Source organism: Nicotiana tomentosiformis, chromosome 9 (assembly GCF_000390325.3).
Source record: "Nicotiana tomentosiformis chromosome 9, ASM39032v3, whole genome shotgun sequence".
In the NCBI taxonomy this organism is placed as follows: Eukaryota; Viridiplantae; Streptophyta; class Magnoliopsida; order Solanales; family Solanaceae; genus Nicotiana; species Nicotiana tomentosiformis.
Genome location: NC_090820.1, coordinates 16,166,694 through 16,238,782, shown reverse-complemented (window position 1 = coordinate 16,238,782; position 72,089 = coordinate 16,166,694). Strand labels below are relative to the sequence as shown.

General features: G+C 38.2%; 3 protein-coding genes and 1 long non-coding RNA gene across 4 annotated transcripts; 2 read left to right on the top strand and 2 right to left on the bottom strand.

The window, feature by feature from the left end:
- Positions 1 to 747: 747 nt before the first annotated feature.
- Positions 748 to 1,198, bottom strand: LOC104090746 (uncharacterized). The gene is made up of 2 exons (XM_070184495.1): positions 1,193 to 1,198; positions 748 to 1,044 (listed from the first exon to the last, which is right to left on the bottom strand). Exons 1-2 carry the CDS (start codon positions 1,196 to 1,198, stop codon positions 748 to 750), a joined length of 303 nt encoding a protein of 100 aa, XP_070040596.1.
- A 30,478-nt stretch (positions 1,199 to 31,676) lies between these two features.
- LOC138899451 (uncharacterized) lies at positions 31,677 to 40,481 on the top strand. The gene is made up of 3 exons (XR_011411084.1): positions 31,677 to 38,015; positions 38,361 to 38,428; positions 40,243 to 40,481. It is a non-coding gene; the product is annotated as an uncharacterized lncRNA (long non-coding RNA).
- A 984-nt stretch (positions 40,482 to 41,465) lies between these two features.
- LOC104090744 (putative protein phosphatase 2C-like protein 44) lies at positions 41,466 to 45,089 on the top strand. The gene is made up of 5 exons (XM_009595916.4): positions 41,466 to 41,832; positions 42,382 to 42,690; positions 43,846 to 44,101; positions 44,195 to 44,355; positions 44,721 to 45,089. The coding sequence occupies exons 1-5, from the start codon at positions 41,797 to 41,799 to the stop codon at positions 44,856 to 44,858; spliced, it is 900 nt and encodes a 299-aa protein (XP_009594211.1). The 5' UTR covers positions 41,466 to 41,796; the 3' UTR covers positions 44,859 to 45,089.
- Positions 45,090 to 45,408: 319 nt separating this feature from the next.
- On the bottom strand, positions 45,409 to 55,516 carry LOC104090745 (COP1-interacting protein 7). The gene is made up of 13 exons (XM_009595917.4): positions 54,804 to 55,516; positions 53,676 to 53,855; positions 53,067 to 53,187; positions 52,944 to 52,983; positions 52,518 to 52,570; positions 52,385 to 52,440; positions 51,230 to 51,382; positions 50,849 to 51,066; positions 48,986 to 50,541; positions 47,916 to 48,824; positions 46,720 to 47,107; positions 45,817 to 45,882; positions 45,409 to 45,728 (listed from the first exon to the last, which is right to left on the bottom strand). The coding sequence occupies exons 1-13, from the start codon at positions 54,860 to 54,862 to the stop codon at positions 45,676 to 45,678; spliced, it is 3,852 nt and encodes a 1,283-aa protein (XP_009594212.1). The 5' UTR covers positions 54,863 to 55,516; the 3' UTR covers positions 45,409 to 45,675.
- Positions 55,517 to 72,089: the final 16,573 nt, after the last annotated feature.

Sequence of the window (72,089 nt, the reverse complement as noted above, 5' to 3'; positions counted from 1 at the left end):
GAAGAAAAGGTGCACCAGCTGTGAACGAGAGAATACAAATCCGGAAAAAGCAGAATTAGTTTCCATTTTCAGTAGAAAGATTATAGTTAAAGTATTTAGATGTAGCTAGATTGTAGTAAAGTTGAAGACAAATTGTTTATTAAGAAGGAGTCAACTGCAATTTATTTGTAGCATATTTGTGCTGCAGTTGTTTTACCTTTTATTTTGTTATTTTATCCAGAATTTTACTACATAGAATAGAAAACATTTGTGGCTTTGTTTTTGTTGAAAGTTGTTAGTACTTGATCTCGATATTGGTACTATATAATTTCTTTACATCATAACTACAATTATGTCTACAATTACTATACAAAAATACATAATCTATTCAATTTAGCAGTGTTGTTAGGAAAGGCTGAAAGTAATAAATAAACCTAGTATTTGAACAAAACAACTACAAACCAATTGTATTAAGAGTTGAAATCTGTTTAGCAAATATTTATTATAGGAGACAATCTTTATTCAAATTAGCAATATAATTACACCATAACTACAATTCTCCAGAACAAAACAAATACAACTTCATATGTCTTAAAAGACAGATTATCATGAACAGTACTCAGTGAAAAAAAAACTTTAAACTGTATCAATTTTTATTTTCTTTTGGGAGCATTCCTACAAGATCTTTTGTTATGCCCTTCTAGTCCGCAGTTGCCACATGAAACCTTGTACTTTTTTTGCATTTACTTCATCATATGATTTGTATCTTTATTTTTGAGGTCTCACTGGCTGCCTTTTCCCTGTAGGTGGCTTTACAACTTCTTCAGCTATATGTTGTGGCACATTCCATTTGCTTTTGTCAGGCAGCGGGTCTACTGGTATTTCATAAGTATGCATAAGGCTCTCCCTCGTGTAATAAGAAGAATAATAGTTTTCATAAGACTCATTCCTATGCCTCAAAGATGCCAAAGCATGTTCACAAGGAAGTTCATCAAGCTGGAATTGTCCAATGAAGTGCTTCACACCATATATCACAGTATGGATGTAATCAGCTGATGCCCTTACCTACAATTTTATTACAAACACACAACAAGTTGTCAGCAACAGATAGAAAACAAAATAACTACAATTATACAATAATATTTCTATCAATTAACAGTATATATTTAGTATGTATGGAATCAATGATCTGATGTTATTGGCTATATCTTACTCTCATCTTCTACGATAATGTCTTGTTGTCCTCCAACTCTTTGTTGTATTGTTCCCAAGGTGTGTGAACGAACCCTTTGCATTCAATAACTTTTCATTAGTCCAACGTTCAAGAAGAGTCCTCATGTACTCTAACAGTTCTACTATGGGCAGCTCTCTTGCATATTTGGTTACCGCATTTTGATATCATCGTCTATGTTCTGTTCACCGTAGCATGTATCCGAGACCATCTGTGATAGCCAATATCATATATGTAAGCTTTAACACGTGTGTCGATGTAACGAACCAACCGATCATTTTGATTTTTAGATTCTCGTTCCCCTAAATAAAACTCTTCATATGTGATTTTACTATTTTATGAACTACGGGGATGATTGGTTCGGTTTTTGAAGGGTTTGGGTTGAAATCGGAACGCTTAGTTCCTTAGTTGGCTTTTAAAATGCTAAGTTTGACTTTGGTCAACATTTTTAGTAAACAACCTTGGAACCGGGATTTGACGGTTCCAATAGGTTCATATGATGATTTTAGACTTGGGCATATGCTCGGATCGGGTTTTGGATGACCCGGGAGCGTTTCGGCGCTTAATGTTGAAAGTTGGCTTATTGAAGGTTTAAAAGTTCTTTAAATTTGTTTTGGAGTAGGTTTTGATGTTATTGAGGTCCCTTTATGATTCCGAGCCTCGGAATAGCTCTGTATGGTGATTTAAGACTTGCACGCAAAATTTGGTGTCATTCCGAGTAGTTTAGGTATGATTCGGCGCTTAATGTTGAAAGTTGATCCTATTGGTTTTGGGTTGCGATTCTTACTTCTAATGTTGTTTTCCACGTTCCAAGGGTGTGAGCGAGTACGTTTTATGTTTACGAACTTGCTGGTATATTTCGACGAGGCCTCGGGTGCAATCCAGACAATGCACGGATCGAATTAGGACTCAAAAGGGCTGCTGGTGCACTAGTTCTGGTGTGCCCGCACCTGCGAGCTTATAGACGCAGATGCGAGCTTGTGGCCATAGAAGCAGCTTTGGAGAATTTGGCCAAAGGCTGCAGAAGCAGCCTCGCTTCTACGATGACTAGCCCGCATGTGCGATAGGGCCGCAGGTGTGCTTGACCAACACCAGAAGTGGTATGATGTTCACAGAAGCGGCCAGTGCTAGGCCTAGGGAATTCTGCAGAGGCAGACCTTTCTCCGAAGAAGCGGCAACGCAGATACGGCCTATGGACCGCAAATGCGAAAGTCCTGGAGGCAGTGAGGTCCATTTATTTTCGACTTAGGTCATTTTTGTTTCATTTATTTCACTTATTAAGGCTATTTTAGAGCTTCCTAGAGAAAGCTTTCCACCTAGCTATTGGAGGTAAGTAATCTCTATCCTATATAAGTTAAATACATAGATTATAGGTAGATTTTAACATGAAAATTTGTGAAAAATTATGAGTTTAGATGAACGGCCCTAGGTTTTGATAAAAATGGGGTTTGCCCATGAAAATGGTTATGGGATTGAGTGAAAATTATATATTTGAGTTCGTGAGGTTATGGGTAACATCTTTCTTCGAAAATTTCCTTAATCTAGGCACGTGGGCCCGGGGTAAAATTTAAGAACCTTCCAATTTGGGTTGGATAATTACTCTAATAGTTAAATTATGAACTTTGAAACATATATTGATTAATTTATACAATATTTGACTAGTTTCGTAGTTTTCGGCATCGAGTTGAGACTATAGAGCGAATTTGAGACCGGAAAGCAAGCTTTGAGAGAAGATAAGTCTCTTGCCTAACCTTGTAAGAGGTAATTTACCCCATCGGTGATTTAAATCGCTATTTGCTTCTAATTGTGGGGGCTACGTACGCACGAGGTGATGAGAGTCTGAGCGTAGCTACTAACTATGCTTATGTCTGGGTAGCTTAGGACCTGAATCATGAAATACTTGTAATATTTGCACCCTACTCATCAATTAAAGTGCCTAAATTATATCGGAACTTGTTAGAGGAATTGCAAAAGACCGAATTTCACTTATTGAGTTTTGGCGGGTTGCTTGACCCTTAATAAAATTTGTGTTTCATTGTACATTAGCCTTGTATTAGCTCTTAAACCGGTTGTTTATAAAGTATCCTCTCTTCTTGTGGAGCGGGCCGAATGCCTCAGCAGTAGATATATGCATCTATGGTTTATGTCGCTCGACCCTCGGTAGTGTAAACATTATTCTGGATCGGGTCGTACGACCTCGGCATAATCGTGTGTGATAACACTTGAAGTGTAATCATATATTTGATATCTTTTTCCTGGCTTGAGAGGCTAAGATTATATAAGATAGAAATGTATTTGGGACTTTCCATGCATGAAAGAATTATTTACTTTCTGCTTGTTATTGAGTTATCATTATTATTTACATAAACTATGCTTATTTAGAATTATTTCTTTACTGTTAGCCCATAGTAAGTGTCGATGTCGACCCCTCGTCACTACTTCTTCGAGGTTAGACTTGATACTTACTGGGTACATATTATTTATGTACTCACACTACACTTCTGCACTAACCGTGCAGGATCTGAGGCAGGTACAACTGGCAGTCACACCGGTGCGCATCCCCGATACGCTGAGGCCTAGTGGTGAGCTGCTTCCTGAGCCGTTCTGCAGCACCTAGAGCCTTTCTTTTGTACTTATTTTATGTCTATGTTATTTCAGACAGTAGTTAGAGTTTAATATATTCTACTGGTGCTCATACACTTGTGACACTAGGTCTTGGCACACACTCTAGTAGACCTTATGATTTTGAAATATTTATATATCGATGATTGCACTCAATTGCTTTCGTTTTATTTATTAAACTTCCTACTTCTTAAATCTCTTAATAAATGGAATTTAAATTACTTGGAAACCTATTAAAAGGAGTAATCACGTAGTTATTTTATTGTTGGCTTGCCTAGCGGCGACGTTGGGTGTCATCACGGCCTATAGGAGAGATTGGGTCGTGACAGTCGATCTCTTCAATCTTTGACATTCTTTCATTAAATTCACCAAGCATGTATGATCGTGTTGTGGCAAAGTACAATTCATTTAACTTTAGATGACCCTTCTTGAAACTTGACCATACATTTGTCCAAATATGCCACATGCAAGCATAATGTGGCATGCCGGTATAAACAGTAGATGTTGCCTTCAAGATACTCTCATTCCGATCTGAAACAACACACATATTTAGTTTTTCACCATATGCATGTTTTAATTGCTCGAAAAACTACCTCTATGATGCGTCATTTTATGAAACAACAACGGCGTATGCTAGTGGTAATATGCTACCTATCACCCAGGTGGCAAAAAGAAATTCAATTTCTGTAATAGAATTTGAGATTAAAAAAATACAGTATCAAAAATAACTTTATAACAATATTTTTACAATTAATCTACATTTACCTGTTGCATGCATTGTGCTAGTTGTTAGTATGATTCCCCTATATGCCGATTTCAAGAAGGTGCCATCAACTACTACAACTGGACTACAATGCTCTCAACCCTTGAAGGACGTACTAAGTGCAACAAATGCATACAAGAAACAGTCATCTTCAGTCTTCTGCTATGTCACTACCGACCCCGGATAAGTCTTCTCCAGAATATACAAATAACTCGGTAGGCGACTGTAGGAATCAGCAGGATGACCTCTCAAAAATTTCAAAACCTTTTCCTTTGCTCTCCAGGCTTGCATATATGTTAAGTTCACACCATGATCCGACTACATGTCAGTTTGTATGTCTTTTGGTGTGTATATTGTCTTAGGATCCGCATATTTTGGCATCACCATGCTGCCAACTACCATGGCAGTAGGTTTGCATTGTATGTATGTGTTTTCCATCAAAGAGCATGTGTGCAAGCTGTTAAATTTTCGAACCTTGAACAATGTTGATTCATTTATGCTTGTGGACTTGAAGTGCCACGTACAATTGTCCCCAACACATACGAGGCAGTAGCTACAGAGAAAAAATAATTCAAAATTGTTATGCAAATTGTAGCTACAAAATACGAGGTTGTTTATGCACAAAAACTTATCTTAAACAATTTATATATAAAAACACTACAACTTATACACACTATGAATTATACAAATAAAGTGTTTCTACCTTCTTGCACTAGAACTTTTCACCCTAAATTGAAACTTATTTATGACAGAATAGTGCTTCATTGCACTGATAATTGTTTGCTTGTCTTGGTAAACTTGGCCTACTTCAATTACATTTGGCGTATGTTTTGTTATGATGACACTTTCATATTCCACATTTGCCGGAAATGTTTGCATATCAATCAAATATGTTTTCTTGATTATATGCGATGATTGCGTCAGTAAAATCTCTAAGCGATCCCAAAATCCCGCGTCTAAATAAGGAAGACTATCACAGAAAGGATTCTAGTTTAAACAAATGTATAGATTTTGTAGCTAAATCGTGTTTAGGTCGGGTAAATTCAAAACTATGAACATTTTTCGTAATAAGGTTTCAAATAGTATATAGGAACGAACAAATCCCAAAAGAAAACATCAAAGCCTCAAAGGACAAATGTATAACTTCCCTCTTAAATTTGAGATATACGGAGCCCTGTTGTCACGGCCCAATTTTTCCTCCGTTTGGGTATCCTGATGGCACCTAGTCTTAGGGACTAGGTAAGCCTAACATTAATTGAAACAACATTATTTAAATAATATCTAACAATTTGAAATAGAAATCTCTTAAACTTTACAATTCCCAAAACTCGGTAGTACAAGTCATAAGTTCTACAAAGTGTTTGCTAGAAAGCTTCTAAATACAACTCTCCAGAAATAAGAATAAACAGTGCAAAATGAAAACTTGAAGGTGACTCTGAATCCTGCGAACGCAGCAGCAGGTTTACCTTGAGTCTCCACAGCAACGACCCGCACAGCTACTAACGAACAATACCTGGATCTGCACAAACATGTGTAGAAGTGTATAATGAGCACACCACAGCGGTGCCCAGTAAGTATCAAGGCTAACCTCAGTGGAGTAGTGACGAGGTACAATGAAGACACTCACTAGTCAAATAACCTGGGTCATACTAAAATAATCGAGAACAAATAGAAGTGATATAAACAGTAAGGGAGCAAGAACACCACAATTATTACTCCAACAAATAAGAAAGAATACAAGTATAACCAAATAAATAAGTCTTTCACATAAGAACACTTCAAATAAAATACCCTCCAAATATATATTTCTTCAAATAAGTATCCTTCGAATATAAAACTATTTCAAATAAATATCTTTAAAAATATAATTCTTCAATTTAAAAGTCATCCTGTGACACCTCATTTCATAATCACCAAATACGGGTCTCAACCCACCTTTATATTTCCACGGTACCTCGTGCCCATATTTCTACCAGAACTGCACGGACTACTCACGTGCCAATAATATCAATGTATATAAGATCCACATGATCAATTTATTCCCAATAAAGTAAGTTTAAAATTTTTAAATCAAGTAGGAAAACAACTAAAGAATGAATTTATTTTAGAAATTATTTGGGAGGAGAAAATAACATTTCAATAAAAATGAAACACCTCATAGTTGTTAATTTGGATGTGAAACTTATAAGAATTAAAGCATACAAAAATTTCTTTTATTCAAAACAACTTAACCTTAAAAATTAGTAAAAACTAGAAACACAAATCCTCAGAGTATCGTACAAGAGCCAAAGCCAACATATTACAACAAGGAATACAAACACATAATAAAATCAAATAATACATCATGGAAGAACACAAGGATTTACATATCATGGAAAAACAAAATAACCAAAGAGAAGTGCAACCATAGAAAAATATGCAAGACATGGGGATCTCCCGAGGTACGGCCTCATAGTCCGAAAAGTAAATATGCAAGACAGAGGGATCTCCTGGAATACCGTTACGTAGTTCCAAAGTAAATATGCAGGGCAGGGGGATCTCCCGGAATACCGTTCCGTAGTCCCAAAATAAATATGCAGGATAGGGGGATCTCCCGGAATACCGTTCTGTAGTCCCAAAATAAATATGATTTCAACAACTTCACATCAAGTTCTCACAAATCACAAATGGCTCATCAAGTGCTCAAATATTTCAACTTGCCACAGAAAACAACAATACATAAATTTACACAATAAGGAGCTCGTGGCTCGACCATAGTGTGCACAAAATCTTAACAAATATATCCGGGAGTAAACAGCTCAACAATTAATATTTCACATAAGAATCAGGGTGGCAATCCCACCAAATCATCATATAGAAACAAATCCAACAAAACAAGAATTTAGGCAAGACAATTAAAGGATTTAATAAGTACCAATAATTTCCCGTTTAATACATAAGGGCGTCTAAGGATTTTTTTTAACCAATATAATTTGCACATATAACCCCAAGTACGTACTCGTCACCTCGCGTACATGATTTTCAATTACACAAATTGCACATTAGAGTCAATGCCCAAGGGGTAATTCCCCTACTCGAGGATAGGCAAGATACTTACCTCTAACCGTGAAATTATTTACTCTGTTGTGCCTTTGCAATGCGAATTGGCCTCCGAAATCCTTATATCTAGTCACAATTAATTTGATACAGTCAATAAAATTTATATAATCAATCCCATAAGAAAATACTATATTTTTCAATAAAAATCCGAATTAACCCAAAAATCGTCTGTGGGGCCCACGTCTCGGAATCCGGTGAAACATACAAAATACGAACACCCATTCATTCACGAGTCTAACCATACTAAAATCACTAAATTTCGATACCATTTCGTCCCTCAAATCGTGATTTTTCATTTTGAAAATTTTCTTCAAAAACCACTCTTTTCCTCAACTCAAAACACAAATTAGATGATAAAAAGAAAGATAGAATTATGGAAATAAATAAATTATAGGTGAAGAAAACTTACCCAATCGATTTGCTTGAAAAACCCACAAGAAATCACTCAAAACCGAACTCTATAAGTCAAAATGTGATAAAAATGGCCTAACCCTCGATTTAAAAATCTTATATTCTGCCCAGGCCTGAAAGCATCGTGATCGCGGAAGAGGAGCTGTGATCGCGAAGAGGAAATGGTTACTGCCCGGAATACATTTATGCTATCGCGTAAGGAACAGTGCGATCGCGAAGAGGAAAAAATTAATTGCCCAGAAAGTGGGATACGCGAACCGTGAAACGGCACGTGAACGCGAAGAAGGGGGAAGGCAGGCTTACGTGATCACGGAAGGAGTTATGCGAACGCGAAGAGTAACGACCTCCAGTGCTTAGGGCATGGTTTCTACTATGCGAACGCGAACTGGGGGACGCAAACGCGATAAAGGAAATGTGCAGAGCTACGTGATCGCGGGGCGTATTACAGGAGTTATGCGAACGCGAAGAGTAACGACCTCCAGTGCTTAGGGCATGGTTTCTACTATGCGAACGCGAACTGGGGGACGCAAACGCGATAAAGGAAATGTGCAGAGCTACGTGATCGCGGGGCGTATTACCGGAACGCGAAGAAGAAAATTGAGGAGGTCAGCAGAGATACTTCGCGAACGCGAAAGGATGTTTGCGATTGCGAAGGAGGACATCAGACACCAGAACCAACTATTCAAAAATAGAAGGAAATGGTCCGTAGCCTATCCGAAACACACCCGAAGCCACCTGGGACCCCGTCTAAACACACAAACAAGTCCCATAACCTAACACGGACTCGCTCGATGTCTCAAATCACATCAAACAACGCCAAAAATAGAAATCGCACCACGAATCGAACTTATGAACTTTCAAATCTTTCGACTTCTAAAACTCGTGCCGAAACCCATCAAACCAACCCGGAATGACGTCAATATTTGTAGGCAAGTCCCAAATAACATAACGGATCAACTCTCGGAATTGCATTCCGACCCCGATATTAAAAGAAGTCTACTTCCGGTCCAAAACTCCAAAAATTTGACTTTTGCAATTTCAAGCCTAAATCAGCTACAGACCTCAGATTCACAGTCCGGACACACTTCTAAGTCCAAAATCACCCAACGGAGTTAACGGAACCGACGAAACTCTATTCCGGAGTCATCTTCACACATTTTCGACTACGGTCAAAATCTTAAGACTTAAGCTTTCGTTTTAAGGACCAAGTGTCCCAAATCAATCCTAATCATTCGGTAACTGAATTCAACGACACACACAAGTCAATACACATAATATAAAGCTTCTCAGGGCCTTATGTCACCGAACGGGACTTAAATTCTTAAAACGACAAGTCGGGTCGTTACATTCTCCCCCTCTTAAACATACGTTCGTCCTTGAACGTGCCAAGAATTATTCTGATGACATAAAATTACTGAGTGCTTACTCGCGGGTGATTCTACGTCACCAAAAATTTAACAGGGGTCCGACAACATCATCTCAGTGGAGATTATTTCTTTTACCCATATTTATAAACCTTAAAACCAATTTCTTACACTCCAAACATTTCCAAAAGGTCTGATTTTTATATCAACGCACGGTAGTCTCAATTGGCTATAGCAAATCCTGCCTACGCACACATCAACTTTTTTGATAGTCTTGAAGTACTTCAAAAACTTTCTGGGGTGTTACATTCTTCCCTGCTTAGGATCATTTGCCCTCAAACACATAACATAATTTATCTATTCTTTCGCACGTATCAATCTCCTAATTTTTTCTAGCTCCCAATTTTTTTCAGAAATTTCGGTAAAGTCTCCCCTGTAATTGGGCCTATCCTCCTGCCAGAGTAACACCAAAACAACTCCTAACAACACATCCACGACCCAACAACACCACAGTGTATATATCAATAGCACTAATCTCAGAATTACAAGCACTGCATTATCACAATGATATTAGGACATGAAACACATCATATGTATGCTCATCACCATATCTTTGGTCTTAAAAGACGTTCATAATTAATTCCAACATCATCAATTAATCTTATATTAACCACCACCTCATTTTAAATTTTCACAACACTGACAACAGAATGTGAGGCATGAAGACCTCATGATTACTTACTCGGATTAATGAGTCACATTTAACGCCACCCGGGCACTCATCTCATAGGCTAAAACTCAATGTTTATAGCACAAAAATGGTTGAATATGCACAGAAAATATACAAGAATTATCAAATAAGCCTAACAGACATGACTCCCTATTAATATTATTGTACAAATTAAATTTCACACAGGGAGAATTTTAAACTCATAAATATTTTACCACAAGGACCTTGTCCTTATATAATTTCCATCGCGGCTTGTAGCCCGGTTTAAATATTTCACATCATATAAAAATGCGAAGATCTCGTTCTCAACTCCAATCACAAGTATTTTGCACATTGTGCCAACGGAAATTTTAATTTTCTTTCTTTCTTCTTTTCGATATATTTCATAAACAGTTTTCACAACACATAATGAACCCTCATACCGGTAGGGCATAAAATTCATAAAACTTGGAATCAATTATTCTGAAACACATTAAACCCACTGCAATAAATAATAAAAATTACTTTTGGACATATAACCCTCAATGGTGTATAAAAATAAAATGACAGACACGGGCTCACATCTTCCAATTTTCCAACAGGGATAAACATATAAGTGGGTCACAAAAATCACGAAGCTCACCCATAAGCAGAGCATAATAGGAGGGCTCACCTCAAAATTCAGAACCGAATCAAATTAAAGGAAACTATCCTTTTATAACAGAATCGGGATCATTCCTGTAATGACACCATTTGGTGTATCGGCCTCAGCCAAATCATAGCGATCATATCAACGGGTCGTGACTCCACCTCTTAGGCGCCCTCTACCCGTTTGTCCTCCACCTCTAACTAACTGTGTACGTGAAGTATTAACTGGAATAAAGCTTGTAGCTTGAGTGCTCTGATGAAATCCACCCCTCCCAAGTCTGGGACAATCTCTCATGATGTGCCTAGTATCACCACATTCATAACAACCCCTCTGAGGTCGCGGTTGCCCGTTCTGAATCTGTGCCGGATAACTGGAATAACCATTATAGGAATCCCGTGCTGGTGGTGCATCGTAAGAACTTACTGGAGCACTCCGAGTAATCTAATGTGCGGACTGAGCAGGCCGACTGCTCGAGCCTCTGCTATAATGGGTCCTAGCTGAAGAGTAAAATCCACTGAATCCTCCAGATCTTCGAGACCTCTTGGCCTTCTTAGACTCCCTTTCCTTGCCTAAAACACCCTGAATCTTCCTTGCAATCTCCACTACTTGTTAAAATGGAGTATCAATTTGCAACTCTCAAGCCATGCATATTTTAATATCATAATCGATCCCCTCAATGAATCTGCGGGTCCGTTCTCTAACTGTAGGAATCAAGATAAGTTCATGACGGGCTAACGCACTGAACCTGATAGCATATTCTGACACTGTCATAGTGCCCTAACGCAACCATTTAGACTCTGTGCGCCACACATCTCGGAGAGTCTGGGGAACAAATTCTTTCAAGAACATTTCCGAAAATTGAGCCCGGGTTGGTGGTGTTGCATCGGCTGGTCTACCTTCTTCATAGATTTGCCACCACCGATACACTACGCCTGACAATTGAAATGTAGTAAAGGCAACTCCGCTCACTTCCACAATACCCATGGTGCGGAGAATACGGTAACAATTTTCTAAAAATCCTTGGGCATCCTCTGTAGTTGTGCCACTGAAAGTATGTGGACTATACCTCTTAAACCTTTCAAGTCTCTTTTGTTCTTCTTCTGATGCCTCGGGCCTGACCACAGGCCGAACCGGAATAACGGGGTGGTACCGGTACTATACCCGAAACTTGACCAATATGAAACTACTGCTCTGGAGTTACTCTGGCTGCGGCACGTGCTCCTCGTCGGCCTTTACCTCTGCCCCTAGCGACATCTGCTCTGGGGGTAACGTTATCAGCAATGGCAGCTCGTGTCCTCACCATATGTGAGACAATGGAATGATAAAAGTTCAAACTTTGAGATCAATGAACTCGCACGATGGAATGAAAGAAGTGAGATTATCCTAATAGTTCCGTAGCCGCTCGAAGATAAGTACAAACATCTCTGTACCGATCCGCAAGACTCTACTAAACTCGCTTATGACTCGTAGTACCTATGAACCTTGAGCTCTGATACCAACTCGTCACAACCCAATTTCCCCTTTGTTTGGGTATCGTGATGGCACCTAGTCTTAGGGACTAGGTAAGCCTAACATTAATTGAAACAACATTATTTAAATAACATCTAACAATTTGAAATAGAAATCTCTTAAACTTTATAATTCCCAAAACCCAGTAGTACAAGTCATATTCTCTACAGAGTGTTTGCTAGAAAGCTTCTAAATACAACTGTCCAGAAATAAGAATAAACAATACAAAATGAAAACTTGAAGGTGACTTCGAAGCCTGCGAACGCAGCAGTAGGTTTACCTTGAGTCTCTACAGCAACGACCTGCACAGCTACTAACGAACAATACCTGGATATGCACAAAAATGTGTAGAAGTGTAGAATGAGCACACCACAACGGTGCCCAGTAAGTATCAAGACTAACCTCAGTGGAGTAGTGACGAGGTACAGTCAAGACACTCACTAGTCAAATAACCTGTGTCATACTAAAATAATCAAGAACAAATAGCAATGATATAAATAGTAAGGCAGCAAGAACACCACAATTATTACTCCAACAAATAATAAAGAACACAAGTACAACCAAATAAATAAGTCTTTCACATAAGAACCCTTCAAATAAAATACCCTCCAAATATATATTTCTTCAAATAAGTATCCTTCGAATATAAAACTCTTTCAAATAAATATATTTAAAAATATAATTCTTCAATTTAAAAGTCACCCTGTGACACCTCATTTCATAATCATCAAATACGGGTCTCAACCAACCTTTATATTTTCACAGCACCCCGTGCCCATATTTCTATCACAACTGCACGGACTACTCACGTGCCAATAATATCAATGTATATAAGATCCACATGATCAATTTATTCCCAATAAAGTAAGTTTAAAATTTTTAAATAAAGTAGGAAATCAACAAAAGAATGAATTTATTTTAGAAATCATTTGGGTGGAGAAAATAATATTTCAATAAAAATGAAACACCTCATAGTTGTTAATTTGGATGTGAAACTTATAAGAACTAAAGCATACAACAATTTCTTTTATTCAAAATAACTTATCCTTAAAAATTAGTAAAAACTAGAAACACAAATCCTCAGAGTATCGTACAAGAGCCAAAACCAATACATTACAACAAGAAATACAAACACACAATAAAATCAAATAATACATCACAGAAGAACACAAGGATTTACATATCACAGAAAAATAAAATAACCAAAGAGAAGTGCAACCATAGAAAAATATGCAAGACATGGGGATCTCCCGAGGTACCGCCTCGTAGTCCCAAAAGTAAATATGCAAGAGAGGGGGATCTCCCGGAATAGCGTTATGTAGTCCCAGAGTAAATATGCAGGGCAGGGGGATCTCCCGGAATACCGTTCCGTAGTCCTAAAGTAAATATGCAGGGCAGGGAGATCTCCCGAAATACCGTTCTGTAGTCCCAAAATAAATATGATTTCAACAACTGCACATCAAGTGCTCACATATCACAAATGGCTCATCCAGTGCTCAAATATTTCAACTTGCCACAGAAATCAACAATACATAAATTTTCACAATAAGGAGCTCTTGGCTCGACCATAGTGTGCACAAAATCTTAACAAATATATCCGGGAGTAAACAACTCAACAATTAATATTTCACATAAGAATCAGGGTGGCAATCCCACCAAATCATCATATAGAAACAAATCCAACAAAACAAGAATTTAGGCAAGACAATTAAAGGATTTAATAAGTACCAATAATTTTTCGTTTAATACATAAGGGCGTCTAAGGATTTTTTAACCAATGTAATTTGCATATATAACCCAAGTACGTACTCGTCACCTCGCGTACATGGTTTTCAATTATATAAATTGCACATTAGAGTCAATGCCTAAGGGGTAATTCCCCCACTCGAGGATAGGCAAGATACTTACCTCTAACCGTGAAATTATTTACTCTGTTGTGCCTTTGTAATGCGAATTGGCCTCCGAAATCCTTATATCTAGTCACAATTAATTCGATACAGTCAACAAAATTTATATAATCAATCCCATAAGAAATACTACACTTTTCAATAAAAATCCGAATTAATCCAAAAATCGTCTGGGGGGCCCACGTCTGAAAATCCGGCGAAAGTTACGAAATACGAACACCCATTGACTCACGAGTCAAACCATACTAAAATCACTAAATTCCGATACCATTTCGTCCCTCAAATCGTGATTTTTCATTTTGAAAATTTTCTTCAAAAATCACTCTTTTTCTCGACTCAAAACACAAATTAGATGATAAAAAGAAAGATAGAATCATGGAAATAAATAAATTATAGGTGAAGAACACTTACCCAATCGATTTGCTTGAAAAACCCACACGAAATCGCTCAAAATCAAGCTCTATAAGTCAAAATGTGATAAAAATGGCCTAACCCTCGATTTGAAAATCTTATATTCTGCCCAGGCCTGAAAGCATCGCGATCGCGGAAGAGGAGCTGCGATCGCGAAGAGGAAATGGCTACTGCCCGGAATGCATTACGCGATGGCGTAAGGAACAATGCGATCGCGAAGAGGGAAAAATTAATGGCCCAGAAACTGGGCTACGCGAACGCGTGAAACAACACGCGAACGCGAAGAAAGGGGAAGGCAGGCTTACGCGATCGTGGAAGGAGTTATGCGAACACGAAGAGTAACGACCTCCAGTGCTTAGAGCTTGGTTTCTACAACGCGAACGCGAAGAAGGAAATTGAGGCGGTGAGCAGAGACACTTCGCGAACGCCAAAGGATGTTCGCGATTGCGAAGGAGGATATCAGACACCAGAACCAGCTGTTCAAAAATAGAAGGAAATGGTCCGTAGCCTATCCGAAACACACCCGAGGCCCCCCGGGACCCCGTCTAAACACACAAACAAGTCCCATAACCTAACACGGACTCGCTCGATGTCTCAAATCACCTCAAACAACGCCGAAAATATAAATCGCACTACGAATCGAACTTATGAACTTTCAAATCTTCCGACTTATAAAACTCGTGTCGAAACCTATCAAACCAACCCGGAATGACGTCAAATTTTGTAGGCAAGTCCCAAATAATATAACGGAGCTGTTCCAACTCTCGGAATCGCATTCCGACCCCGATATCAAAAGGTCTACTTCCGGTCCAAAACTCCAAAAATTTGACTTTTGCCATTTCAAGTCTAAATCAGCTACAGACCTCAGATTCATAGTCCGGACACGCTCCTAAGTCCAAAATCACCCAACGGAGTTTTGGTTAACCCAATGTATCAAACTTGGCTTAAAGTAAGGAATTAAATTTAGAACTAGATCTATTATGACAATCTAGTTCTAAATTTAATTCCTTACTTTAAGCCAAGTTTGATACATTGTTACAAAATTAAATAGTTTGTAAGTGATCTAGCTTCAAGATCTACAATTTCCTCTTACCGAAGGAAAATAAAAAGACCGACCATAACGCTATAGTATAATGGAAATCAAGGTCTAAATTCAAATTTTAATTCCTTACTTTAAGCCAGTTTGGTATATCATTAAAATATTAAATAGCTTGAAATCTAGCTTCAAGATCTATAAATGGAAGGAAAATAAAAGACAGACCAAAAATACTACTATTATGATAATCTATAATTCTAAATTCATTTCTTGATCTCTAAGGACTATTTCTGTAATTACACGGACATGCACTCTAATATTGATACAATAATAGTTGGTTCTTATAACAAAAGGCCAGCAGAGTTGAACCTGAACTTAAAACTTTGAAGCCAAAAGTTGTTTCGAATATTTTTCTAAACTAATTGTTGATTTGTTTTTTGTTTTTTGTTTTTTTCAAAAGTTTTTCTTTCTTTTTAGAGTCGTACTTTTTTTGTATGATAAAAGGTTCAAATTTTTATTTTTCCCTTTATGTTTCAGTCATAGAAGTTCTTTTTTAATATCATAAATACAAACGGTAATATCTGAATAAACTAAAAATTAGCTCAATTACAATGGTACTTTTCAAGTCTTTCTTTATTCATGATTCGATGTTCCAATATCCCAGGCATGGTAAATAATTTACGATGTTACAAAGCCAATTGTGTGAAATAATAGTACTTAGGCATAATTTAACCCAAAAGTTTAAAACGGGGATAGTTATTAAAAAATAATATTGGCACTCAGAGTGGTGTATTTGAAGGTTTCTTTATAGCTTTTAAATTAAGAGGTCTTGACATATGTGTGTTTAAGGGATAATAGCTGCAAAAAGGAAGTCCAATTGTTTGAAGAATTAGACCTTATGTATTACTCAACTTCAACAATATCACTACTAAAGATTCGGCAAAAACCGTCCAAAAAAACCGACCAAAGTTGGTCGGTATTTTAATTATGTAATTAAAAAATACACCATTTGGAATCGAACCAGGGTATGTACTGTGGCAGGATACTATTCCACCATTAGACCATTGGTGCATTATATTTTAAAACTGTCTTTTATTTTATTTATACTCTTTAATTGTATTTTCGCACGAAAATAACCGACCAATGTTGGTCGATTTTATTAAAAAATAAAATTACTGACCAAATTCGGTCAGTTTTTTAAAATGACCGGCCGAATTAACCGACCGATTGTAGTCGGGTTTTTTAATATTAATTTTAATTTATTTTAAATGAAAAAATTATCAAAGTTGGTCGATTTCTTGAAAAATAAATTTCGCGGGATTCAAAAATAGTTTCCTGCATTTTTGCGCTAAAGAAAACCAATCAAAGTTGGTCAGTTTCGTAAAATAAAAAAATTAAAATAATATTTTGAAAAAACGACCGACTTTTGTCGATATTTTGGCCGACTTTTTGACCGACCAAAATTTATCAGTAGACCGCGATCGGTTATTTCAAACCATATAAAAATATTATTTTATTCTCTCAATAAATGTGGGATTTAATAATTTGCATGGACAACTGAAGCGCAAATAATATAGCACGGGAGCCTAATATTGAGAAATACAACAACATGGATCGATTGATCTATTACTATTATCATGTGAAAGAATTAACGTTGAACTAACTCAACCTTAAAAATTAGACTAAAAATTACACAATATATAAGAACTGCACTAATTTAGTAAGAAGGAATAAAATCAGACTATGTTAAGAGCGTTTGCTGATTTAGCTTTAATTCTTTCAAGTTGTCGCTGGATCGGTTGGATGCATCTTGAAAATTTCATAAACTTGGAATATTCACTAAGAGATCAAGACATAAAATAATATCTTTCTCAAAGCCAGTGTGGCGGACACTTCTTAATGATCAAATACTTCAAGAAGATCCACACAAATTCTTCGCTCGAGAGATATACCACTTTGGCCCTCAATTGAAGAAATAAGAAGGAAGCCGGATAAGAGAAGTTGTTCCTCGATCCGAAATACTGCTCAACTTACATGGAGAACAAATACATTGAAGAAGGTTCGCATTATCTTACGTTCGAGAAATATGTTACTTCAGCCCTTGAATCACGGAGAACAATCTCAAAAGAAAATTAATCAAGGAAATAAACAAATTTGCACTCATAATTGTTTATCAATAAAATTATTTTCTTTAAAAAAAATCAGTTGGATTTCCTATTCAGGACACATATAATAAAGTGGACGTTGATAATGAAAATAATGACTTGGACCTAACCTTGAGGCGTTGAGGCCAAGAGTATTCATGCCTAGAGGGTAGTTCGTTCTTTTTCATTTTTCCTGTTTTTTCCTTCTGATGATTTTCAAGACAAACAGTATTATTTTCTTATTTTTCTTTTCGGAATTATATTTCCCTTGGGTAATAGAAAGCTTGATTTTAATTTGGGAAAAATACACTGTATAGCCGCTCTAAAAAATAATAGCCGGTAAAATTTATATATTTGTTATTTCAATGTATAATATACATACAATATACATAGTTTATACCTAATCAGCATATATTTTTTGTATATTTCACTAGTGGATGTAATTATTTTTGCCCAACCGACTAAAGGTGCATCTTGCCTTTTTAATTTAGCCTTTCTTACCGTAAAAGAAGTTCTTTTTCTATCATCATAAACGTTTATGATAATGCATGTCTAAACTTAAAATTAGTACGTTTCTAAGAGAGGTTCTTTTAGGGCTGGTTATCTCTTTAGCCATAAACTATGTATACTATGCAAAGAAATTAAAATATAATAAGGTCTTGAATTGACTTTAAATTCTGGATTTGACTATGATTATTCGTGGATGTCACAATCATTTCTTTTAATTCATACGTAATTAATTTGGATTAGTTTACTAGGTGATTATTTAAAAGATAAATGTATGCTAATAACGTTTATTGGAAAAATATGAGGGTATTAGGTAAAAAGTGATTTCTATATGTGAAAATTAAAGATAAATATAAATGCCTGAATTAACGAAAGTGATTCAAAGAAACCTAACCCTGTATCCAATTTCAAATATATTTCCTCATATAAAATCCATCCTATTTTCTAAGATCAAATAGGAGTGAATGGGCTCAACTTACTAAAGCATTAGTACTCCTTCTAATTAAAAAAATTGGTTATCACCTGCGCATCTTTTGCATTTTAATTTTTATCGCAAAGTTTATATTTACATCATAAAAGTTTTACATAGAACATGGTTTGTTATTTATATTTCCCCCATATCATATATTTCTTGTTTCATTTATCCGAGGTAAACTCGACAAATCTTTAGATATCATAGATGACCAAATTATTTTTAGAAATTGTTTGACAAATAGCTCTGGATTTTCATCAGCTTTCAAAAATTAAAATCTATAGATTTGAGACTCCTTATGTCACGACCCGAATTTCTCACATTCGCACCGTGATGGCTCCTAACATTTCACTTGCTAGGCAAGCCAACGTTAGAATAATATTAATTAATTTTTAAACAATCTTTACATTATTAATAAATAAGGAAACAAAAACAGAAGCAAAGTTTGAAATATAGTGAATAATCCATAAAAACAACGGTGTCTAAATACCATCCCAGAATTGGTATCACAAGTGCACGAGCTTCTAGAATAAATATAAATAAAGGTCTGAATAAAATAAAGCTGTCTGGAAATAAACACACAACTAAAGTAAAAATAGACGGGGACTTCAGAACTGCGGACGCCATGCAGTTATACCTCAAGTCTCCTCTGGTAGCTGAAATCCGAGCAAGTCTACGGTACGCCGCTGGGACCAACTCCAAAATCTGCACAAGAAGTGCAGAGTGTAGTATCAGTACAACCGACCCCATGTACTGGTAAGTGCTGAGCCTAACATCGACGAAGTAGTGACGAGGCTAAGGCGGGTCACTTACATTAACATGTACGCAATATTAGTAACAACAACAATAATAGAAATAATTCAGGTAACTTATTTATAATAATTGAAGCCAACTCAGCAGTCATAACCAATTATCATTTCTATTAATTCTATTGCAGCATGCAATCCGCTCTTACCATATATTCACATTCAATTCTGTTGCAGCGTGCAACCTGCTCTCACAATATATTCACATTAATCAAGTCTGTTGCGGCGTGCAACCCGATCCTCCAATATTAACTTTTTAACAAGTCTGTTGCGGCGTGCAACCCGATCCTCCAATATTAACTTTTTAACAAGTCTGTTGCGGCGTGCAGCCCGATGCGGCATGCAACCCGATCCTCCAATATATTCATTATAATTAATCATGTTGCGGCGTGCAACCCGCTCCTCCAATATTTTCATTTACCAATTCTTATAGAAGAAATTTTCTCAATAAATGTAACAGTTAATATAAAATTACAAGACAACAAGCATACAATAATTATTGTTTAATTATGAAGCAAACAATGACAAATAGCAAATTATTATAAAAATCAGGGAGCAAATAGGCAGTTTAATATTTATTATGCTAAATGTCAAATAACAATTAAGGCACATAATTGAAATAGCATGTAACAATTAATACAGGAATTCAAGAATTTATATTTGCAAAGAATAAGAGAGAAATAATTATTATAATAATTAATTTATGATTAAAAATAATTTGTGATTTTTTAAGTAAGTAGGCAAACAATTAATTTGATGACGTATAGACACTCGTCACCTCACCTATACGTTGTTTACATGCAATTCACATAATAAACAATTTAAGGGTTCTATTTTCTCAAGTCAAGGTTAACCCCGACACTTACCTCGCTTTGCAAATTCCAATCAATTATTCAACCACAGCTTTTCCTTTTAAATTTGCCTCTGAAAGCTTCAAATCTATTCACAACAATTCAATATATTCAATACTAATCATAGGAATTAATTCCATATGAATTTATAAATTTTTCGGATAAAAATCCAAAATTCATTAAAATATTCGCTAGTGGGACCCACGTCTTAAATCCCGAAAAAACTCGCGAAATCCGAACACCCATTCCGATACGAGTTCAACCATACCAAATTTATCCAATTCCGATATCAAATGGACCTTCAAATCTTAAATCTTCGTTTTTGGAAGATTTTATAAAAATCTGATTTTTCTTCCATAAATTTAAGGATTCATGATATAAATGAGTATGAAATCATGGAATATAATCTATATAGGATAAATAACACTTACCCCAATATTTTTCTGTGAAAATCGCCCAAAAATCGCCTTACCCGAGCTCAAAAATGGGAAAGAATTAAAAATGGGTCGAAACCCCATTTCCAGAACTTAAGTTCTGTATCTGGGATTTTTACCCTTCGCGAACGCGGTCAGTGCCTCGCGTTCGTGAAGCACATTTTTGTGCTGCCAAAACTTTGCTCTTCGCGAACGCGAAGCCTTGCCAAATTTGGCCTTCGCGAACGCGATAAACCCTACGCGAACGCGAAGCTTTAACGCTTGGTGCCCGGCCAGGCCTCGCCTTCTACACGAACGCGAACGCTTCCACGCGTTCGCGATGAACACTGCCCTCTTCCCTTCGCGAACTCGTCCGCCTCTTCATGAATGCAAAGAGTAAATTTCACCTGCCTCTAGTTTCTTCTTCGCAAATGCGAAGAAGGATACGAGAAGCAGATTTCTGCAGTTTTTTCCAAGTCCAAAAATGGTGCGTTAATCACCCGAATTCAACCCGAACCCTCGGGGCTCCAAACTAAACATGCACCCAAATCCTAAAATATCATACGAACTTGCTCGCATGATCGAATCGCCAAAATAACACCTAGAACTACGAATCGGACACCAAATCAAAGAAAGTTTTCAAGAAAACTTTAAAACTTATATTTTTACAACCGGACGTTCGAATCACATCAAATCAACTCCGATTCTCATCAAATTCGGCAGACACGTCATAAATATTATAGTGGACCTATACTGGGCTCCGAAACTAAAATACGGACCTGAGGTCAATAAATCCAACATCAGTAATTTCTTAGAAATCATTAAGCTTTCAAGCTTTTTAATTTTTTATCAAAATTTCATAACTCGGGCTAGGGACCTCAGAATTCGATTCCGGACATACGCCCAAGTCCCAAATCATGATACGGACCTATCGGAATTTTCAAAACACTGATCCGGGTCTGTTTGCTCAAAATATTGACCAAAGTCAACTTAGTTGAGTTTTAAAGCTCTATTTCCCATTTTAATCCATTTTTCACATAAAAACTTTTCTAAAAAATTGTACGGACTGCGCACGCAAGTCGAGAAATGATAAATGGTACTTTTTGAGTTCTTAGAACACATAATTACTTATTAAATTTAAAGATAATATTTTGGGTCATCACATTCTCCACCTCTAAAATAAATGTTCGTCCTCGAACAGAGTTAGAAAGAAGTACCTAAGCTTTTGAATAAGTGGGGATATTTACTCCGCATGTCCGACTCGGACTCCCAGGTAGATGCCTCTACCGACTGACCTCTCCATTGCACCCGAACTGAAGGATAACTTTTAGACCTCAACTGTCGGACCTGCCGGGCTAGAATAGCCACCGGCTCTTCCTCGTAAGTCAAATCTTTGTCCAATTGGACTGAGCTGAAATCTAACACATGGGACGGATCACCATGATATTTCCGGAGCATGTACATGGAACACCGGATGAACCGCTGATAAACTAGGCGGTAATGCAAGCATGTAGGCGATTTCACCCACCCTTTCAAGAATTTCAAAGGGTCCGATATACCTAGGGCTCAACTTGCCCTTCTTTCCGAACCTCATTACACCTTTCCTAGGTGAAACCCGGAGCAATATTCGTTCTTCAATCATGAATGTAATATCACGAACTTTACGGTCGGCATAACTCTTTTGCCTAGACTGAGCTGTGCGAAGTCGATCCTGAATAATCTTGACCTTATCCAAGGCATCCTGTACCAAATCGGTACCCAACAACTGAGCCTCTCCCGGTTCAAACCAACCAAATGGCGATCGGCATCGCCTTCCGTATAATGCCTCATATGGATCCATCTGAATGCTCAACTGGTAGCTAGTATTATAAGCAAACTCCGCAAGTGGCAAGAAATGATCCCAAGAATCTCCAAAGTATATAACACAAGCGCGGAGCATATCTTCCAATATCTGAATAGTGCGCTCTGACTGTCCGTCTGTCTGTGGATGAAATGTTGTACTTAACTCCACCCGCGTGCCTAACTCATGCTGTACAGCCCTCCAGAAATGTGAGGTAAATTGCGTACCTCGATCTGGAATAATAGACACGGGGACCCCGTGAAGGCGGACAATCTCACAAATGTATATTTCAGCTATCCTCCCTGAGAAATAGGTAACTGCAACTAGAATAAAATGTGATGACTTGGTCAACCTATCCACAATGACCCAAACTACATCAAATTTTCTCTGAGTCCGTGGGAGCCCAACAACAAAATCCATAGTGATGACTCCCACTTTCACTCAGGAATTTTTAACTTCTGAAGCAAACCACCAGGTCTCTGATGCTCGTACTTAACTTGCTGACAATTCAGACACCGAGCTACATGTGCAACTATATCCTTTTTCTTTCTCCTCCACCAATAATGTTGCCGCAAATCTTGATATATTTTAGCGGTACCTGGATGAATAGAATACCTGGAACTGTGTGCCTCTTCAAGAATTAACTCACAAAGCCCATCCACATTAGTCACACAAATACGGCCCTGCATTCGCAGAACTCCATCTTCCCCTACAGCAACCTGTTTGGCATCACTGTGCCGCACCGTGTCCTTAAGAACAAGTAAATGAGGATCATCATACTGTCTCTCTCTGATGCGCTCATATAAAGAAAATTGAGCGGCTGTGCAAGCTAGAACCCGATTAGGTTCTGCAACATCTAACCTCAGGAACTGATTAGCCAAAGTCTGAACATCTGGAGCTAATGGCCTCTCACCAACCGGAATATACGCAAGACTGCCCATACTCACAGCCTTTCCACTCAAAGCATCGGCCACCACATTGGCCTTTCCGGGGTGATACAAAATAGTGATATCATAGTCTTTCAACGACTCCAACCATCTTCTCTGCCTCAAATTAAGATCTTTTTGTTTGAACAAATACTGAAGGTTATGATGATCAGTAAATACCTCACACGAGACACCGTAGAGGTAATGTCTCCAAATCTTCATCGCATGAATAATGGCTGCCAATTTTAAGTCATAAACAGATAATTCTTCTCGTGAACTTTCAACTGCCGCGACGCATATGCAATTACCTTGCCATTTTGCATTAATATTGCACCAAGCCCAATGTGAGATGCGTCACAATATACCGTATATGATCCTGAACCTGTGGGCAATACCAATACTGGCGCCGTAGTCAAAGCGGTCTTGAGCTTCTGAAAGCTCAACTCACACTCGTCTGGCCATCTAAATGGAACACCCTTTTGGGTCAATCTGGTCGTAATAGTTGTTCATAATCAATTACAGAATCGTCAATTAACTTCATGTTAACAAAAATCTCATTTCAAATCTTCACAATACTAATAACGAGATGCGAGGCATGAAGACCTCATAATTGTTACCCGAGTTAACGAGTCATATTTAATGCCACCTGGGCGGGCACCTACCTCGTATGTTACAACTCAATATTACAACACGAATTTAGCAAGTATGCACAGAGAATTTCATACAAATATTTTAAAATAAGCCTAGCAAGCATGACTCCCTATTAGTACTATAGTATAAATTTAATTTCACGAGGGAGGATTTAAACACAAGGATTTTCATCACAAGGATCTCGTCCTTATATAACTTCCACCGCAGCTCGTAGCCCGGTTTAAATATATCATTTTATATTAAAATTTGAGGATCTCGTTCTCAGTTTTGAATCACAAGTAATATGCACATCATGCCAATCGAAAATTTTTATTTTCTCCTTTTAAATAATTTCGGTTACATAAAATCACAACACATAATGAACCCCACACCGATAGGGCATATAATTCATAATTTGTAATTAATTATCCGGAAATTACATCAAAACTTATTGATATGAGTAATAGAAAGCCACCTTTAGCCTCACAGCTCTTATTAGTGACCAATATGGAATGATAGGTGTAGTTATCTCCATTGAATCTCCCAACATGAGTAAACACTTAAGCAGATTATAGAATTACGAAGCTCACTCATAAATGGAGCACAATAGGAGGACTCGTCTCGATACTCAGAACCAAATCAAGTTAAGGAAATTATTCCTTTATATTAAATCGAGGTCGTGCCAGTAACGACACCATCTGATGTATCGACCTCCTCCATACCATAAAACAATTGTATCAACGGCTGGGTCTCCACCTCTAGGACGCCTTCTACCCGCCTGTACTCCATCCCTAACTGGTCATGTGGGTGGTGTAGTAACTGCAATGGGGCACGTAGCCTGAGTGCTTTGATGAAATATGTCCCTCCCAAGTCTGGGACAATTTTCTCATGATGTGCCTAGTATCACCGCATTCATAACAACCCATTTGCGAGTTTGGCTGCTCATACTGAGTCTGTGCTAGATAATTGGAATAACCATTGTAGGACACTTATGTCAGTGGTGCATTAAAAGAACTTACTGGAGCACCTCGATTAATCCGATGTGTGAACTGAGCTAGCCGACTGCCTGAGCCCCCGCCATAATGATTTATACTCGCAGAGTAGAATCCACTGAATCCCCCAGAACCCCGAGACATCTTGGTCTCCTTAGTTTCCTTTTTCCTCACCCCGAACACGTTCTAATATCTTGGCAATTTCTACCACTAGTGGAAATGAAATATCAGCCTGTAGCTCCCGATTCATACAAAATTTTATGATCATAATTGATTCCTTTAATGTTTATGTGGACTCGCTCTCTGGCTGTAGGAAGCAAAGTAGGAATATGATGGGCTAACTTATTGAACCCAATGGCATATTATGACACCGTCATGGTGACCTGACGCAATCGTTCAAACCCTATGCGACATGTATTACGGAGAGTCCAGGAAACAAACTCTTTCAAAAGTATTCCTGAGAATCGAGCCAAGTGGGCGGTGTTGTATTGGCTGGTCTACCCTCTCCATAGGCTTGCCACAGACACCTGTGGAGAATTATCTCTCCCAAGGCCAATTTCTTCTTTTGTTATGTTGACTCAACACTGTTGAGCTGACCCATTTCTTAACATACTCTTCGATTCTTCTTTGGGCTAAACTTTACCCTTATTTATATACAATGATCACAAAAGTAGAGCTCCATACAGACAATTCTTAGTCCAGAATCTCGTCAACCACTGTACTTCCTCCGAAGCACCCCAAAATCCGCAACCGTGACGTCCACGCTGAGTAGGCCTTTTGTAAATTTAATGTTGTTTCTCTAACTCCTTTGGTACTGAAGTATAAGATTATTTTGGAGGCAGACATACCGCAAGTCCCAACCTTATTCTCTACAAGATCTAGGGCCTTAAACACATGTAAATTTTGGGAGAACCTTTCAGTACCACATATATACATTTCAGGCCAAAACTGATATAACACATGACTCGCAATCCATTCATTGATAGTGGACTCCTCCACTCAGCGCGAAGTCATAGTTCACCTCGTCCAATGGTCCACAATATTAACCTTCACAACTCGCATAAATCAACCAGATGCCAAGGTACGTTGCACCCCCCACATTATTCACTGGGTGATCTCCTTATACGTCCGCATCTTCAGTCGGAATCACAAGTTGAGGCAATATTTGAGCATCTCTGGATCCCTCATAGTTCATCTGCGGCATCACGAACCGTCGACGCACAACTGATACCGAGAGCGCAATGTCATACACGAGTAGATACAAAGGAATGTGAGATATAGGTTTCAAGCAAGATCAATGCCGCACGATAAGGAATGAAAGAGGTGATATTGATCCTAAACTGCATAGCCTCTAAGAGATAAGTGCAGACGTCTCCGTACCGATCCTTCAGACTCTACTAAGCTTGCTCGTGACTCGTGAGACCTATGTAACCTAGTGCTCTGCTACCAACTATCACGGCCCGAATTTTCCACCTTCGGACTGTGATAGCGCCTAACATTTCACTTGCTAGGCAAGCCAACGTTAGAATAATATTAATCAATTTTTAAACAATCTTTACATTATTAATAAACAAGGAAACAAAAACGTACATTATTAATAAACAAGGAAACAAAAACGGAAGCAAAGTTTGAAATATAGTGAATAATCCATAAAAACAACGGTGTCTAAATACAATCCCAGAATTAGTGTTACAAGTGCACGAGCTTCTAGAATAAATACAAATAAAGGTCTGAATAAAATAAAGCTATCTGAAAATAAACACACAGCTAAAGTAAAAGTAGACGGGGACTTCAGAACTGCGGACGCCATGCAGTTATACCTCAAGTCTCCTCTGGTAGCTGAAATCCAAGCAAGTCTACGGTACACCGCTGGGACCAACTCCATAATCTGCACAAGAAGTGCAGAGTGTAGTATCAGTACAGTCGACCCCATGTACTGGTAAGTGCTGAGCCTAACATCGACGAAGTAGTGACGAGGCTAAGGCAGGTCACTTTCATTAACATGTACGCAATATTAGTAACAACAACAATAATAGAAATAATTCAGGTAACTCATTTATAATAATTGAAGCCAACTCAGCAGTCATAACCAATTATCATTTCCATCAATTCTGTTACAGCGTGAAACCCGCTCTTACCATATATTCACACTCAATTCTGTTGCAGCGTGCAACCCGCTCTCACAATATATTCACATTAATCAAGTTTGTTGCGACGTGCAACCCGATCCTCCAATATTAACTTTTTAACAAGTCTGTTGCGGCGTGCAACCCAATCCTCCAATATAGACTTTTAATAAGTCTGTTGCGGTGTGCAACCCGATGCGGCATGCAACCCGATCCTCCAATATATAATTTTAATAAGTCTGTTGCGGCATGCAACCCGATCCTCCAATATATTCATTATAATTAATCATGTTGTGGCGCGCAACCCGCTCCTCCAACATTTTTATTTACCAATTCTTATAGAAGAAATTTTCCCAATAAATGTAACAATTAATATAAAATTACAAGACAACAAGCATACAATAATTATAGTTTAATTATGAAGCAAACAATGACAAATAGCAAATTATTATGGAAATCAGGGAGCAAATAGGCAGTTTATTATTTATTATGCTAAATGTCAAATAACAATTAAGACACATAATTCAAATAGCATGTAACAATTAATGCAGGAATATAAGAAACTATATTTGCAGAGAATAAGAGAGAAACAATTATTACAATAATTAATTTGTGATTAAAAATAATTTATGATTTTTCAAGTAAGCAGGCAAACAATTAATTTGACGACGTATAGACACTCGTCACATCCCCTATACATTGTTTACATGCAATTCACATAACAAACAATTTAAGAGTTCTATTCCCTCAAGTCAAGGTTAACCCTAACACTTACCTCGCTTTGTAAATTCCAATCAATTATTCAACCACAGCTTTTCCTTTTAAATTTACCTTCGAAAGTTTCAAATCTATTCAAAACAATTCAATATATTCAATACTAATCATAGGAATTAATTCCATATGAATTTATAAATTTTTCGGATAAAAATTCGAAATTCATTAAAATATTCGACAGTGGGACCCACATCTCAAATACCGAAAAAACTCGTGAAATCCGAACACCCATTCCGATATGAGTTCAACCATACCAAATTTGTCCAATTCCGATATCAAATGGACCTTCAAATCTTAAATTTTCGTTTTTGGAAGATTTTATAAAAATCTGATTTTTCTTCCATAAATTCACGGATTCATGATATAAATGAGTATGAAATCATAAAATATAATCAATATAGGATAAAGAACACTTGCCCCAATGTTTTTCCGTAAAAATTGCCCAAATATCGCCTTACCCGAGCTCAAAAATAGGAAAGAATTGAAAATGGGTCGAAACCCTATTTCCAAAACTTAAGTTCTATTTCTGGGATTTTTACCCTTCGCGAACGCGGTCAGTGCCTCGCGTTCGCGAAGCACATTTTTGTGCTGCCAAAACTTTTCTCTTCGCGAACGCGAAGGCAATGTCACGAACGCGAAGCCTTGCCAAATTTGGCCTTCGCGAACGCGATAAACCCTACGCGAACGCGAAGCTTTAACGCTTGGTGTCTGGCCAGGCCTCGCCTTTTACACGAACGCGAACGCTTCCACGCGTTCGCGATGAACACTGCCCTCTTTCCTTCGCGAATGCGTCCCCCTCTTTACGAACCCAAAGAGTAAATTTCACATGCCTCCAGTTTCTTCTTCGCGAACGCGAGCCACCTATCACGAACGCGAAGAAGGATACTAGAAGCAGATTTCTGCAGTTTTTCCCAAGTCCAAAAATGGTGCGTTAATCACCCGAAATCAACCCGAACCCTCGGGGCTCCAAACCAAACATGCACCCAAGTCCTAAAATATCATACGAATTTGCTCGCACGATCGAATCGCCAAAATAACACCTAGAACTACGAATCGGACACCAAATCAAAGGAAGTTTTCAACAAAACTTTAAAACTTATATTTTTACAACCGGACGTCCGAATCATGTCAAATCAATTACGATTCTCACCAAATTCGGCAGACACATCATAAATATTATAGTGGACCTATACCGGGCTCCGGAACCAAAATATGGACCTGAGATCAATAAATCCAATATCAGTAATTTCTTAGAAATCATTAAGCTTTCAAACTTTTTAATTTTTCATCAAAATTTCATAACTCGGGCTAGGGACCTCGGAATTCGATTATGGGCATACACCCAAATCCCAAATCACGATACGGACCTACCAGAATTTTCAAAATACTGATCCGGATCCGGAATTTTAAAAAATTTTCTGAAAAATTGTACGGACTGCGCACGCAAGTCGATGAATGATAAATGGTATTTTTCGAGGTCTTAGAACAGAGAATTACTTATTAAATTTAAAGATGACATTTTCGGTCATCACACCTTAGGTATTAATCAATGTAGCATTTCAAAATTTTGAAAATATTTTTTTAATGGTATGATATGTTGTGGTCCAAAGCATAAGATTTGACTGTTGAAAAGTGAATTAAAACAACCAAAATCTCAAATCCTGTGTTTAAAATCTCATATTGGATTACCTGCACATTCAATCTATAAATCCTGTCGTATTTATAAATTTTCTTTCAAGTATCTGACTATATAGTTATAATAAATATTGTTTTAATTAGGAATTTAGTGACACTGAATGGTTATTTTTGTATATCCATCATCTTGCCTTGATTGTTAAATCATATATTTTTCTTTTAAACTTATACTATTTTTTGTTGTGTTTTCAATACTATTCAATTTTAATAAGGTACAAATGAAACTTAAAATTTCAGAGTTTTAAGTTCTATATAACAAAGGTATAATTTCAGAGTTTTAAGTTCTATATAACGAAGGTATAAAAATATTGACACAATCATGTCACTTAAAAAGAAAATAAAAAATAATTCTATTTGATATCATTAATTATAACCAATATAAATGGTAAGTGGTCTTCTATAACAAATAAAATACGTATTGATGATGCAAAAAAATTATTACACTCTCAAACTTATTTAACTTTAATCCATATTTTAAAGTATAAGAAATTAAAAAGTTTGCGGGCCATACACATTCCAATTATTATAAATAGAAGCCTTAACCTTTGGTCTAATAATTCATTAGGAGGGGTTTCATTTAGGTTTATAGCTATTGAATTTGGAGCTTGGACATGGTTCCTTCTTGCTAGCTAGCTGATGTATTTGTGGCTGCTGGTTCTGCTGCATATATCTGCCACCACAGTTGCCTCTAATTGGGCGGGGACGATATGGTGGTGGTGGTCGAGACACCGCTCTCTCGATTCATGTGTGAGATAGAGTTATGGCCCAAATTATCATTGTTACCGCTATATCGTCCCGTCTGATTAAAGATAAGGTTAGTGGCAGAAGTATGTACGCAAATCAGCAGCCACATATACACCAGGTAGCAAGAAGGAATCACATCTAATGTTTAAATTTAATAGTTATAAACTTAAATCATGAAACTCCAATTAACAAAACCATATATAGATTTTGATTTTTCAAATTTTTAAATATATCTGAAACATCTCAGTTAGTTTATGTTGATGAAAAACGGATGAGTTAGAGTTGAACTTCAGCCTTTGAAGCCAAGAGTATATTTGTTCTTTTTTTGTTTCTTCTTTAGCTTTTCTATACTTACCTTTTCCTACATTGTCTATTTGTTCATGACGGTTATTTGGATGAATTTTCTGCACAAACTATAATATTTGTGTTCCTTTTTTAGTTTTTGTTTTCTTTTCGGAGTTGTATTAATCCCCTTGGGCAATAACAAGTTCAATAATTTAGCCTTTTGGCCTCGTTTTTTTTTAATTTAATGGAGGTCCAAATTTGAATCATTCGAACCTCAGTTCTTTATCTTAGTATTCCTATATACGTTCAGATTCAGCTGATATTGTAATTAAAAAAATATGGTTTTACAGTCATAAAAATTCTTTTTTAATTGTCACAAGCTCATATGGTAATGCGTGAATAACTAAAAATTAGTGCAAACTATATTGACACTTTTTATCCTATACTTTCTCACGTTACACAATTTTTCCTAAAACAATTAAGTTATAGTTTAATGTCTCAACCTTTTCTTCAGTTCATCTCTAAATAAAACGAAATACCGTGACAACTAAATTAGGATGAAAAATATAGATAGAATCATCTGCTTTGTTAGTTGGTTCGATTACTTAATGTGACAATAAATTTGGATTACTTAATAGGTAATTATCAAAAAAATAAATTTATAGTAATAACTTTTACAGGAAGAATATGTAGGTAATAGTTAAAAAGTGATGTTTATACGTGAAAATTAAAGATAAGATAACTATTAGACCGTAATATCACAGCAACCGGCGGCGATTAGCGAGGTTAGCTAACGTACGCCAGCCGCCATGACAAGGCAACGGAAGAAGCTTCCTAACCCTAATTCTCAGGGGAACGAAGAAATTATGGAAATACCTGCCCATCTCAAGTGGGGCGATGGTTAATGGGCATGGGAAGTGCACCTACGATCTTTCAGCATCAACCACCGGCGGAGATAGAGGAATTGAAGGTCACCCAGGACACAGGAATTCAACAAAAACTGCAACCACTAACTTTTGGTAGCTTTCTACCACAGAAATTTCAACATATTCTGGAGGAAATTGACAATGAAGAGGCATCAAACAAAGGAACTGAACCGCATACACAACAAGCAACTCTGAGAATGGAGGATTCCTTGGTACACAGAAGGCTGCAATTCTCGACAACAGGTACCTCGACTCAGATAGCACCAATTGCGAAGGATAAGCAAGGATTGTGCAGGAAAATAGAAGCTCCCAAATAGATAAGCCCCTAACCTATATTCCCTCTGCTATGCGAGATGGCACTTTTGTGGTACAAATAGAGGGAGAGGACACTAGGGCTCAGGAAGAATCTCTAAAAAATACCCTAATTGGGTATGTCCTTCGTGATAATCCATATGACAAATCTATGGATAACTATGTGACCAATGTATGGAACTTTGCAGCGAAACCTAAAATTTTGTATCACGATGAGGGCTACTACATCTTCCAATTTCAGAGCATAGAAGATAGAGATCTAGTACTTCAGGCAGGGCCTTACACCCACCGCAAACAACCATTCATTCTGCAGCATTGGAAAATCGACTTCTACTTTAACCCAGAATGTTTAAGCATCATTCCTTTGTTGGTTAAGTTCCCTGGCCTTCTTAGGGTACTGGTCCACAGAAGCATTGAGTAAACTTGCAAGCGTAGTAGGGAAACTTCTATACACAGACAGGGTAACGGCAGAAACGGAGAAGGCTTCTTAAGCCAGAGTGTTGGTGGAAACTGATGTATCACATCCACTCCCTTAGAGTTTTGAAATACAAACACCTAAGGGAGTCACACATCAACAGATTGCCTAGGACTGGAGGCCCAGATTCTATTGTGATTGCATTAGGTTTGGTCATGATATAATAGAATGTTGTATAAAGGAGAAGCATGAAAATGAGGAGGAATTTAAGGAGCAACTGAGAAGAAGAAGAAGAAGAAGAAGAAGAAGAAGAAGAAGAAGAAGAAGAAGAAGGAACAAGAATAGAAAGAAGCAGATTATCCAACAATGGGTGCAGAAGGAGCATATTCCCTCTACTTCAAATGATGCAGAACCATCTGGAGTTCAATATGAAAAGCAATTAGAAATGCATAATATGGGAACTGCACAGCTCATAACTAACAAAACTATTACAGAGGATCAAGGAAAATCACATAGCAGGATAAATGGAGCAGGGCAAGCACAGCAGAATACCATTGCTAGAGCCAATCCAGAAGATGGAAACTTTATGCAACAAAGCTCAACAGCTATTGCCCCTGCCTCTAGCAATAGGTTTGCAATCTTACAAATACAACTCACAGACAAAGAGCCAGGGGATGCTGGGCCAACCAGCTCTTCCCATCAATGAATATTTGTATTTGGAATATTATAGGGCTTAATAAGCCCTTTAAACAGAAAGAGCTGAAACTCTTTCTGAATAAGTACAAAATTGATGTAATTGGTTGTTTAGAGACAAGAGTAAAGGAGAAAAAAGTTGAAAGAATCATGAAGAAGGTGTCTAAAGACTGGAATGGTTGCTGCAATTACAAAGATCACCCAAATGGCAGAATATGGCTACTGTGGAGAAACAATGTAAACATCCAGATTATTGAGACTACAGACCAATACATCCATTGTAAGGTGCAGAGGGATAGTTTCAAAATAATACTCACGGTGGTGTATGCCAGAAATGATGCAAACCTTAGACAGCAGCTATGGAACAAGCTTATACAAGTGGGAATCAATGTACAAAATTCTTGGCTGCTAAGTGGGGACTTCAACAATGTGCTAAATACTGAAGACAGAATATGAGCACCTGTCACTCAATCAGAAACACGAGGTTTTCAGACTCTAATTGATATATTGCAATTGACCCCCTTAAAAAGTATTGGTTGGTTCTTTACATGGTGTAACAAGCAATAGGAAGATAAAAGGGTGTACAGCAAGATTAATTGGGCAACGGGCAATTATGTGTGGTTGCAGCAATATAGCCACATAGAAGCTGAATTCATGAATCCTGAAGTGTCTGATCACTCTCCAATCCTAATGCATATTAGCCAAAGTAAGAGAGTCTTACATTCTAAACTTTTCAAGTTATACAATAATGTTATGGAGCATCCAGATTTCAGGAACATAGTTCAACAGGTACGACAGCAGGAGATGCAAGAAGATCCCATGAATATAATCTGGATGAAACTGAAGAAGCACAAAAATGGCCTTAAAGAACTAAACAAATACATGGCTTCCTACCAACAGAAAATTGACCAGGCTAGACAGAAACTGGAGATAATATAGGGGAACTCAAAAACTCTCCTCTAAACCAGAGCATGTTCAACAAGGAAAAGGAAATCTTGACAGAAATGGCAAAATTGAGTCATATAGAAGAACATGTATTGAAACAGAAGTATAGGGCTACTTGGATTGAATGTGGTGACTCTAATACCAAGTACTTTCATGCTCAATGGATTTGAGGACTAGCAAAAAACACATTGCATCCATATACAATGAATGTGGTATAAATCTAATAGATCCTCTCCAAGTAGAAAAGGAGTTTATATCATTTTTCACCAAGCTCATGGGACAAAGTGGAGATGCTCATAGATGTCCAAATGCTAAAGTAGTGAAACAAGGGAAATGCCTTGGCCAACAACAGAAGGTGGCACTGATTAAGCAGGTAATAACTGAGGAGATACTAGCTGCCATAAAAGATATGCCTCATGACAAGGCCCCAGGGGTGGATGGCTTTCCCATTTAGTTTTTCACAACACAATGGAATGTAGTCGGCTCTGAAGTATGTGATGTTGTCAAGCAATTCTTTGGGACAGGTAAGATGCATAAAGGGATGAATTGTACTGTAGTCATTGTAATTCCAAAAGTGCCCAACCCTATCCAAGTCAAAGAATACAGACCTATAGCATGTTGTACTACATTATACAAGATAATAACCAAAGTTATCACCAACAGAATAAAGAGTGTAATAGGGGATTTCATTGGGGAGTCACAGTCAACCTTTATTGAAGGAAGAAGCATTACAGATAACATCTTGTTTACTCATGAGCTATTCAAAGGATATAATAGGAAAGGGATCTTCCTAAGGTGTGTATTAAAGGTGGACCTAAGGAAGGCTTATGACACTCTTGATTGGAACTTTCTGGAAAGAATGCTGTTAGAGCTTGGATTCCCATATAAATTTGTTAGATGGATAATGGAATGCATCACCACAGTGACTAACTCCCTCAACATGAATGGAGGACTGACAAAACCATTTCAAGGGAGAAGAGGCATTCAACAAGGGGACCCTATGTCCCCTTGCTTGTTTGTCATTTCCATCGAGTATTTGCAGAGAGAATTTGCACAACTAGCAAAGAACAGAAATTTTAAATTCCATCCTAGATGTAAAAAGCTAGGAGTGATCCACATATATTTTGTAGATGATCTATTGATGTTCTGTAAAGCGGATATTACATCCATCAGATTGCTGCAACAAACATTTCTCAAGTTCTCAAACTCATCTAGACTTCAGGAAAATGCAGAAAAAAGCTCTATCTACCTAGCAAGCATCTCAAGCAGCCAAAAGCAAGATATTATACAAGAATTGGGATAAACTGAAGGTACTCTACCATTTAGATAACTAGGTGTACCATTAGCATTCAAGAAGTTGTCTATCATCCAATGTTGGCCACTAGTAGAGAAGATTACACAAAAGATCAATTGTTGGACATCCAAATTGCTCTCGTATGCTTGCAGGTTATATTAATCAAATCAGTCTTGTTTAGGGTACTGTCATATTGGGCACAGATCTTTCTGCTACCTAAGAAGGTATTGAAGATGATTGAAGCCATTTGTATATCTTTCTTATGGTCTGGCACATCAAACATCACCAAGAAAGCATTAGTTGCTTGGGACAGAGTATGTTAGCCACAATCTGCAAAGGGGACTTAATGAAATGAACCTATACTATTGGAACAAAGCAGCAGGTGCAAAATACCTGTGGACAGTAACACTAAAGAAGGATAGCTTATGGATTCATACCTTCTACAAAATAAACAAGACAGTGGAAAATGCTCAAATACCCAAGAATGCAGCCTGGGTAGTTAGGAAGATACTGGAGACCAGAAAATTTATTCTTGAGCTGCAAGGTATTCAAGGGGATCTGGTTAGTAGACTTATCCAACTACAAAAAGGTGAAGCCTTCAGTATAAGCAAGCTATATCACATGCAATTCCCTCAACTACAAAGGGTACCTTGGAAGAGTATAACTATGCAACCACACCTGCACCCTAGATATAAATTCATACTATGGTTGGCACTACATAAGAGATTAGCAATAGTGGACAGACTTCTCAAATTTGGAATTCAAGTACCTCAACAGTGTGTATTCTGTAAACACTCTGATGAAGTATTTGAACACCTATACTTTGAATGTCCAATAGTAAAAGGAATATGGACTAGGCTGCTCAATTGACTAGGCCACCCTAGACCTATTCAGGATTGGCAAGGATAAGTACAATGGATAAACAAAGGTGCAAAAAAAAAAATTTGGTCACTGGGAGATTTTAACTTGTGTATTTGGTATGTTGGTTTACACAATATGGAGGGAAAGAAATATGATTAGATTTTAAGGGGGTGTACTCAAAAATGATAGCATTTGTAGAGAGATTGTTATGCATATACATACTAGAGGAAGAACAATACAGAGATGGAAAGGAACATTGCAATAGCTGGACAACTTTCCTTTAGTTTCTTAGGCTTTGAGAATATGTAGATGTTATTGTCTTTTAAAAATGTTTTAAGCTGATGAAAATAGCCATGTAGGAGATATGTAAATAGAACATCAGACTTGCTGTAATTAGAAGATAGAGATGTAGATGGTCGGCATCTACTTGATATGTAAAGTTTTTTTTGAATGAATAGAAAGTTACTATTTACCAAAAAAAAAGATAAGATAACCAACTATAACGACCCGACTTGTCGTTTTAAGAATTTACATCTCGTTCAGTATTTAAGGTTTCGAGTAGCCTCGTAATATGTATTATGACCCGCGTGTGTGGTCGGGTTTGAATTACGGATGATTCGGAGTGATTTGGGATACTTAGTTCCTAAAAAGAGAGCTTAAGTCTTAGGATTTTGACCGTAGTCGGAACTGTATGAAGACGACTCCGGAATAGAGTTCCGTCATTTTCGTTAGCTCCGTATGATGATTTTGGACTTAGGAGCGTGTCCGAAAAATTATTTGGAGGTCTGTAGTGGAATTAAGCTTGAAATGGCGAAACTCAAAATTTTGAAAAGTTTGACCGGGGGTTGACTTTTTGATATCGGGGTCGGAATGCAATTCCAAGAGTTGGAACAGCTCCGTTATGTTATTTCAGACTTGCCTGCAAAATTTGACGTCATTCCGGGTTGGTTTGATAGGTTTCGGCACGAGTTTTAGAAGTTGGAAGTTTTTGAAGTTCATAAGTTCGATTTGTAGTGCGATTTGTATTTTTGGCATAATTTGATGTGATTTGAAACCTCGAGCGAGTCCGTGATATGCTATGGGACTGGTTAGCATGATTGGACGGGGTCCCGAGGGGTTCGGGTGTGTTTCGAAGTGGTTTCGGACCAAATTGGAGTTGTTTGGACTGCTGTTGCTGAAGTTTGGTTTCCTTCTTCGTGAACGCGAAGGAAGTCCTGCGTTCGCGAAGAGGAGTTTGAGGGGCTGATGATTTGTCCTTCGCAAACGCGAAGCTGTGATTGCGAACGCAAAGAAAGAGCAGGGCAAGCCTTCGCGAACGCGGCCCAGGCAACGCGAACGCGAAGAAGAAAAGGAAGATAGGGGCCTAGGGTCGTTTGGCATTCGCGAACGCAAAGCTTGGAACGCGAACGCGAAGGAGTTGGTCAGCTGGTCATCGCGAACGCGGAGAGGAAATGATGGGGCAGAAGCAGTTGGCCTTCGCGAACGCGACGTTTGTCACGCAAACGCGAAGAAGGATTGGAGGCAGCTGGATTTTTGGCCTTCACGAATGCGAAGAAGGTGTATCTGGGCAGAATTAAAAGTCCCAAAAACGGGGGTTTGAGTTCATAACTCAAAATCAAATTGGGAGCTCGGTAAAAGGTAATTTTTGGAGAGATTCTTGCGTGGGTGTTTGGGGTAAGTGATTCTTATCCAGTTTTAATTAATTTTTATGATTATGTCTTTGAATCCATCATTTAATTCGGATTTAATGGAAGAGAAATCAAGATTTTTGTAAAATCTTTTTAAAACAAAAATTTAAGATTTGGAGGTCGATTTGTTATTGGAATTCGATAAAATTGGTATGGTTGAACTCGTATTGGAATGTATGTTCGGATTTCATGAAAATTATGTCGGGTTCCGAGAGGCGGATCCCTCGTTGACTTTTGTTGACTTTTTTGAAATAAATTTTTAAGTCGACGTATTATTATTCGGAATTATTCCCGATGAATTTTAATGAAGTTATATAATTAATTTGGATAGATTTGAATAGCCCGGATGTCAATTCAAGCAAGAAGGCGATTTTGGAATAATGGCATAACTTCAAAGAGGTAAGTGTCTTGCTTAACCTCGAGTGGAAAAATTTTCCCTTAGGCATTGAGTCTTATGTGCAACTTGGGTAATTGAAAACTATGTACGCGAGGTGACGAGTACGTACTTGGTTTATATGTGCAAATTTTATTGAGTTAAAGTCTTGAACATATTGTGTAGTAAATTGGATAATTATTGGCATATATTTGATCATCTACTTGTCGTGCCTAAACCCTTGTTGTTGACTCTGTTGTTATATGACAATGTGATGTGATTGTTATTTGATTATTTATGAAATTTTGTGAATTTGCGGGTTTGATAATTATTGGAATTTAATTTTATTTTAGATTTTTTTCCTCTGCAAATAATTAATTAAATGAGTTTAAGAAGATGTGTTTATATAATTATTGAAAATTTGATCTTTTATGAAGACTTTGCTTTATGTTGAGTAATTTCTATCTCTATTGATTATTTTTGGGTGTTGTACACATTGTGTGAAGCATTTGGCTATTTGCTGTTAAATTAATTGACTTAGTTGTAGCTTTGAAATTTGTGGCCATTGGGCAAATTGTGATATGAATTGATTTTTGTTATGTTGTTGTGATAATTTCTCGTGTAAATTATTGTGTTGTGTGAGTTGTTATTTTGGGGAGATAAGGGTGCCATTTTACCGTTGATATTATGTGGTTATAAGGGTGGCACTGTTGTGTTTGTTGGCTATTGATATTGTCTGGGCGGAGCGATAAGGGTGGCTATAGAAGCGATAAGGGTGGCTATTGATATTGCCTGGGCGGAGCGATAAGGGTGGCAATAGGAGCGATAAGGGTGGCTATTGATATTGCATGGGTGGAGCGATCAGGGTGGCTATAGGAGCGATAAGGGTGGCTATTGTCAGAGACGATATGTGATGATGTGGGGTTATGGTGTTGACAATTTTCATGTGATGTGATTTTCTTGTGTTTATTTTTATACCTTGTGCAACTTTTCTAGCTGTTAGTAAATTGATAATAATCTGATTTATGTTGAAATTGGAAGCCTGTGGCTATTGCCAGGCGGTTTATAAAATGAAATGTGGGCACGAGGTACCGTGAATTGTGATATAAGATGGGGATATTGGCACGTGAATTGTTCGTGCAGTTGTGATATAAAAATGTGGGCACGAGGTATTGTGATGAAATGATAATGATATTTGGCACGTGAATTGTCCATGCAGTTGTGATATGAAATGAAGGCATGAGGTGCCGGGCAAATATGATGATTTAATTATGAGCACGAGGTGCCGTGGAAATATGAAAATGGGTTGAGACCCGTATTTTTGATGATTTTGAAATGATGTGTCACATGGTGACTTTTTAATTGAAAGAATTATATTCAAAATATTTATTTGGAAGGATTTTTACTTAGAAAGTATTATATAAAAGAATTATATATTGAAAGATATTTATTTGAGCAAATTGTATTTGAAAAGATTTATTAAAAGAATTATATTTGAAAAATAATTATTTGAAAAAAATTATATTTAAAGAGAGTTATCTGGAAGAACTATATGAAATACATTTATTTGAAGGGCTTGATCTAATTGGGTGTAATTGTGTTTATTAATTGTTGAGTGATATTAATGGTATTCTTGTTGTTTGTTGTGCATATCACTAGTTGTTTTATCTTGCCCTTATTATTATTTGTTTCCTATTATTTTGTATATTATATTACACAGGTTATTAGACTAGTGAGTGTCTTGACTGTACCTCGTCTCTACTCCATTGAGGTTAGTCTTGATACTTACTGGGTATCGTTGTGGTGTGCTCACTCTACACTTCTGCATATTTTTGTGCAGAGCCAGGTTTTAAAGATAACGGACTTGAGCAGAGTTAAAGCGGGATCGTAAGGATTCAAGGTAGAGCTGCTTGGTCGTCGCAGTTCCTTGGAGTCCTTTCATTTCATTGTACTGTTAACTTGTAATCAAACAGTATTGTATATTCGGTCCTCGTGATCATTCTATGTATTCAGCTAGAGTTCGTGACTCAGTACTACCAGTCTTGGGAGGTTGTATATTGTAATTATTTCCGCTGTTAGTTTTGGTTACTTATTTAATTTTTTTAAAAAAAATGGCTTCAAAAATGCAATGGAAATCGGCTTATCTAGTCTTAGAGACTAAGTGTCATCACGACTCTTATGGTGGGATTTTGGATCGTGACACCAACTCAATCAACTAAAAAGTTCAAATCAAATATTTATCGCAAATATTGGTGTTTACATCATAAAAGTTTTAGAAGGTAAATAGTTTTTTTTTTATTTATGATTCTCCCCACATTATATTTCGTGTTTTTCATTATGCGAGGTGCAGTCAACAATTTGTACATATATCATAGATGATTACAAACCGCTCTGGAATTTCATCATTTTTTCCAAAAATTAAATTTATAGATTTGAGACTCCATAAATAATAACCAAATGTAGCATTTCAAATTTTAAAATATTTTATAAAGGTGTTTGGCCCGAGGCATAGATTTGACCTTTGAAAATTAAACAGAACAGCCAAAATCTCAAATCCTGTAGTCAAAATCTCACATTGGATTACCTATATTCATTTAATATGGTGAAATTATCATATGACACAGAGTAAATTTGATAGTTAAATCTTATGTTCTTCTTTCCTTGACGCTTTACATCTTATTTTATTTTTATACTATATAAAATTAAAAGTTGTGTCAATGATGAGTAAAAATCACCATCCTATGCCTTTAAATTTTAAAACATTGCTTAAATTTACAAAACTAACCATCTCAAACCTTGCTCTTTTTTCCACTTCTCTTTTAAAGAAAGTTATTGGTCCCATATGGCCATATCTGTAACTTCATTAGATGATGTAGTTTTTTTAGATAATGTGCAAGAATTTAATTATTATTTATTGCTAGTTTGAGGAAAAAATCATAATCGTTAAGAGAAAATTGACTGGCTCTAATAAGTTACTAATCCTCCTTTTCAGGTTAACATCTCGTGCTTAGTATAGGTATAGTCAGCGGATAAAACTTAAGCCTATTGAGATAAGATAACAATTTATTCCCCCAAAAATATTACTATTAACTGTGGTAAAGATTCTTTTCTTCCTTTACAGAAATTATCATTCATTCTTCTTTTTATCTTTTAATAATATTTTTGAAAACTGCATAGATAACTTCAAAAGTATTAGACTCTTTGTCAACATCATTAAACTTCACGAAACTATATTTGAACAAGAAAAACAGAATAAATTTCTGTTGCCTAAGAAAAATCCCCTCTTTCTGTCTATTTCTATACATTTTTTTCCCCAAATCTTTCCCTTTTATTAAATCTCAGAAGATTGTTAACCAGAGTCAATTGCCATTTTTGGATTTTGAGAGCTGAAAACATGGGGTTCAAGGATTTTCAACTCAAGATAGCCAAGGTACATTGCTTCTTAATTTCTCTAAACGTATACACATTTTGTTTAATCTTTTATACTTTAATTACCATTTATCAATACGTTTACAAAGCAAAAACAAAAGAAATGACGATTGATTTAATGTTTCCACCCCAAAATGCACGATTATATACCCTAATTTGAGTCCATTTACCTCTTGTTACAAACATTTCTTTACGGCATTTTCTTCTATATTCCTTATTTCTATCGACCACCTTTGTCACAAGGTTTTAGCATGGTTTGTTTTTTTACGAGACTAATACAATCCTGGCTATCCTCTCTTTTCGACTTTGTCCGCGGACGACGGATGTTACATTTTTTAGGGCAAACAAAGTCCTCACTCATATTCCGCCATCAACTGTTGTATCTTATAGACTTGCTTCGCACCTATGTCAAAAGCAAGTTGAGGCTCATATATAGAGTTTGGTATTTTTGTTTGTTACGATTCAGAGGACTAGGCAAAAATCACATGTATAGGTACATCATGCAAGTTTTTCAATCTCTTATAAGTCGTTTACTTGTTGAATTTAATAGAAACTTCGGTTGAGAAACTTTCTTGCCAAAGAAGAAGGATACAAGAAGAGAGAAACGAACAATGGGAAGAGGCTTTCATGGATGATGCCTATAACTCATGGATATTACGTGGCGGAGGAAAAGCCGTTAGGCGGCGGAGCACCGCCACAAACACCTCAAAATAACCAAGTAGAGTGTGATAAAGTGGTGGTGCAAAGGGAACAAGTAGAAGAACAAGAGTGGTGGTTCTATGGAGTTTTTGACACCCGAATTGGTGGCGGAGTTACCAAGTACCTGCAGACTCATTTGTTCGACGACAATCTTAATGAGGTAATTAACAAACCATGAAAATAACATGATCTTAGGATTCACTATTTTCTTGTGTTTTGTCATGTTACATTTCACTTAGTTGTGATCGACACTATTTGTTTTGTAATTTTGTGTCAAAGGTCATGTTGTTGTTGCTTGTCGAGTTGTTTTGTCTGTTTAAAGGTAGAGTTGAGGTTTACACCCAAAGATGGGTTTATGGAATCTCATAAACCTTTTATCTGCTTTTATCTCAAATTCTTTTAATTGTTTAAGCTTGAGAATTGCATCCACTAATGCTTGCATTAGAGTAGGTTGTCTATATCACACCCTTGGGTGCGGCCCTTCCATGGATCCTCCATGAATGCGAGATGTTTTATACACCGGGCTGCCCTTTTTAAGCTTTGAGAAGATTGATATTTGTATTTCACAAAGATTTTACAACTTTAAAAGTCACTACAACCTATGTTGGTAGAGAGTTACAATATAGTGTATATATATATGTAATATATATATATATACACACACGCCATCGATTCTCTTTTCCAAAGTTATGGAACGGAAAGAAGAAAAAGAACATTTTTCACACAGCTTGCTCATAATGCAGGTCTCAATTGTATATCATATTTGGCCGGCCTAACTCACCTACTCCTTATCGATATATCTAATACTTTCTTATATCTACTTAATTTAAAAGGCAACAAGAAGAATGAAACCATAGTCTCATATGCTGTGTGTTGTTGTGTATTTGTTAATAGCATTGGGTTTTTGGTAAGCCCTCAATGATAATCAGTATGACATTTATGAGAGGTGATGCCTGATTAAAAGGGCAGCCCGGTGGACAAGGCATCCCGCGTCCACGAAGGGTCGGGGGAAAAGCCGCACCCCAAGGGGTGTGATGTAGACAATATACCCTAATGCAAGCATTAGTAGCTACTTCCACGGCTAGAACCCGTGACCTATAGGTCACACATAGACAACTTTACCGTTGCTCCAAGGCTCCCCTTCAGGTGATGCCTGATTGTTGGGAAAATAATTTTTTTTCCTTTTAGTGTATCTATAAAATCAAAGGGAACACCTTTGAAAGGTGATGCTGGTTATTATAGCCAAGTGCAACATAACCTGGAAACTGTAGCTTACTTAGAGGTTTAGCTCATGTTTTGTGGCTATTTCCTTCAGTCACAGATGAGGAAGAGAAGCAAGGAAACATTGAAAAAGGCACATATGCATGCAAAGGCTAAAGTCAGGGAAACAGAACTAGAGAAGACCTGGAACATGGGTTCAGCTTCAGCAATAGTCATCAATGGAGAGAAGCTAATACTTGCAAATATGGGTGAATACAAAGTAGTGGTATGCAAAGAAGGCGAAGCTTTCGAAATTAACAGAAGGCAACAGCATACAACAAAGTCACATTGGTCACACAAATTCCTCCCAGGCATGACAATATATCATCCTTTTACCCCTCTTTGTGAATTTTCATTTTGATGTAGAGATTATAACTGAGTTGATTGTTTTTCATTCCTATCAGTTGTCATCAAACGCTTACCTAAAGTAAGAAGAACATCCTCGGATTCTGGAAAGGGAGCTGCAGCTAATAAGCCTTCTAAAAGCTCAGAACTTGCCGTTGGTTCTGAAAAGATTGATCGCGATATTGAATTTGTTATCTTAGCTAGTCCTGGCATATGGGAGGTAAAGTTCAATATCCAACACCCACCCACTCCCCAAAACCAACAACAAACCTAGTGTAATCCCACAAGTGGGTTTTGGGGAGGGTAGTGTGTATGCAGAGCTTACCCCTACCCTATGAAGATAGAGAAGTTGTTTCCGATAGACCCTCGCTCTCCCCCTCCCTCCCCCCCAAACCCAGTGTAATCCCACAAGTGGGGCCTAGAGAGGGTAGTGTGTATGCAGAGCTTACCCCTACCTACCTTATAAAGATAGAGAGGTTGTTTCCGATAGACCCTCGGCTCCCCCCCCCCCCCAACAAAACCAAAAGAAGAAACAAGCCTTAGCTTGTGCTAACTGTTGATTTCTGCTTGTGAAATTTTAACCAGGTAATGAAGCAGCAAGAGGCAGTGAACTTGATTAGGCATTTGGAAGATCCTCAAGAAGCTGCTGAATGCTTAGCCAAAGAAGCTTTGACTAGAATGAGCAAAAGCAATGTTTCCTGCCTCATCATTAGATTTGAATAATGCAGAAATGATAAAAACCTCAAAAGACATTTTTGTTTGTGTAGAATAGAAACTACACCTTCAACTAATATACTTTGTTATGAGTCATTCCCATTTACAGAACTGGGAAATGACATTCCAATACAAGTTAGCTAATATGTTAGCAAATTGAGATTGCTGTCAAGTGTTCTGTAAGGTCAAGCTAGAATTTCATAACTAGGTTTGGCTATATCAAGAAAAAGAATTTCAGTATTGATGTTTTTCTCTTTTTTCCCTCTAACATATTTATTTCATTTTATCTTCTGCAATTATTCTGTTACCAGATTTTACTAAAGTGATGCATCTACACATTTCACGGGTTCGAGCCGTGGAATCAGCCTTTGATGCAAGCACCTACATCACACCTCTTGGGGATCGGGGATGCTTCGTGCGCCGGGCTGCCCTTTTTCTGTTTTCATTGCCACATTCTTTTTTCTCTTATATTCATTTCCCATGCCCTTGAACTTAATAAGCGGTCAAGGAAAATTGCAAATGTGTAATTACTTTGAAGCAGTAAATAAACGATAGGAACTGTAAAAATTTCTGGAGCATCTTTACTGCAAACACCAACTATCAAATCCAAACTGTAAAGTACATTGAAAGCTAACAGGCAGTCGAACGTATATACATTTTTCATCTTAACACCATACCTTTTTACAAAATACTACATTTTAGGAAATGAACTGCTTTTGGAAACTCATAAAGAGCTGTGAGCAAAATTAAAAAAATGATGAATAGATGTGTCACACCTCGACCTGACAACCATAGGAGACTTGAATAATCTTGATACTGCATACTGTCACCTTTTTTCAGTAGTCTTGCTTCGAAAGGGAGATAACAAAGAGAGGCGAGCTGTATTCCAAGTGTAAATGCCTCAGTTCCTCATTCATACATATAAATATAAAACACATTTAAATCTTAAAGATATAATTAATCTTACACTTCTGAGGAGCATTGCCACCAGTTGGGGTTTCATCTTGGGAGATCAAATTCTTCAAAGTGTAAACTGGAGGAGATAAGGTATAAGGTCAGCTTATGGATATTAAAGAGGGACAAGGGTGAACAAATTATTGTCGATTCCATATGCATTACAATTGTGCAGATGGAATTAGAATTAAGGGTTTAACATTCAGGATCAAGACATATTCTATTGAGTCATCTACAGTACATACAAATCAAAGAAATCTTTCCAAAACTGTGCGAAGCTACTGAAAAGAAATGTCAGCCAAGAATTGTTTCCCCCATTCTTCTCAACCCGACAGTACTCATCCACTACCCTTCCACCACTCCCTCTCTCCAATCACAAACAGCTATCTGTTTAACATGTTTTCTTATCTTTTTATATTCTTATTTCACTTGTCCTCTTGTTCTGCTTTTGGTGCTCCCTATTTGGTTTGCGAAGCCGAAGTAACAGATTGTAAGGATTCAAATGGTAGCTGGTCCTAAACTTCATTTTGGATTTATACGAAAATCATTGCTCCCCCGTCCCATTTTATGTGACATGCTTTGATTGGACACGTAGTTTAAGAATCAAATAAAGACTTTTGAAATTTGTGGTCTAAAACAAGCCATAGACATTTTTGTGACTCTAAATTATCTCATTAAAGATAAAATGAAAATCTTAAAGTTAAATCATTTCTAAGTATAGAAAGGTGTTATTTTGGGACAGACTAAAAGGAAAGTGAGCAAAATAAATAGGGACAGAGGGAGTAATTTTTGTTTTTTGGATAAGGATCTTAACAAGAAAACTATTCCAGAATTTGTTCCCATAATTTCAAAAGGGAACATGTTATCGATGTTTTCAGCTACGGCTATCAAGTTAAGAGATCTGAAAGTTCGTTACCTTCACTAGGCAAGGAAGCATTTGTGGCACTCTCATCCTGCTTGACACTATTCATGGTTGCACCATCTGATTCCGCTCCTGCAGAGGAATGGTTCTTCTTTCCAAACCTCAAAAGGCGTTTAAAACCTTTTGGTGATTCCTTCAATTGAGTCTTTTCTGCAGCTTCTGGATTGTTATCTACTCTGATGGTGTGAATATCAGGTGCATGAGCTTTGGCAATTTCTTTAACTGTTGATGCTATGTCTGAGCTCGACGGGGGTGCTTTAACATACTCCAAGTTTCTGGTAGAAGGGTCCTCTACAGAGGAGACACGAGCATAGGGAGCACAATAAACAGTACTACCGATATTTGCAAATTTGGGTGTGTCATCAGCATAACTCGTCCCTACCTGCAAATATAAAGGTGGAATATTCAAATTTTGCAATTGCATATGCAACTAATGTTAATTCAATAAAGAACTCAAACAAGTTAATGTTAATTCAATCAAGAACTCAAACAAGCAGAGCATAAATTAAAACCTTTGCTAAATAAACAAATGCTAACGAGAATCCCCAGCACCATGTAAACAACATACAAGAAATCCATTTGGCAGAAAATATATTACAAATATCCATATGAACATATTGAAACACGAGACTTTAAGTAGGTGATTTTTTTTTTCCTTTTTCATTAGTAAGTGTTGTTAGGTGTATATTATAAGTTTTCCTGACAAGGGCTGTTTAGGTGAAAATATAATTTTCTCTTTTCAATAAATAGGCATAAGCAGGTTAAAATTAACTTCAACTGGCATGTAAACAATTGAAAGGATAGCTTGCTCACATCACCCAAGCAAATCGGCCCCCAAGAATACTACAGTGCCCCCCCAAACCCAAAAATCTCCCCTCCTTACCCCCATGCCACCAAAGAAAAATGAACAAAGTATATAAAGGAATACCAGATTAAACTAAAACATCTACGATCAATTAAGCTGTCTGTTGCTTCTGAAAAAGTTTTGCTAAAATAAGGGACATTTTTAGGGAAGAAATCAGGAACATTTTATCTCCATGATCTACACATGTTAACTATATATTACCATATGTTCAAGTTCAACTGAGATAGTAATCACTGAACTGTAAGAATTTTTAGTAATTGTGTTGTGTAATGGGCAACATCAAAGAGTGCCAGCTTTTAATTTAACCTAACTCTACTAATCCTACCTCATGGGTATTTGACACTTCTTGCAGTCGGCTAGGAGCAGGAGCTCGGATAAATCCCTCAAAGGGTGAGGGCGGGTCACGTGTAGATGCAAAGTCAGTTTTCTCTACACTGTCATTCTCTGATGATGATTTGGAAACAGCAAACGAGGGCTTCTCCTTCTCAAGCATAACAACAGTTTTCTCAATAATGTTTTCATCTAGATCACTCTTGCATGATTCAATGCCTTTGGATACTACGGAAGGCCTGTCATTCTTCTCTTTTGCTATATTCTCTGCAGCTGGTTTATCTTGTGGCAAATCAGACGATTCTTTGGTGGTTCTGATTTTCAGCTCCGGAAGAGTAGCAGCCTTCTTTTTGTCAAGGTCTATGATAGCAGATATTTTCTTGCTCTCTGGCACATCAGACCGCTTCGTCTTAGACACTGGTTCCGCACTCCGAACCTTGGGCTTTGATACGAATTCAGCACTTTGTGCCTTCCCCAAAGTGCCAGGCTTGCCGCTGATTGCTTTGGGCTCTGATAATCTTCTTATTCGTGCCATAGATGCCTTTGAATCAGGTGTAACACCATTGTTTTCTTTTTTTGGTTCAGACAAGGACGACGCCGATCTACTCAATTTGTTACCAGCCAATTTGCTGCCATCAGTTGATTTGCTGGCTTTAGAGCCCTTTTGCAGATCAGTTGACACCAGTGAAGTTCTTATTTTGGTTCTTTGCAACGGCGACGAGGATCCAGGTTCTGAGTCACTGAACTTAGATCCCCTGATGGTTCCAGGAGAGAGTTTTGCTGGCAATTTTCTTGTTTGGGCTGTTGGCGCTGGAGAGCGAGCAGAGCTGGAGCCACCTCTGGATGCAATTCTCTTTTGCCTTTCCAGTTTTAATGCTTCAATGCGCTTTTGGTCTGCCTCTTCCTGTAAAATTTTAAAATTCCACCTATTTAAACTCTATTGGGAAATATATCATGAAATAACCAACTTAAACTGGTTAGATATTCCAGAAACACTATGTAAATCACTAACACTTTGTACCACGAAAAAGGGGGAAAAAGTGAGAAAAAATTAGGTCAGTGCACCTTTTCTTTTTTCATCTTCTGGATATCAGACTTGAAGGATCTTATCCTCTCAGCACGTGCTCGTGCATCATCCAAAGGACTTGACTTTGACATTTTTCCTTTTCTTATTGGTCCCCCACTCCTCTTCTTATCTGAAGTATCAACAGTAGCTTTTGACCTGCGATCTTTCTCTGATTTTTTAGAACCTACGTTCCCATCATTCGAGACTCCATTCTTTCTTTTATCCTTTGAAGCAGACCCTTCAATGCAAAATTGCATTTCGTAGTCCAGCGCAGGGTCATAGACACCTGACCTCTTTTCTGTACCACGCTCAGGCATCAAGCTCAAATCATTAGGCTCGTAGTAGCTCATAACCCCAGCAGAGTTGTTTTCTGATTTTTGATGCGGAAGCTCAGAGTCCATGTTAATGGCAGTTCTTCCCTCTGGTCCAACGTCATCCAATGACATTGACCTAAAAGGTACAACAAAAGACTCATCAGCCATATCATGTGAGGATGCTGTCTCTATCTTATTCGCATGCTCAAATGCATTTACAGCTAGAGGATCTAATGAATTTCTCATCCCTGATTGATTGTCTCGACCATTTAACATAAAATCATCATTTGAAGTTCTAAGCATGACTTTTCTCCCATTTATTTCTGTAAACTGCATGTCCATTTGGTCACCAAGTCCTTGAGCACTGTCATATCCTCTGTTTGAAAGTACAAGTTCACCATTAGGTCCCCTGGACATGCGCGACATCTTCGCACCAACTGTGTGGATATCATCACTCAACCTATCCTTCATTTCAATGCCATCTTGTGCACCAATAGCCAAAGGATCATCGCCCGTGGTATTTTTTCGCCTCCTCCTTGCATCTTTCTCCATGGAGAACATGCCATTTTTGTCAGCGTGATTTTCTTCTTCGTTACCTTTCAATAAACAATTTTGAAATGCCAGCCAATGCCCACCATCAGCTTCCTTCTCACGAACAGTGTCATCATCATATAAATTTGACTCATCCTGAAACTTTGTGCGGCTTCGTCTTGTTTTTGATGACCATGAAGTTTCCCTGTTCACCGAATTGTGACCATTGCCTTCTAGATCTTCACTATCAGCATCTTTTTCCGAACCAGAAGCTGCTTCTGAATCGCTGTCACTAGAGTTCTTTGTTTTAGAAGTGATATAATTAATGTTACGTATAACAACCTTTCCTGATTGTTTTTTCCTAGACCGTCCACCAGCCTTCTTTCTTTGACTATGAGAAATTTCACTATCCATTTCTTCGTCCTCCTCCGATTCACTGTTGCTTTCTCCCCTATCCAAAGACTGTCTTTTCTGTCTAGTTTTCGGAGTGACACTCATACGAGAGTCTTCCATTCCTGGATAAGGAGATTGATAGAGAGGCCCATTTCCTGGATAAGCTGGATAATATGGTACTCCTTGCATAGGGTATCCTTGAAAAGCAGGTACGGCAGAGCCTGGAGAATGCATTGTCCAAGGTGGAAACATTGGATGAAGAAACTGATATTGTTGTTGACCATTTGGATTTTGTTGATCCGATGGAGGCCTTTCCCCTATATTACCAAAGAATATGACAAAAATATTACAACTCTCTCAAGAAAGCACATGTTGTACAAAAATATACATACCTAAATCATCCTATTCAATCCTCATAAACAATAAGAGTACATCCAAGGTCAGAACTGAAAGCATCCCCAGGAATGAACGTTTTGCATGTCAAAAAAGAGAAACAGAAACTATAACCTTGATGACTTAAAGAATGTATGTTATTATTTGCAAATAATATGACCTTGCCCGGATGCAGCCTATATGAAGGGGAAGTCATAACGGAGTACCCTTCAATAGGATTTGCTTCATTACCTGAATTACCATCCGCGCTTGATTTCACATAATTCTCAGAAGCCATCTCACTGTTGGAATCAAACGGCTTATTAGCAATATTAGAGAGCAGAATTCCAGATGCATTCATTGCAGCAATGTTTAATTGATTCGCCATTGCTTCTGCAGCTTCAATTTCAACCCATTGTCCATTTTCATGTTTTTTCTTCCACAGTTCCATAAATCTTACACATGCATCTCTGCCACATGAAAATATTTCATGAATCATAGGACTGTTTAGCAATGTTGATTGCAATTAACTGTTTATTTTTTGTTCTTCGAATACTTTGATTTGAATGTAAACTAAAAATAAGCGGTGTTTATTCCAACAAAGGGAACTAGAAGTTGCTGCTAGTTGCTTACTTTAAGCGTGAGGCGCCAAAAGACTCAGCAAATGATACCATCTGTGCCATGCGATCAATATCAAAACCAGCAGCTACAGCACGTGCAAATGCCATTCCTTGTTCTTTTTGAAGCACAGACTTGCGAGTCTCCAGGACCTTCAAAAGCTGTACTCTGAATAGTGAATAAGAAGACAAATCAATCAAAATGCATCGGAGCTGTTATTAAACTTGAGTAATTTGGCTCTTCATACATGTTACAAGCTCTGAGGAAGTCCAATTAAATTTTCAGAGATTCTTTAATTAGGCTTATGAAAACGATGCGAACTGAAGATATGATCAAATGCTAGTGACAAACAACTTATGTCAATGCTTTTCCTTTGATAAGTAACTTGCTCAATTTTTTTTTTTGACACTAATGTCTATACTTCGACTGTCTATAGGATAGAGGCCTATCAGCTTGTTTTCCAACTACATTATGGCTGTGAAATTTGAACTCACTCACATAATATGCAGAGAAATATACACACTAAGGCACTGCTGTTCAACGCTTTGATTTAAAGTGGACGATTGCTAACAAGGATAGAAGTACCATTTGTCAAGAAATATTATTGAATGTTAACTAGCCAACAGAACACAAAGAAACTGGCTTGACTGCTGAAATGTTAAAAATCATAATAAGATGAACATCTGCACTATTATCAATGGATGAGCAAAAGATTATAAATCATCTACTCTTACAGTTTTCTGTTTTTCCTTTTCCTCTTTTCTCTTTCTGTTTCTCGATCTTATGAGAGCGCCTTCTTTTGGGGACAAATTATGTGTAGCAGCTATAAAATTAGAGCAGTCAAAAGGAAAACAGGTTGCCAGTGTAGGAATTTATATTGCTCTTAACCAGCTTGTACACCAGCTTACAATGAACCGGATGAACTTACTGCGCTAAGTTAGACATCCTGCTTTCAACTTTATCAAAAGAGAAATCCTAGTTTTTTTTTCAATTTGACCATAGTGATATCACTGATTTATCCTAATATTACGACAACAAACAGGGACAAAGGTGCAAAAAGGAATCTGATTGAGTACTTCTAGTTGATTAACCATCATCAACAAATCTTAGTCCATGGAATTCTGAAGTGAAACCACAGACACAAGTATAACTTCCAGGAGATTGATATACCTTGAATTTTCTTCCTGAGAGCCTGACCCATTTGTCTGAGGTTGATATTCCCCTGGCTGCACGAAACATAAACCAGATTAGGAAATAGGCATAATATGCGCAACATTTGAAAGAATACAAGATGCCCAGTCACCTTGTAAAGGACAATAGCTTTCTCCTCACTAATATCTGCTGTCAATTTAGTACCTGTCCAAATTTTACTATTTTTCAGTATCTTGTCTCATAAACAGCAATTCCACGTAACATTAAAGGATAAAGCCCGCAGTTACTTAGATTACTGACAAAAACAAGTAAGATAATTGCAGAGTCTAGGGATCTATATCGGAGTATTATTTCCTTGCAAATGGAGGACCCAATCAATAAGGCAATGGAAGACACAAAAGGCTGAGGAGTGAAATAGTTAAGTTAACCAAGAAACCAGGCCCAAAAAGTTTATCAAGTCTTGATCGCAAGGTGCATCATTGGCCTATGTGATGATGGGAAGCAAAAAATAAAATAAAAAAGGGCCGGACTGGGCTTTTTCTATAAATGATGATAGAAGTTCTTCGCTCTGAAGTACCTGCAAAATTTCCAGCGGGTTTTGCTTCTTTATATTCGACCTGTCAAGGAAATAAAAATTGTTGGACTGACGTCTACAACCCTCCATGACACATGAAATTTCTGAAGATCAGGAAATACTTACTGGCCCTTTCCCAATATCATTGTGTCCCTGAAGGACAATTGCTTCCTCGATCTGCAAGATCTCAGATTCTATGGTGTACACCCTTTCCAGGATCTCTGGAGTGCTCACAAAACGGACAAACCTGATAACAGAAAAAAAAAAACATTACACCAATTTGTTATTAACAAAACAGAGAAAAGGAAACATTGGCCTAATTTGTTTGCACATTATTATCACACCCTTATTCTCTTTTTTAATCTTTCTCAGTATCAGTAGGATGTGCCAGAGCAGCGTCATGTTACCGGCTGTGAAGTATGCTACATGCTTACGTAAGTAATCTCTAGTTTAGCTTGCTGGTTATATAAAAACAATGCCTATTTAATTGCAAAAGTTTTCCTTTCTTGCTTTGCAAAAATATGAACTGTCCCTAAAGAAGGTTCCAACCATTTCAGTAAGAAATTGTATACAAATAAAAAGTTTATGCCTTTGCACAAAGATCTCCTCAGAGAATTGGACTTGAACTATCACAGGAAACATTCCCATTGATAAGCTAATTAACATATAAGAATACATATAACTGATTAGGTAATTGGAACTCTTACAAGGACACCACTAGGTTTTACTACAAACCTTTCCACTGTACCCTTTGTAAACCATGAAGCATCGACATGAGCATCTGGTTCCAGCAAAACTGAATAGCCACCCTTTGCAATTTGATCTTGAGCAGTTCTCAAGTGAGCAAGAAAAGGATTCAGCAAACCAGAAGCTATTTTCTCCTTCTTGCCATTAGCTATAATGAATAAATCACACCTGGAAAAAATTAAGGCATTTAAATCACATATCAGTAGCAAGAATTTCCACAGCTTCACTCTGATTATTTGTTTGAGTAAATCTATGCACACTCCAAACAATACTCCCCAAACTCTAATGAAGAGGAAAGTAGAGAGACAACGTGCAAGGGTAGATGTCGTGGCACCAGCTTACTTTTGATTTGCATAAAAGCCAAATAAATCAGAGAGCTAATTAACTTTGGTGCAGGATTCACATCAAGTCCAAATTTCAAACTCCTTTAACAATCAGAAAGTAATGTCAATTCCCTTCCACTGGTAACTAAGAGGAATATGTCAACAACAACTACATCTCAGTCCAAAACAAGTTGGGGTCAGCTATATGAATCGTCACTAACCATGGTATTCCATTTAAACTCATCTCAAACCAATATAATGCAATACAATTAAAAAGTAAACACTAAGAGGAAGATGTCAACAGCAACAACTAATGCGTCTCAGTCACAACCAAGTTGGGGTCGGCTATATGAATCCTTACTGACCATGTTATTCCATTTAAACTCCTCGCATTCCAATATTATGCAATATAACTAAAAAGTAAATACTAAAAGGAAAATGTCAGTTTCAAAAAAAAAAATCATTGTAGAATGAAAAGACATTTATCAAGACTATAGCAACAAGAATGTTATCTAACCCACTGAATTTTCAACTCTACATGTTAAAGGAACCTTGAATTGGATTCTACACAATCAATGCTAAACCTGACAAATCCTAAAAACAGCAACAAAAAAACAAAAAGAAAACAGAAAACCAAATAAATACATACTCTAAAAATCCACAAAGATCAATGCACATCCATGTACTGATGTACACACACAACAATACCAATCTAAAACACCATTACGTGAATCATAAACCAAATAAAGATAACATACTTTGAGTAAACTAGCTATAACCATGTCAAATATACCTAGTTCTAGTAGGAGTTAGCTGAAAAACAACTGAGTCAAGTCTTGCACTAGACTTCATTCTTGCAACTCCAATTGCTTCAGCTCCCCAAGTCTTAGATCTTTAAAATGACCTCCCAAATCTTGAAACAGACAAACCCAATAAGCTAAAATAAAACAACCCCACCTTACTAATCAGACCTCACTGTTTTCATCATCAAGAAACCTTTTTCACACAAAAAGATCACTTCTTTTAGAGAAAGAGAGCAAAAGGGTTTGTACAGAACAAAAAGATTAAAGCAAAAGCTCAAGTAAGAACTTTGCTTTAATGGGTTGTTTCATACATTTAACACTTAACCCAAATGCAAAAACAAATGTCATTCAACAAATCAAGATTCCACCTTTACACACAAAACTCACTGACCCATTACCCAATGTAGTTCCAAACACACACACACCCATAAATCAATGTGTATTATGTAGAAAGAGAAGGATCCAAAGAAAAAATCTAATAAGAACAAGATTCGTTCGTTAGGAATCGCCCGAGGTAAGAAGGAGAAATGTCAAGGGTATTTTAGGTAATGCATACATAAAAAGTGGAGCACTAAAAGATGAGAGGACAAAATGGAGAAGGTGTGATTCAGGGAACTTTTTATTAAAGTGACAAAAGTGCCCCTGAACTGAGAGTGTGTGTGTGTTCAGTACTTCTTGTGGGAGTGTGAAAACACAGTGAGCGGTGCTAATTTGCGCCTAGGAAAATGAGACCCTCTTTTTAGGTGGCGACAGTCAAAGGGGGGGCAGTTGTATATCATTATACATGCACCTAAATTATTTTCTCTTTTTTGTTTTCTTTAGACTATTCAACATACTAGAAAAGATCTTAAATATTTTAATTTAGTTATTGCCTCAGTTTTAAATGTTATTGTTCTTAGTATTTTATAACAACAACAACATTCCTAATGTATTTACACAGTATATATTATAATCTTGATTGAACGTGTTCAGAAATAATGATATGGATTATGTTATCGTTCACAAAACACTTGTGACGAACACCTCATTACACTTTGAGGCTAACACAAAATCTTAGAGATTGAATAAGATTTAATATTTTTGATTAGTCTTGTATCTTATTTGCACGAGTTAGACTATCCTTTATGTTTAATCAAATTAATGTATTGTTTCTTATACTCTAGAATTGCTTTGTAATGTCGAGTTTTGAAATTATATTTTTGGAATTGTATAATTTATGTGGTTGATTCGGAATTAGTTATTATCATACCGATGAATGTAGATTATGTTTTATGATTGATTGTTGCTTTGATTTGAACTTGTGATTTTACGATGATTGCATATAATGATGTGATTGACTAGTGATAGGCTTATATGAACTATGTTCTAGAAATATTAAATTTCATTATAAAAGTATCTTTGATAAGGAGTTTGCCTTCCTTAGTGTTTGTTCATGGCCCAGATTTTGAGTCGTGACATGAAAATTATCTAAAAAACTAATTTTCGAAATTAAAATATTTCCCACAAAATATTGTTCTACCCAAGAAACATTCTATATGAGACCAAATTCACCCTCCATTCAATTACATGGGCTGTGACAAGCAAAATACAAAATAAAGAAGCCCCACATTGGGTATAAAACTATAAATTATCATACCTAATATATACAACGAATTTAGGCACATGATTGCCTTAGACATCGCAAAATGTTGAGCAACGGTTTCATGGGTTATGGCAAAAAAAAAATTTACATATGGTATGTCTGTTGCATCGGTCATCAAAATTATTTTAAAAAAATAAAAATAAAAATAAATAAATAAAAAAGAGAGAGAGAAATTGTCATGAGCAAAGTCAATTATTGGATCAACAACATTGGATGCTCTTAACAACAATTTCTGGATCCATTAGTAGTGCTATACATAAACTAGAATAATATTACTTTTAGTTCATTACAATATATATCGTATGTTATACATTTTTTGTCCATCGCAAATTTTTTGGGTTCTAGTATCTTTAGTGCATGCAGTACAAGATATATCGTATGTTATACACTTTTTTTCCACCGCAATTTTTCGAGTCTTAGTAATCTTTAATGCAATACAAGATGTATCGTATGTTATACGCTTTTTTTTTCCATCGTAATTTTCCGAGTCTTAATGATCTTTAATGCAACACAAGATGTATTATACATTTTTTTTCTATCGCAATTTTTCGGGTCTTGGTGATCACTATAAAGTTCAAACCTATTACTTAATTTACTTTACATTTTTCCCCAATCATTTTCCTTTAGACGTGTATTTGTTTTTGTTGCAAAATTGGATTATTTTTGTTTGCAGTTATTGCCTCACAATGAACCAGTCAATGATAATTGCAATACATATTTAAAGAATTGAAAGCAAATAAATGTGGTAGTACATAATATAAATTCTACTCATGCCTCCATAAAAGTTGATCTTGAAGTCAAATTTTGCGTACAACATTAATATCAATTTTTAATACTTCGTTACCGGCATTGTCAATTATTATGATTTTCATTCAGTAATGTCTTAACTAAATGTTATTCACTCTGTTCATTTTTATATGACTTTATTTTAGAACGTCACAATTAATATTATAAGTGTTTCTTCAGTTTTTCTATATGTCGTGGACTAATCAAGATTCAAATATTAAATATATTTAAAAATCAGTCTAAACCTCGAAAAATCAAGATGTGTTAGATAAACTAGACCAGAATTGATATGTTTCTTTATAATTGTGGTGTCTGGGATAACTTGTGAGTATTTCGACTAATTTTATGATTATATCTGACATCTTCCACCAGCACGTGTATCGGATAATTCTGACCATCAAAGGATAGACAGATGAGAAGTAATCACCTCGTATTTTTACTTCCGCTGAAATTTAAACCTAAAACTTTATATATTTCAACTCATTACATTGACCACTAAGTCATATATTTGAGAGCATAATAGCTACTTTCACAATGTTGTGATTTGTCTCGCAATATTCTATATTTTATCTAAATTAATATTCAGTCACCTATGTCATTCTTTTTTGTCTTTTCGTATAACCAATTTCGAATAGTCCATGATATTTTTGTCTTTGAAGCAATGATTTTCTAGTACTCAAATCATTCCAACGTATTTGGCTTTATTTTTATGATCATGAAATAGACTATAATGTAATTGTGCAACATCCGCTAACTGTGGCCACACGATAATATGATAATGATAAGAAAATTATAGGGTAGAATAATAATAATTATTACTATTATTATTATTATAGCTGCTGAACCACCTCTATATATCAGTCTCTAGTAAGAATAATAATAACATACTTTACACAAAATTTCATCACTTATTTAAAGTTCAATTGGTATCATTATAATATCTATGCCCTATTCTTATGCTCTTTTACTAATCTCTTTTCTAAATATTTGGCAACCAAACAGCCCAACGGAAGTTAGAAATGTAATGTCGATGCTCAATTGGAACATGAAAAATCCAATATGGTCACGACAAATAATAATAATAATAATAATAATAATAATAATAATAAATAAATAAAGAAAGAAAGAAAGAAAGAAAGAAAGAAATCCACGGGTATCTTTTAAAAATGGAGGAAATTCGGCGTAATACTTCCAATTTATGAAGCAAAGGAACTTTGTGTTTCTATTTTATATTTTATTATTGTCATAATTCTTCTTTTGACATGTTCTTACTACTATTGTTATTGTTTATGTTTCGAGCAAAATATTCCATGATTATTGTATATAACTATGTATTTCGCTGTAATTTATTGTCATTTATTGATGTTCCTACCTTCTTTGCACAAGTAACAAGTAATATAACATTTCTCTTTCTGTACTTCAAACATTGTCTTTCTTTACTGTATTTACCCAAAATATGATAACAATTAAATATGCACGTAATTTTAAGGATATGTAGTTTGATTCAACACAAATAATTAAGAATATTAGATAAATGAATTAAAAACGAAATAAGCGATCAAACCAATTATGATGTTATGGTCGAGCCTGAACTTAGAGTGAACAGTGATCTCATCCTCGATTGGACCTCCGATTCGAGCCCAGTCGTGAATGAAGAACAGAATAAGTGAACAAGAACTTTAACAGCAGCTAAAAGGCAGAAAATAAACTTGTATTGCTTTGATTTGCGTATTACAATGTGTCTTACAAAAGAAAATTTTTTCTTTTATATAGTAGGAGAGTTTCATCCCTAGTATAAGTCAAAAAGGTAAAAATCTTTCTTTTTCGGTAATTACTGATCCATAATCAACATCGAGCGATATCCGCACTGTGATGTCCGGTTGGGTGCGAATATCACGGCTCTCTATCCGTCGTCCGTAACTATTTACCGCGTTTTCCGAGGTCTTAGAACTCATTCTTGACCCGGGGCGCATCGCTTTACCATATCTGATGACGAGCACATCGTTCGCTCTTCCTGGATCTCGATACGAAGGGTCTCTAACCTCGATTATAATCTCGTGCATTCGTGCCCTTCCTCCGTTTCTCATCGGGAGATCGGGGTAGATATTACCCCCGATTTTACCCATACACAAATAGTCTTCTCGTTGTTCGGAGAGTAGGTTTACCGAAATGATGGGAAGAAATAGATGAACTCAGGTTCCTTCTTTCTTTACTGTATTTACCCAAAATATGATAACAATTAAATATGTACGCAATTTTAAGGATACGTAGTTTGATTCAACACAAATAATTAAGAATATTAGATAAATGAATTAAAAACAAAATAAGCGATCAAACCAATTATGATGTTATGGTCGAGCCTGAACTTAGAGTGAACAGTGATCTCATCCTCGATTGGAACTCCGATTCGAGCCCAGTCGTGAATGAAGAACAGAATAAGTGAACAAGAACTTTAACAGTAACTAAAAGGCAGAAAATAAACTTGTATTGCTTTGATTTGCGTATTACAATGTGTCTTACAAAAGAAAATTTTTCCTTTTATATAGTAGGAGAGTTTCATCCCTAGTATAAGTCAAAAAGGTAAAAATCTTCCTTTTTCGGTAATTACTGATCCATAATCAACATCGAGCGATATCCGCACTGTGATGTTCGGTTGGGTGCGAATATCACGGCTCTCTATCCGTCGTCCGTAACCATTTACCGCGTTTCCCGAGGTCTTAGAACTCATTCTTGACCCGGGGCGCATCGCTTTACCATATCCGATGACGAGCACATCGTTCGCTCTTCCTGTATCTCGATACGAAGGGTCTCTAACCTCGATTACAATCTCGTGCATTCGTGCCCTTCCTCCGTTTCTCATCGGGAGATCGGGGTAGATATTACCCCCGATTTTACCCATACACAAATAGTCTTCTCGTTGTTCGGAGAGTAGGTTTACCGAAACGATGGGAAGAAATAGATGAACTCAGGTTCCTTCTTTCGTACGTTACACCAGAGATGACGGGTAAATCAAAATGTCCCATCAGTCGCGTCTTTCTGACTTTATGCACGTGTCAGCCGCCAGTTGACTGTCCTCAAATGCGAAACGTCGTGCATTGATTGTTCTTCCTCTATAAAGCTCTTACCCTTTTTCACCTCTTCCACTTTTCGATTCTAGAATTTATCCTCGAACTCTCTACTTGCTTTTAACTCCTCCAAATCTTTATACATTGCTCCTTAAACCTTCATATATTCAACTTCAATCCTCATACGTTTTCTTTAGATCTTCAACCCAGATCTTCATACCATCTTCATATTTTTCTTCAAACCTTCATATTTTTCTTCAAACCTTCATATTCCCCAGATTACGATGGGAAAAACCTCCAAGTCAGTGCCTCAATAGACTGCTCCTTCATCTTCTCACCCAGCCACAAATGCCGAGGTTGTCATTCCCGAAGTGGCTCAGGATCCCTCCATGAAGAGCTTCGTACCTGGAGGCTGCTCTATCGGGAACGACTTTAACATCGAGAAGGTCGCTAGTCAATAAGACCGAGGCAAGGAATCATGGAGATACATATGCTCCATTATTGAGGAAACACTACCCACAGTTAGAGCGGACTGTAACTTAGAGGGTAAGGAGGTAGTCGTCCCCGGGCTTAATGACGACATCACTACTCGCTTGAAGGGGTACTTAAATGTTTACACTTACTCCTTCACCCTCATCCCGGTGGACCCCATAGTCCTTGCCTTCTACAAAAGGTACGAAGTGTGCCTCGGAAAAATCTACCCGTCCTTTTGGAGGATCGTGATCCTCTTACGACATTTCGTGAACAATACTGAAGCCCCTCGGTTCACCCTTGACGACCTACTTCGCCTATACAGTCCTCGAATCTTCTGAGGGGGACTGATCAAGCTCGTTCACCGAGCGAGCAAGGCTTCGTTCTCGAGCATCGACGGGGACCAAGATCGAGGCTAGCAGGGGAGGTTCGTTTGGGTGAAAAATGAAAACCTCACCCCCTCCGAATTTCTACCGTTCCCAGAAAAGTGAAACGCATCCCGTAAGTATTTTCCTTCTTAAGTATTTGCCATTTCCCTTTATTCTGCCTCGCACTGGTTGTGTTTTTTGTTGTGTAGATGTTGCTCAAGTTCCTAATGCAGTTCCCCGCTTCAAGGAGTGGATCGAGGGGATCTACAAACAGATGTCATACTCTGAGAGCGCATGGCGCAAGCTCTCGAAGGGCAAGCGGGAGGCATGTTCCCATGGTGATGTTCTTTCCCGAATAATTTCTTTTGTACTTTTAGCTTACACATTGCTAAGTCTTCTTTTTTCTTACAGGTTTACCTAAGACCACTTAACTCAGGCCGTTAGATGAGGATGAGGATCTGTCCTCGCTTGCTGAACCCTCCACTTGGGGACAGCCCGTGGCTGCACAAAGGAGGAGAAGAAGAAGAAGAATAAGAAAAGAAAGTCCTCAGGTTCCCCGGATGCTGAGGCGAAGAGGAAGAAGGTGACCATCCGAGTCCATAAAATCAAAAAGAGCACCAAGTCCAGCGTACCAAACTCTGATTCCCTCTATCGGCTCAAGGATGAGCCCAAGGACGATGACTTTTTTATTGATCATGGGTCGACCCTTAACGAGGGGGAGTAGGCAGCACTTGGGAAAGATGACCACGAGGTCGATCCCCCTCTAGCTCGAGAACCAGAGGGAGAGATAGAGCCCGCAGCCACTCGGGAGGCCACTCTTGTCCCGAAGGAGGTATCTTGTATCATCGACATCGTGGAAACACCCTCCTACACCGAGTCCATACTTAAAGAGGCCCAAGCGGGCAAAGAGAAATCAAGTAAGATGGCGTCGGGCCTAGATGATGCCCTCAACACGTTCTTCAACGGCATGGATATGGCTGCACCAGAGGACTTTTCTGGGCTCGATCACCTAGAGGTCCCAAAAGGATGTACCATCGGGAGCGGGCGAGCCGAGTTCGAGCCCAAAACTAGTGATATAATTTCCCACCCCGAGCGTGGACCTTGAGCTCAAAAGGACGGTCGTTCTTGCGATCCCGACTGACGCTTGAGTCCTGTGCGCTCTGGTATGCGTAGCCAGCTACCTTCAATGCCTAGTGACCGAGGAGGACCATGCAAAGATGAACAAAATGGGCATGTCGAGCCTCTTCAACGAGGCGCAACAGGCACTGAATCGGGTAAGGCATTTACCCTTTGTACCTTTGTGAACCTTGTTTAGTTTTACACTTGTTCTAATAACTTCATTATTTTTCAGGCTTCAGTGGTTCATCATGAAAGCTTCCTTCGGTCTCGCTTGGAGATTAGACAGCTCGAGTTCGAGCTCAAAGAGTAAGTCCGGAAGAAGGACACGTATAAGGCTCTTAGTGAGCAACAAGACGAGGCCTTCAAGGACCTCCCAATTCTCTAATCTGAGCTAGAAAAGGCTCAAAAGGAGGCTTCGTCCTTGAAGCAGGAGCACAACGACCTGGTCGAGAAGGTAAGGATCTTTGAGGCTAAAAACGAGAAGCTACTCGTGGTGACTAACAGCGCAACTTCGCAGATCCAAGAAAAGGTAGATCTGATCGACCAGCTCCGGGCTAAGATGGATGAGGTCAAGGCCACGACCGAGGCGTGGAAGGGCAGGATGGACCTACTTGCATAAGAAAAAGGCTGCAAAAGCGGAGCTGGCATCGGTCGAGAACCAACTCCTAGTGGCAAAGGACAAGGCCGATAAGTGGTCTTGGCTAAATGATGATCTCCGGGCACAAGTGAGCTCGGCCATCACGAAAAGGGATGCCCTCGGACAAGAATATGTCGCATTGAGGTCCAAATAAGATGCAACCTCTTCTGACATCAAGGAAATTTTAGCCCAGTATAAGGCTGATGTGGTGGTAGCCGAGATCCGCTTAAAGATGAAGACTGAGTACATAAAACGGCTATCCAGCAGAGAGACTCTCGAAGAGATCCATGCCCGCGGTTTTGGCCTGTTGGCCGAGATTGAGGAAGCCGGGAGACTTTAGGCCGAGGCAAAGGAACTCTACGAGCCTGAGGGTCCCGAAGGCTTCGAGGGTTCCGACAGTTCAGGCGACGAGTCGAGTCCCAGTGAAGACCTGGCATAGATGCCTTAGTTCTTTTCCAATTTTTTCTTATATATTATTTTGTTTATTTTGAGGCCGTTCTATCGTGCCTTTGTAAATATATTTTGGAATATATAAAATTTTCACTTTTTGGCAATACCGTGTCTTTACTTTTCCAGCATCTACTTGCAATTTTCTATTTGCGTATTATTTTTAATGCCTTAACATAAAATTAGATGTAGTCTAGCGTATCCATTTTTCGGAGGTCCGAACGGAGCCCGACTTCGATGCAACTTCAGGTTACTTGTGGCTTCGAATCTTCGGTAAAATCGAAGGCCTTTAAGATGTTTAAGTATTTTTAGACGATGTTTTTGTCGTGGGTAACCTTTTATTGGGTTTAGATTTTTCGTAATGGGCTTACTTTCTTGTTACGGACTTTGGACGACTTCGAGCCGTTTTTAGGATGGCAGTAGCCTTTCATATTCGGGTACCGCCTAATGGGCTTGGTGTCTCTGGGATTCGGTAGCCCGAGTCGACCGAATTTTCATCGGACGACAGTCTCCGAGTAGGGGTAGCCTGTTGGCTTGACAGTCCCTGAGCAGGGGTAGCGCGTGGGCTTTAGGATCCAGGATCGAAGAAGCAAAATGCACAATAACAAAGTGTAAGAGAAGTAGAAATTACTTTCATTACTTAATATACAAGGTGCATAAAACTTGTGTTGTGGATAGAGTGGACTATGGTGGGCACGGTTCGTATGACTGTTTGACCCTTACAATAAATCCTAACCACCCAAGCCTTATCTTTTGGCACATAAAAGTTTCTTTTCCCTTGCTAAAGATCTTAATCTTGGGGTAATTGCCCCCATTATTCGAGGCCGAACTCGTGAGGGCTAAGATATTGTTGATCTGATGCAAACGATCATCGATTCCAATTTAAGACCGGTCTTCAAATCTAAGGTAACACGTTTTACTGTTGCCTCGTTAAAAACCTTGATGAAAAAGCCACTTCGGGACAAAACAGGTTCAAGGGAAAAAGAGTAGTACATGTGCTTTCAGACCTAGTAGCCACATCCGTCCTTGGCTGATTACCTACATACGTTAGTCCGATTTATAACAAAATTAAAAAAAGAATTAAGTTATTACCTTAGCAGTAGTATCGCTTTAAGTGTGTCACATTCCAGTTGTTTGGTAGTTGTACACCGTTTCCCGCATTGAGTTTATATGAGCCCTTGTCGATTATTCCGATAACTCGATACGGTCATTCCCAACTTGGTCCCAGTTATGTAGTGTTACCTTTCTCAATACCAATTCCCCGACTTGAAAATGTCGGAGGTTGGCTCTTCGGTTGTAGTATTTTTCTACTCGTTGCTTTTGAGCGGCTAACCGGACCATGGCGGCCTCCCGCCTTTCGACCAACAGTTCTAGGCTCGTGATCGTGGCCTCACCATTTGACTCTTTGGTAGAATACTGGAATCTAAGGCTCAATTCCCCCACCTTGACTAGTATTAACGCTTTAGCTCCGTAGACCAGAGAAAATGGGGTGGCCCCGGTGCTTTATTTTGAAGTAGTACGGTATGCCCAAAAGACTTAGGGCAAGATCTCCTTCCATTTCCCTTTCGAACCGTTCAACCTCTTTTTCAGGTTTTGGAGTATAGTCTTGTTCGTTGATTCCGCCTACTCATTCCCACTAGGGTGATAAGGCGTTGATAGTATCTTCTTGATCTTGTGATCTTCGAAAAACTTACTCACCTTGCTGCCGATGAATTATTTTCCGTTGTCGCAAATAATCTCGGCTGGTATCCCAAATTGACATATTATGTGATCCTAGATAAAGTCAATGACTTCTTTCTCTCGGAACTTTTCGAACGCTTGAGCCTTGGCCCATTTGGAAAAATAATTGGTCATGAATAGTATGAATTGAGCCTTACCGGGTGCCCATGGCAGGGGGACCGGTAATGTCCATTCCCCACTTCATAAATGGACATATATAGAGGACCGAGTGGAGCATTTCTCCCGGTTGATGGATCATCGGGGCATGTCTTTAGCACTCGTCGCACTTCCGTATGAAGTCTTTCGCATCCTTCTCCATTTCGGTCCAGTAGTAGCGGGCTCTGATTAGGTTCCGAACTAAGGATTCTACCCCCCAAATGGTTCCCGCAAGTGCCCTCATGAACTTCTCTCATGGCGTATTCGGTCTCTCCTAGTCCCAAGCATATGGCTAGTGGGCCAAAGAAATACCTCCTGAATAATGCCCCTTCGATCAAGCTAAATCTGGCAACTTTGGTGCGCAGGTTTCTCGATTCTTTGGGATCTGAAAGCAATTTTCCTATCTTCAAGTAGTCTATATATTTGTTTCTCCAATACCAAGTTAAACTCGTTGAGTTCACTTCGGCGTGGCCTTCTTCTATCACCTAATTCATTAGTTGCACCACTACTCCCGAGTTGAATTCATCGGAATCGACCGACGACCCTAAGTTAGCCAGTGCATCAGCCTCACTGTTTTGATCTCGGGATACATGCTGCAGGGTCCATTCCCTGAATTGGTGTAGGATTACCTGCAATTTGTCCAAGTATCTTCGTATCTGTTCTTCTTTTACTTCGAACGTTCCGTTTACTTGATTTACCACGAGGAGGGAGTCGCACTTGGCTTCGATCACTTCGGCCTCAATGTTCTTAGCTAATTCTAGACCAGCAATCATGGCCTCATACCCGGTCTTATTGTTAGTCAATTTCACAGTTCTAATATATTGCCTAATTATACTTCCCGTATGTGGTTTTAATACGATACCGAGACCGGACACCTTCGCATTGGAGGCACCATCCGTGAAGAGGGTCCAGATTCCCGAAGTAGTCCCTGAGGTAAGCAATAATTCCCTTTCGACATGGGGTATTAAGGCCGACGTAAAATCAGCCACGAAGTTTGCCAAAATCTTAGATTTTATAGTGGTTCGGGGTCGGTACTCGATATCATACCTGCTAATCTCCACGACCCATTTGGCCAGACGACCCGAGAGCTCGAGTTTATGCATGAAATTCCTCAGTGGGTAAGAGGTTACAACACATATATGATGGTATTGAAAGTATGATTTTAGCTTCCTGGAAGCGCTAACCAAAGCAAGCGCTAACTTTTCCAGGTGAGGGTACCTTGATTCGGCCTCGCCCAGAGTTCTACTGACATAGTAAATAGGAAATTACGTACCTTCTTCCTCCTGTACTAAGACACCACTTACTGCCACCTTGGAAACCGCCAAGTAGAGGTGCAGTTGTTCGTCTGCCTTCGGAGTGTGCAGTAGGGAGAGGCTCGATAGGTACCGTTTGAGTTCTTCTAGAGCTTGCTGGCATTCTGGGGTACGGGAAAAGTTATTTTTCTTCTTCAATAGCAAGAAGAATCGATGGCTCTTGTCTGAGGACCTCGAGATGAACCGGCCCAATGCGGCTATATGCCCGGTCAGTCTTTGAACAGTCTTGACGTTGTCCACCACGGTGATGTCCTTTATGGCCTTTATTTTGTCGGGGATGATCTCGATCCCCTGACTGGATACATGAACCCGAGGAATCTGCCCGATCCAACCTCGAATGCGCACTTCTTCGGGTTCAGCTTCATGTTGTGTTTCCTTAATATGTCGAAGGTTTCCTGCAAATGTTTCAAATGGTCCTCTGCTTGCAGGTACTTGACCAACATATCGTCAATATAAACTTCCATTGATTTCCCTATTTGCTCTTCGAACATCCGATTTACTAAGCATTGGTAGATTGCACCGGTGTTGTTTAATCCAAACAACATTACGTTATAGCAGTAGGTGCCGAATTTAGTGAAGAAAGAAGTTTATTCTTGATCACCCGGGTCCATCCGAATTTTGTTGTACCAGGAGTAGTCGTCGAGAAAGTTGAGTATCTCGTGCCCGACTGTTGTGTCGATCATTCGATCGATATTAGACAAAAGGAAAGAATCCTTAGGGCATGCTTTGTTTAGGTCTTTTTAATCTACACACATTCTAAGTTTATTCCTTTTTTTAGGCACAACCAATAAGTTAGCTAACCAGTCCGGGTATTTAACTTCCCAAATGGATCTTATTTTAAAAAGTTTGGATACATCATCCTTGATGAACGCATGTTTGATCTCGGACTGTGGCCTCCTCTTCTGCTTAACCGGATAGAACTTCGGGTCCAAACTCAGCTTATGAGTGGTTAACTTCCCAGAATCGACATTAGCTTTAAAAAAATCAACAAGTTTTTTTCTGAGCTCGGGGGTTAACCCCGTGCCCTGGTATACCTTTCGATCCGGTAGGTGTTCGATTAATATGACTTGCTCCAACTCTTCAACCGTCGATTTGGTGGCGTCGATGTCATCATGAGCCATGAATGATCTCGGGACACTGTAATCATCCTCCTCATCTGCTCTTCGTTCCTCCTATTTCTCCAGTTCGGTTGAGGCCGACATTAATGATTGCTATTTAATTTCTTCCTTTTTCGTCGGCTCCGCGTTCCTTGATGTCGAAACCACGGGAACCGGGATTACCTCGTTGACAACGAACATCTCCTTTACGGCTGTCTGTTCTCCATAGACCATCTTGACTCCCCCAGTATGGGGAATTTCAACACCTGGTGCAAGGTCGAGGGTACCGCCCTCATGTTGTGAACCCACCGCCTTCCGAATAGAGCGTTATACCTCATGTCCCCCTCGATCACGTAGAACTTTGTTTCTTGGATCGTCTCGGCGGTATTTACTGGCAAGGTTATCTCCCCTTTAGTGGTCCCACATGCCATGTTAAATCAGTTCAACACCCGGACTGCTGGTACAACTTGGTCTTGTAACCCCAATTGTTCTACTACCTTGGATCTGATGATGTTGGCCAGGCTACCTTGATCAATTATCACACGTTTAATTCGAGATTTATTGATAAGTACATATATTACCAGTGCATCATTGTGAGGTTGTACGATACTTTCAGCATCTTCGTCACTGAACGAAATAGCTCACTCCGGGACATAATCCCGTGTGCGTTTCTCCCTTGTGATAGATACTTTAGTGCGCTTTATCATTGGTCATTGGGGGACATCGACTCCTCCGATGATTATGTTGATCACGTGCTGAGTCCCCTCTTGTTAGACCTGTCTGTTGGCGTCCCTGTTCCTGAAGTGGTTTTTTGGCTTGATGACTCAGGAATTCTCAGAGGTGCCCGTTGTTGAATAACCGAGAAACTTCTTCTCTTAACTCTCGGCAATCCTAGGTTCTATGACCGTGAGTGACGTGATATTTACACATCAAATTAGGATCTCTCTAGTTAGGATCACACTACAAAGGTCGGGGCCACTTGGTATCTTTAATGCATCCTATGACTAACACGATGCTGGTAGCGTCCACGTTAAAGTAATATTCTGACAATCTTGGTGCTTCTCTGCTCCCGGGCAGCCTATCGAACCCATATTTCTTAATAGACCTTGGCCACTGGGCCCTCGATCGCTTCTCTTCGCGTTCCTTGCAGAATGATGCCCGGATCCGTTTCCCCTTTAGTCCACACTGTATGGTTGATACCGATCTCGGACTGGTCTTGGCTTTTGGTCAATTTTCGTCTTAGATCTATCGCCGACCTTGACGAGGTAAACAAATCCAGAAGGGGCCCCGAGTTGGTCGTCCTCAACCCTGATCTTTGACTGGTACATGTTGTGGACGTCGGCCCAGGTTACCACCGGTTACTCCACCAAATTTTGTTTTAGCTATTGAGAGGCCAAGGAACTTCGGGGTTGAGCCCTGAGTGAATGCCTGAACGTCCCAATCATCTGCAACCGGTGGTAGGTCTATCCGTTCTATCTGGAACCTTGACACGAACTCCTTGAGCATCTCGTTATCTCTTTGCTTAACCTTGAAGAGATCTGACTTTCTGGTCTCGACCTTGATGGCCCCGGCATGGGCCTTTACGAAAGCATCTGCAAGCATAGAAAATGAGTCAATGGAATTTGGTGGCAGGTTGTGATACCATATCATTGCTCCCTTGGACAAAATCTCCCCAAACTTCTTCAGTAACACCGACTCGATCTCATCGTCTTCCAAGTCGTTCCATTTGATTGCGCATGTGTAAGAATTCACATGCTCATTTAGATATGTGGTCCCATTATATTTGGGGATGTCGGGCATACGAAACCTCTTTGGGATCGGCTTTGGTGCTGCGCTCGGAGGACAAGGCTTCTGGATAAACTTCTTGGAGTCCGGCCCCTTCAATATCGGGAGTGTTCACGGGATCTTATCGACCCTAGAATTGTATGTTTCCACCTTTTTATCATTAGCCTCAATCTTTTTCTCACCTGACTCCACCCATTTCGTCAACGCTTCAAGCATTTTCATTACCTCAGGACTTACCCTGGGTTCGGCTTCACCTGGTCTCTCGGAAATTTGTTCTTCTCTTCGGGTGCTTTCCCGGGATTGTTCAGGCTCGACCATGTTGGGGGCGTGGCTTTTGTTATGTAGTTGCACTATTGCTGCTTGTTGAGCTTGCAAATTTTCTAAAATCAGTCGCAGGCTTACCCCTATCACCTTCACCTTCGGGAAATTCTCGAGCTATTGGTCGGGGTCCCCCACGAACACTATTTTTGGGTCGGTGACTGGGGCACCGTTAGGATCGGCCGGAGGGACATCGTTACTGGGTACCAAATTATTATTTTCTCCGTGATGGCCAGACTCAGCGTCAACGTTCAAGTGAGCAGACTACAAGTTTGACAGTTTTGGGCTGACATGAAATTAAGACTTCAAAGAACAAGCGTAATATAGGGTGTATTGTGGAGATTCATATCAAATCACCACTATTATACTTAGCCCTACGGTGGGCGCCAAACTGCTTATCCCAAAATTGGATAACAATTAAATTTGTATGCGATTTTAAGGATACGTAGTTTGATTGAACATAAATAATTAAGAATATTAGATAAATGAATTAAAGATGAAATAAGCGATCAAACCAATTATGATGCTATGGCCGAGCCTGAACTTATATTGAACAATGACCTCGTCCTCAATTGAACCCTCGATACGAATCCAGTCGTGAATGAAGAAGAGAATAAGCGAACAAGAACTTTAACAGTAGCTAAAAGGCAGAAAATAAACTTGTATTGCTTTGATTTGCATGTTACAATGTGTCTTACAAAAGAAAAATTTTCCCTTTATATTGTAGGAGAGTTTCATCCCAAGTATAAGTCTAAAAAAGATAAAAATCTTTCTTTCTCGGTAATTACTTATCACGACCCAAAAACCTAATATGTCGTGATGGCGCCTATCGTGGAACTAGGCAAGCCGACTCATTTTCAAAACAAACCGATATTTTTATTTCAAAGATAATTTCAATGTTATTTAACATAAAACCTTCATTTAAGGAGCTAAAATCAAAGAAAAACAGAAGTGCGGAAAAGAAAAGCCCGACATCGGGGTGTCACTAGTCATGAGTATCTACTACAATCTGTCTAACAATATCAAGGCTAATTCAGTCTGAAAAACAGTTAAATACAGCTAGAGGAAGATAAGAGGGAGAAGAGCAGGGGCTACGATCGCCAAACAGCTACCCTGCTATCTCCAAGAAAATCTACATCTAAAACACTCAATAACCGCTACCATGTCCAGCTACACCTGAATCTGCACACAAGGTGCAGGGAGTAACGTGAGTACGCCAACCTAGTAAGTAACAACAATAAATAAAGACTGAGCAGTAGTGACGAGCAATAAAGCATATAACGTTCATATCATGAAATCTCAGTAAAGTACAACATGCTTTAAAAATCAGTGTTTGAATCAAATCATCTCGTTTAAACCCGGTTCCAGTAAAAATCATTTAAAGATATCTTTCCAACAGTTTTTCAAACAAAGGATCAATGCAAAGGTGAGCAAAAATGATGAAATCATAAACAGCCTCTCGGGCAAAACATCACTCATATACAGCCCATCGGGCAAACCTCACAGTCACTCGTGCCACTCGGGCATACCTCACAATCACTCTTGCCACTCGGGCATACCTCACAATCACTCATGCCTCCCAGTCACTCAGCACTCGGCACTCGCACTCAGTAGGTACCTGCACTCACTAGGGGTGTGTACAGACTCCGGAGGGGCTCCTTTAGGCCAAGCGCTAATAATATGCACGTATAACTCACGTGCTGCACGGACAACTCACGTGCTATAATAATAAAGTATGCTGCAGGCGGGCGGCCCCAATCCACACTCATCCTCACAATCAGGCCCTCGGCCGATATCAAACATGCTGCGGTGTGCAGCCCGATCCCATAAATATCCTCACAAATCAAGCCCTCGGCCTCACTCAGTCATAAACCTCTCAAGCCACTCGGGCATTTCAGTAAAACAAGGCATTCGGCCCAAAACATTTATATTCATCAAAATAGAGTCATAAAAATGAGTTATGCGGTAAACAAGTATAAACATGACTGAGTATAGATTTTTAATCGAAAATAATGAAAGGATAGTAAGAAAAAGCCCCTAAGTGTCCAAACAGCACTAGCGCAAGGCCCAACCATGGCATTCAGCCCAATTTACAGAAATTCTTTCTAAAACATATAAGTATCATATAATTTCCATAAAATATGCAACTTTACATTTGCTATGGGACGGACCAAGTCACAATCCCCAACAGTGCATGCCCACACGCCCGTCACCTAGCATGTGCGTCACTTCAAAATAGTAGGATGATACGAAATCCGGGGTTTCATACCCTCATGACTAGATTTACAATCGTTACTTACCTCAAACCGATTAAATCTCTACCCCGCAATGCTCTTGCCTCTGGACTCGGCCT

What these genes read in the sequence shown, in the direction of transcription:
- LOC104090744 (XM_009595916.4), top strand. Translation starts at nt 41,797, where the DNA reads ATGGGGTTCAAGGATTTTCAACTCAAGATAGCCAAG. An exon ending in TTCAACTCAAGATAGCCAAG is followed by an intron (nt 41,833 to 42,381) that starts GTACATTGCTTC and finishes TGAATTTAATAG; the next exon opens with AAACTTCGGTTGAGAAACTT. An exon ending in GTCACACAAATTCCTCCCAG is followed by an intron (nt 44,102 to 44,194) that starts GCATGACAATAT and finishes CATTCCTATCAG; the next exon opens with TTGTCATCAAACGCTTACCT.
- LOC104090745 (XM_009595917.4), bottom strand. Translation starts at nt 54,862, where the DNA reads ATGAAGTCTAGTGCAAGACTTGACTCAGTTGTTTTTCAGCTAACTCCT. An exon ending in CTAACTCCTACTAGAACTAG is followed by an intron (nt 53,856 to 54,803) that starts GTATATTTGACA and finishes AATTTTTTCCAG; the next exon opens with GTGTGATTTATTCATTATAG. An exon ending in TGGCAATGCTCCTCAGAAGT is followed by an intron (nt 45,729 to 45,816) that starts GTAAGATTAATT and finishes CTTGGAATACAG; the next exon opens with CTCGCCTCTCTTTGTTATCT.